Consider the following 72,089-nt stretch of genomic DNA (forward strand, 5'->3'; position numbering starts at 1 on the left):
AGGCCTCGCCATAGGGCCGGGTTCCGCTTATATACGGCGTTATGATGTGATATGGCATATGATATGTTCTGATATTGTGATATGATATGATGATACGATATGTTCGGGGATTGTACGGAGATTTGAAACCTTCTGGAGTATGATGTGTGGTGGCGCCAGCGTCGGGGTGGCGACCACGTTCCTGAGCCCTATGCATGATTTTATTTGCATATATATATTTTCAGCACAGGTTTTGATATACTAATTCTGTATCCATTTTCTGTACTTCTCACTTCAGTTATGATTCGGATTACTGTATTTCATGCTTTACATACTCAGTACATATTTCGTACTGACCCCCTTTCTTCGGGGGCTGCGTTTCATGCCCGCAGGTGCGGACGTTCGTTCAGGTGACCCGCCAGTGTAGGATACTTATTCTGCTGTTTGGAGTACTCCTTTTGATCCGGAGCTCATATTTTTGATACATATCTTCTGTTATACATGTTCTGTATATATGACTATTTGGGTACGGCGGGGCCCTGTCCCGTCATATGTTTCTGTTATGGTTTGTAGAGGCCTGTAGACATATATGTGGGTCATGGGTCATGATTATTCGATTATGTTTGTGATTTGTGCCTTAAGCGGTCCCGTTTGCTATTATGGCCAAAACAGCCCATATGTTTGTATATGTATGTGTATCTGGGCGATGTGTATTCCGCCAGCCTACCGGTTTTGGTATGATATTTCTGTACGGGCAACCGCTTAAGATGATGTCTATTATCAGTATGCGTATAAATAATGTATGTTGAGTTGAATAAATCTTTGATATGTCGATCTGGTACGTAAGTCTGTTTGGGTGTCCAAACAGGGCACTAGTCGCGGCCCACGGGGCTTGGTCGTGACACCGAAACTCGAAGACGAGACTTGAAGTACCCAAAAAAATGAAGCTTCCATCTTTGCAGTTTTGTAGCTCCAGATTTGGCATATCTGATTTGTGAGAGAAGAGGTGAAGGGAAGGTTTGGTCCCATTGGGCGTGTCAATTTGTTTGGCGCTAAAAGGATGGCCGCTAGTAGCGTATTTCTAGAACGTAAGATGACCTCCATGTGATGTATTTGATTTCCAAGAACATCGGGCAGCATTTCGGTATTTGGATTTGAAAGACAATATTAGGTGTCTTTATGAATACCCATGAGTTTATGGGATATTCAAGATACCTTTCCTAGGGAATATGTGTCCCTTCATATAGGCATAAGCTAGGGTTTAGAGTAGAGTAGCCTCCAAGAAATCCTAACTCACCTTAGAGTTTGAAGATGGATTGAACTCATCTTGTAGAGTCCAATTTCAAATCTGGTAAAATTTTACTGTCTACAAATGCCCCCAACTTCAATGTTTGTCGGAGCGTAGACTTGCCGAAACTCGAAGACGAGACTTGAAGTACCCATAAAAAATGGAGCTTCCATCTTTGCAATTTTGTGGCTCCAGATTTGGCCTATCTGATTTGTGAGATAAGAGATGAAGGGCAGATTTGGTCCCACTGGGCATGCCAATGTGTTTGCAACAAATTATCAAATTTGTGGTTCAAAACAAGCCTTAGATATTTGTGTGACTGTAAATCATCTTATTAAGGGCAAAAAAGGAACTTTAAACTGAAATTATTTTTAAATATAAAATGTAACATTCTTTTTGGAACTTAGTAAAAAGGAAAGTGTGCGACACAAATTGGGACAGAGAGAGTAGTTTTTTATGTCTTTTGAATTTTCATTTAGAAAACTTAGCACAAACCAATGAAGAATATGTTCGTTTATATTTATGAGTTATGTGTTGGATGCATGGTGTAATATCAATATCTGTGCACATAATATGTATATCAAATAATGTATAGTGTAGACAAATTATGTGATGCACAGGGAAATGTGATACATTATATTGCCCATTCTATTATATTGTCAATACTCGTGTGATATATTGAGAAGTGTTATATATGCATTATGTGATATACATTATGTTATACGTAAGTATGATACATTATGTATGCATTATGTGATATACATTATGTTATACATAAGTATTTGCATTTATTTTGTGATATACGTTATTTGATATACACATTATGTGAACCGATATTTGTATACATTTTGCGATATACATTATTTGTAACTTACATAAACAACGACCTTTTATAAACTCCTAACAATATATAGCTACAACTTTACAATTTACAAATCGTAGCTACCATTGCAATTTCGACTGTATTTCCATGATTTTAAATACAGCTGTAAGGTTGCTATCCGAACTACAGCTGAATACACCAAATACATGTGATATATATCTGACCAAATACACTGAAATACATTCCAATACAATCAGATACATGTGTATTTGATTGTTTTTATATACAATAGAAACTTGCACATTTAAATGCAGCCAAAACAAAAGGAGAAATACACCAAGATATATGAAAATATAGCCGAAATTGCAATTTCTGAGAAAAAGAATGTGGCCAATGGGATTCGAACCTACGCACGGAAGGGCAAAGCACATGCCCAATGACCACTACAGCTACAGTGCACCTCATGTATAATAGCTACGAAATGTAATTATTGCAAAAAGTAGTTATAATCCATAAATAGTTCTTAGAAGTAGTTATGGCATGTAATTTTTCCTTATTTGTATTTGGGATATTCCAACGGGAGAATGACGAATATATACATAAGAATAGAATATATTTATAAAATATGACGATACTTTTCAGTTTACAAAACATAACAATAAATTTCTTACAAAACATATACGAAAATTTTCGCTCAAGGCTTAAATTTTCTCTCAAAATTTTGTATATGAAAATTGTATGAAATGTGTATATTTCACTCAAGAGTAAAAACTTTCGCTCAATTTTTTGTGTATGAAATATGTATATCTCGCTCAAGACTTAGAATTCTCATATTTTTCGTTTATGAGAACTGTATAAAAATGGCATATAATATGTATAAAGTCCATGTTAGGTCTTGAAAATTTAATACAACTACAACAACACTCATAAGTCACGATTCTACCATTATTTATACAATTTTGTGTTTTACAGAAGTCACATTCTACCATTATTCATCACTTTCACCCGCTCCAATTCCATAAACACACTAGCACAATACAGAGCAAAAAGAATTCTTTTTCCATTTTTCACTCATAAGCACCTAGAGTTAGAGATAACAAAGTGTAATTGGGATTTTGGCAAAAAAAAGTGAGCATTCGAGGAAAATCCTAAACATTATAATGAATTAGAGAGCATGGGCTCTCAATAGACAGATCAACATAGTAGTGAAGTTGATAACTATGTGAATCACTGTACCACCATCTCCTCCACCAATTTTCCATCTATGCGCCACCATCGATAAACAACTTTGTCTTAATTTTCTCTGTTTGGTTTACCTTATACATAAAGAAACACTCGGGAACAAGATTGCACTTCGCCATCACCGGCGACTCCTTTCAGTGCATCTCGAGAGAGAGAGAAACAAAAGGAAGTAGATCAGAATGGAGAATGGGAAATGGGGAAGAGAAGGGTGGGTTTTATTTTTCTGATATGTTTTGTAATTAAGTTGTTATATTTTATAAATAAAAAAAATATTCTTATGTTTTGTAATATAACGTATTAACTAGTATTATTAGGTCATTTTCCCTATTCCAACATCAATTCCCCAAAACTGATTACCGTTGGATCATCATACTAATGGGCTGGCTATCTAACAATATTTTACTAAGGGCAATTCGTATTCTTTTGGGGTGGTCTTTAAATTTTGTCCCTCATATTTGAAATCTTTAAATTTTGCTCTTCGTTAAATCTCATGAGTTTCAGGTTCGAACCCCCACACAGTCAAAATTTTAAAAAAAAATCGCAAAGCAGAGTTTAAATTTCGCTATGCCCTCATCGGCATACACTTGTGAAGGAATTAGCAAAGTTATGCCGAACCCGGCATACTTATGCCTTATGGGCAGACTTGGCATAAGTATGCCGGTTCCGGCATAACTTTGATAATTTCTTCACAAGTTTATGCCGGATCCGGCATAAAAGTTTGTCCATTAAAAGTATGCCCCCATCGGCATAAACTTGTTAAGGAATTACCAAACTTATGCCAATGGGGGCATACTTATGCCTTATGGGCAAACTTTGCCTTGAAGCATATATATGTATTTTTTTTTTAACTTTTCAAGAAAAACCTTTAGTAATGCCTTAACTAAAAGTGTGCCCATAAAACATAACTAAAAGTATGCCCCATAAGGCGTAAGTTTTCCTTAAGGCATAACTAAAAGTTTGCCTTATAAGGCAAAGTTTAAATTTTGTATGCCCCCTCCGGCAGACTTTTAGTTATGTTTAACTAAAAGTTTGCCGGAGGGGGCAGACTTTGCCTTGAGGGGCAGACTTTTAGTTATGCCGGATCCGGCATAACTTTAATTTTTTCTTAAAGATTGTATGCTGGATCCGGCATACATTCCCCCAGTCCTGCCTTGCGAAATTATTTTTTTATTTTATGCCTGAGCGGGGGTTCGAACCCAGAACTTCATGTATTCGCCTATCTTTCCAAGCAAAGGGCAAAATTTAAAGAACACAAATATGAAGGGTAAAATTTAAAGACCACAAATTTGAGGGGCAAAATTTAAAGACTACCCCAAACGAAGGGCAATCCGCGCAAAAAAATGTTATACTACTAGCACAATGTCTCAATTGATACAGTAAAATGAAGCCCATTTTCCTCAGCCCAATGGGCCTATACCTTTTACTTCTACAAGCAACAATCATTTGTTTTCCTCCTGGTGAAAAAATGATTTATCTCGACTTTTAACTATTCAAAATTAAACCTTTTAAAAGATTATCATATGACATCTTTCAATTTCCGTCTTAAAGTTTCCTTCCTTGATTTTTGGTTTATTATTTATTTTTCCAATCAAGATTGACTAATTAACATAGACAAGGTGTTTTCTTATTAGTTTTTCTGCTATCTTCAATTTATTGTTCTCCGTAAACAATCAAACGTCGAAAATATAAAACAGTTATCTAACATTAACAATGATAGCCATCATAATAAGTAGGCGTTTGGACATGCGATTTCATCTCTGATTTCATCTCATGAGATGAAATCTCAAATCATCTAAAAAGACATGATTTGGGATTTGAAATCATCATTTCAAAAAACATAAATGTAATATTTGACTCATACGTTTATATTTTGTAAAAAAAGACCCATAAGTTAGTAGATATATTTACCAATCATGTTTACCAACAATTTGTTTTAAATATTAATCTGCAAGTTGGGAAAATATATTTACCAATCATGTTTATCAGGTGGGAGGATTATATTAAAGAGTAGTTACATTACTATTCATGTTAAACTTTCCTTTTTATTGAACTAAAGTTTGATTAATTGATATTGTACTTTTTAGAAAGGTCTTCTAGTAGCGTACTGATTTTATTATAAACTATGATTTATTCATTTGGTAAGATTGTATAAGAATTGAAATATTTTTGATGGTTTTCACAACTTGTGGGGATTTTATGTTTATAAAAAAAAAACAGTGACTTAAGAAATCTAAATTGCTTGTCAAAATATAATTTCATCTCGTGAGATGAAATCATGTCCAAACGGCTCCTAAGAGCTCTCATGATCTAAGTGAGTGTCAATCTTCTATATTAAGAATCATCAAATGGAGTGTTAAGTAAATAATCAACTATGTGTCAAAGTGAAGCTTATAGGTTGATCCTTTATTTATATGAACTTTTGAAGAGAATTTTTTGTATCTGATGTTTATATATCCTACTAGCAAAGAAAATCTATTCACATTTTATTTAAATTTTATCATTTAATTATAACTAAAATATATTGATATCTTTAACTAGTGACTTTTAAAGATAAATTATTCAATTTTGTGCATAAATATTAGGTACAAGGAAGCATTGTTCACTTTGAGTATGGATAGTGATAGTTTTACGTCAAAATGATTTAGAGTAGACAATTCTATATGGGTAATGATAATTCTAAATAACTGTGATTTAGAGAATTCTATGCGTTAAGTTCTTCCGAATGAAAGATTTCTAGATACTATAGGGACAAATAAATATTCAATTTGGGTTGGTTCCTTCCTCATTTTCCTTTAACTTTTATGAGTCAGATTAAATGATTAGAAAAAAGACAATAAAATTTCAGGTCAAAGAAATGCAAGGCATGTGTAGGCTACTATAAAATTTCTCTATAACAATTGGTCGTTTATTGGGATAATTTTTTTATTGTTATAGAGATCATATATATAGTATAACATGATAAATTGATTCCAAAAATAATAAGACTATTATACTAAAATATTAATACAGAAGATGATTATTATAGATCTGACTTTATTTCCTAAAGTTAAAGTGGGGTATTGTTTTGGATCTACTTCGTTTAATGATGCCTTTATAATCTACAAAGGTGTTTAGCTTCAAATTGACCTTTTCCTAAAGGTTTGAGAAACAAAGAAAAGATGCGCACGAATGAGACATTCAGCAACAACAAGAAGGAAAAAGATTTTGAAAATAATTTTTGCAACTAAACATAAAAAATCTATATAATTGTTTTCCTTTTTCTTTTCTCTAGCTAATTGAAGTATTTCGTTCGTAAATGTAGAGTTAAGTTTTGTTGTGCTCCACAACCTATTTCTATCCTTAGTAATATCAAATTTTCACCTATGGGATAGAACACTTTACTCTAACTGTTCCAAGCTAGCGTTTACTGAATAGTAAAGAATAGTAAAGTAAGAACATAGAATTTTTACGTGGAAACCACCCAGCTCATAAGGGTGAAAAAAACCGTGACCTACACCTTTGTAGGATTTTTCGCAAACTCCACTACAACTGTGAGCCTTTGCAAATTCAAGTTAAAAACTCTGTAACCTAGGAAGTAAACTCTAATTCCTATCTTACTAATCTCCCTAGACTAGCAAGCCCTCTTTAAGTTATCCCAACTTGAAGTTGAATTTGACTAACAATGTGCTTCTATGAAAGCGGATAAGGTACAACTCAATAATCATCCCTATATACAAATCTAGACTCAAGAACTGTAAAACATAAACTATGTAGTATCAGGGATACACTACTGTAATCGTAATTCTCTCAAGTATAGCATTGACAGCTTTTGCTCAACTTCTAATTTTCTCTCTTTATAGGTGCGCAAACTTTCTTCATGACTTGACTTGAATATTTATAGCTCTAGGTTTGCCCTTAAGTTTGTTGAACTCAATCTCTATTAGGTTAGGCATATAATTAGGGTTAGGGTTTGAGTTGACTTGGGATACTTGCTTTCAACGAGGCTTCAGTGTCCTTGTAGAAATCTGAAGTATCTTGGTAAATATGGAAAGAAATCCTGTTCTTTACCATAAAACATAAATCCTACTTCAAGTAGGACTGTGATTTAGAACATGTTCTTGAACCGGTCCAAGCACCTAGTTTTTTTTTTCTCTGAATATTCACTTTGTCTGAGATGTAACATGTCCATACACCTGTTTCATTCGCCATTGTCCGGAAACTGTCTTTGACTGATTCTCTCCTAGCTCATCTTCCTCTCTCTAAGATGAGCATGTTCTTGACCTTGATTCACTACAAAAAAAAAATGGGTAATTTGCGGAGATTTTAGCATCTTCTATCAACTAGTAGAGGCTAAAACCTCTGCGAATTGCAACTTTCAACCTCCGCAAATTACCCCTTTTTTTTTAGTGATTCAATGAGTTTTTATCTTCATCAGGATAAGTTTAATCACACATTCTGCTTGCATCTTGACCTTTCTGTTCTTACTAACTTCTTCCTTTTGTCCTCTTTATTTGCTCGCCTTTGCACATCTGAACTTTGAAGAACATACCTCTCACTTGCATATGATATGAAACATCTTTATAGACCCGGTCCATGTATCCTTGTCTTTCTCTTATCTATTTGCTTCACTTGACTTTGTGTTGGAGCATGTTTGCAGACCTAGTTCATGTGTTCACGTGGTTTTCTTGTCTGCAACTCTCTTGTTGACCTCATAGAACATATCCCCCAACCCAGTTCACCAATTTGGAACAACAGTCCTTTGTTTGTTTTCTTAGTCAACCATAAAAAATAAGTACATGAAAACTTATCTCTTGTCCAGTTACCAAACGAACCCTTAAGGATTGTTTGGCTGGCGGAATAAGGATAATAATGTCGGAATTAAACGCTGAATTATTTTATTCTGCGTTTAATTATAGGTATTAATTAATTATGAAATTATATTTTATCCCATCATTTGTATTAAAGTGATGAGATTAATTATCCTTTATAAAAGGTGGGGTAGCTAATCTCATAAAATATCCAACTCATATGATATCCTATATATTCCATCCCCCTACAACATCCTTTATCCCTCCTTTTTATCATAATATGACACATTGTAATAGTCTACAAAAATGTCACGAAGCAATTTATAATCTATTTGGCCAAGTTTTTTGGAAACTAAAAGAAATGCTTATTTTAGAGAATTGAGATATTTGATCAAGCTTTTAGGAAAAAGATAATTGCTTTTGAGTAATAACAAGTTGTTTTCAGGAGCTGGAATTTTTTTTTCCTTGGAAGCATTTTTGGAACTTCGGCCTAGCACAACTGTGCAAATATTGCAGAAATGTTTTTTAAATTGAATGGTCAAACACAAAATATTATTTTATTATTAAAATTTAAACACTTTTGACAAAATACACGTTTGATGAGACTTTACTCATCTAGCTTTAGATCGTAGCAACGTAATTCCTTAAAATATAATTTTACATAAATACAATTGCTTCATCGATTAAAACCATACGCATTTCTCTTGGACCGATATTAAAAAAAGGACGCATATTCTTAAAGAGATATGTCATTTTTTATGGCAAATTGTGGAACGTATTGAGGTGCATGTAGTGATGACACCTGCCCTTTATTAAAAACTTAATTATAGAATAACGAAAAAAGACCAAATAAAAGTGGCTCGTAATTATTGGTCAAAGTATATTAAATTAATCGGCCGACCATTTGGGGAAGAAGACGTGCACAAAACCCCCAACACTATGCTTAATTAACTAATCATTCAAATTATGAATTGGACTTCATTTTTTTTTTTGGATAATCCTTTTTGGTCCCTTAGTTATCAATAAATTTTAATGTTAGTCTTTATAATGTGTGATTAACATTTAACCCTCAATCAATTAAACACGTGTGTTTTTGGCCCAATATGTAAAATATATGTTATATTTTGTTTTTTCAGAACTATATTACCTTAATCAATGGAGTAACAATATAAGTTTAATGTAACACATACCTAACTAAATGTGGAAGAGTTAATATTTCAAATAAAACTATATGTAAGATATATGTTATATTTTGTTTTTTCAGAACTATATTACCTTAAACAATGGAGTAACAATATAAGTTTAATGTAACACATACCTAACTAAATGTGGAAGAGTTAATATTTCAAATAAAACTTGTAAAATTTATAAGTAAATGGATTGAAAGTGCGTATTTCAATTAATAATTAAAAATTAAATGTTGTTAGTAAAATATCACAAGAACTAAAGAAAAAATTTATCCTTAATTGAAAGATCAAAAACGTTACTCCTTCCGTTTAAAAATACTTGTCTTATTTTCTTTTTAATCTGTTTAAAAAAAATATCTCTTTCATTTTTTAGCAATAATTTAATTTTAACTTTTCACAGAACATATTTAAAATTATAAAATTAAAGAATATTTTGATACATTTTACATCTATAATTCAAGATCACAAGATTTTACCTTTTAAAATTTCGTCTCAAGTTAAAACCATAAACATTTTGAAATAGAGAAAGTATTAACCTTAATTCCTCTTTGCTTTTTTTTTTTGTTTTTTGTTTTTGGGTACCAAGTTGACTTAATCAAAGGGTTTCATTCATCATTGCTATCTTTTAGTGGAGGGTACGTGTCAATATTCTATTTGTAAGAAGATTCAACTGTTGGATAATTTAAACCCACTAGAAGACAAGATATTCCAGTACGTAATGACTTTACTATGTCTTTGAGGGGCAAAATTGTCCTTTCAGAAATAATCCAAAATGCAAAGTGATGAACCACGTGCAGCACCGATCTACTACACGTGCTAACGATGAAACAGGTTAGGATTCAGTACGTGTAAGTCCATGATACCAAGTGTAACTACGGCTAAACAATAACACGTGTCACACCCTTTTTTTTTGGTGGTTCAATTTTTCATCCCTAGTTTGGAGCACCTTGAGCATTTGTGCACTTTATAATTGTTGATCAACATTTGACTTTTAACATTGAGAGTTTTGGTAAAATGGATAAAATATAAAATTATTTTTAATTAGAAGTATTGAGTTCGAATCTTGGGAGGGTCTTTCGGAAACAACCTCCCTATCTTTCGAGATAGAGGTATGGTCTGCGTACACTTTACTCTCCTCAGACCTCATATTGTGGGATTTCACTGGGTATGTTGTTGTTGTTGAGTTTGAATCTTGAAAGTCAAATATCTTGGTAGAAAATACTTCTTTCTTTAATGAGTCTTACGCTAGGTAAATCTAAATTAGTTGAGATTCAAAGTAATGTAACAACAACAAGATATCCAGTGTAATCCCACATGTGGGGTTTGGGGAGGATAGAGTGTACTCAGACCTTATTCCTACCTCGTAAAGATAGAGAGGATTATTTCTGGAAGACCCTCGGCTCAAGTAACGCATGACAAAGCAATTTGAAAATGAAAATACAAGAGTAAATAAGGCATAGAAAATAACAGAGAGAGCATAACATAACATTCAATGCAAAATAATGCAATAACTAAAGCACAAAAAACAATATTCATTAACAAAAGTCATCGAATAAGAAAGTACGAGAATAATGCTTATACTAAGTACCCACCAAGCCTATCTCGCTGGAGAGCGAGACAACGCTCGACTACCTTCTAACCTTTGACCTTAAGCCGCGGCATCTATACCTTCCTATCTAAAGTCATATGCTTGGTTAGGTGAAGATGTGTCATTTTCTGTCTAATCATCTATGCCCAATACTTCTTCGGGCTACCTTTACCTCTTCTTAACCCCAACATTCTCTACCTCTCACGCCTCCTCATTGGGGTGTCTGCGCATCTCCTCTTCATATGTCTGAACCATCTCAGCATTGCTTCCCTCATCTTGTTCACTATAGAGGCCACTTCGACCCTGTCTCCAATACCTTCATTCCTAATCTTATCCTTCCTAGTATGTCTACATATCCACCTTAGCATCCTCATCTTCACAACCCTCATTTTCTAGATATGAGAATTCGTAACTGGCCATACTCAGCCCCATACAACATAGCCGGCCTAACCATCACTCCGTAGAACTTACATTTAAGTTTTAATGGCACGTTCTTATCATACGAGACTCCGAAGGCGAGCCTCTATTTTTTCCACACCGTGCCATTACGATGCGTGACATCATCGTCGATGTCCCCATTTCCTCATATGGAAGACCCTAAATACTTAGAAACATTCAAAGTAAGGTAAAATTCACAAATAACTACTTTTTAGCCCCTTTATTTGGAAAATAACTATTGTCATGGATTTCCAAATTACACAGGTCAAACTTCTGGACAATATCCAAAGCAATATCTGACATCGATCGGAGGAAAAAATGGAGAACGTTTCGCTTTAAAATTTCCTACTTTTATAATAACATAGACTAATTCCGGCACAACCAAGCTCATCAGGAGAACTTTAGATTTGACGAATAGATAGTAAAAATTGCTCAATTGAACATTTATTTGAATTTAGTTAAACCTAAACTGTTATTGTTGATATTGTAATGACTCGATCGCTCTTGTTGAAACAATAAGCTAACATATAAATTTGTCTATCACCATACTGGAGCTAAATAAAAAAAATACTTCAATTCTTTCGTTGGGGTTTTCCAAGGTCCAAGCAACCTATTTTGCTAAATGATTTAGGCTTAACTATTTCCTCCATTTCAAGTTTAATGTTTAACTTTGAAAAGCATAAAATTTGGTATCTAATGTTTCACTTTTACACGTGTTAATAATAAGCAATTATAGTACCTTTAATGGCAAGTACTCCCGCCAACCCATTTTACTTGTTATATTTTTCTGGAATGCAATGCACAAAAGAGTAATTTGAGGACAATATTCTTATTGTTTCTTTGATCTCAATCAAATAATATTCTTTTTTTTATCACATTAATCTCTCTCCATATTTATTGAATATGAGTACAGATGGAAATTAAAACTGCTTATGTATTAAAATATTTGCTTTACTTTCTTTTTTAATCTGTTTGAAAATAATTGTCTTTTTCCTTTTTCGACAACTTTTTAATTTCAACTTTTCACATGACATGTTTAGGACCACAAGATTAAAGAATATTTAATACATTCAATATTTAGTATATTCTACACATCTTTAGTTAAGAACCACAAAATTCAAAGTATTATTTACTTTCTTAAACTCCGTACTAAGTCAAACTAAAAAATAATTTTGAAACGAATTAGTTAATTATATCTTAATTTTCTAAAATGACAAATATTTTGGACCATTTATTTTTATAAAGACGACAAGTAAAATGGACCGGAGGGAGTATTTCCTCCATTCATTTTTACTTGTCCATGTTTAGCTTGATACAACCTTTAAGAAGTATTGTAATTAATGAAATAATAAGGATATTACATCGCCCTTGCATATAATAAATTCAATGTTTGAGAAATGCAAGGGAAATGTTTATAGTTAATACTCTCTCTATTCCATAATAAGTGAATCTTTTAGCTCATGCACACCCTTTAAGAAATTACTTACTCGAAGAAAATTATGAATATTTTTACTAACTTACCCCTAATCAATGCTTAGAAAAAGAAAAGTTATTTAATGATTCTTGATTATAAATAAGAGTAAGTTTGGAAGAATATAATTAATTTCTTATTAAAATCCTAAAGTGTCACTTATTTTGAAATAAAAAAAATTCTAACAGGTCACTTAATATGGAATGAAGAGAGTACTAAGTTAAACTAAGAACTAATTAAGTGATAAACTATGTCTTGATTTTTCAAACTAAATAAATAACAATAAATATCTATTTTTAATAAAGTGAGTAGAAATATTTTGAACCAATTATTTTAGGAACCATGATAAGTAAAAGGAACCAACTTTAATTAAGTGTCATTTTCATAGTTAGATCTATCTTTAAATTTCACATTAAAGTTTTTGATAGATCTAATCATTAGTATTATGTTGGAGTTCCAACATCAAAATAATATTATACTTAAATAGATTGCTAAAATCATTTTGATTGGTGTAGACTATAGGCCTTATCATGATAATGCATGTACACAATGGCCACTCTTATCTGCCATTTTCAAAGCCTCCTCCTTCTTCTCTCCTATGTTGTCACATGCCATTAATGTCCTAAAAGCTTTTCCTCTCTCTTTCCTTTTTTATTTTTTTCTTAATATGCAAAACAAAATACAAATATTTTTGCATAATAATAATATATAACCATCTCATATTTCTTTGTAAAAATTACATATTGAGAACATATATAAAGATCACTATAGGATATATTCATATTGACAATTTGTCCTATAGTTTGGCCCTGAAATCTGGTTATTTCAGTCTCTGCAGCTCCTATTAAAGGTGGGGTCTTTTTATTTATTTACAAAACTATCATTTCTTGTTCATAATGTTCATATTTATTGAATCTTGAAGTTTTTTTTTTTTTTTTTTTTTTTTTTTTTTTTTGGGTTTCAAGATAGATGTGTGATTTTTATGTTGAGGGGTTTTGTTGGTTTTATTAATTAGTGCTGTAAATGAAGTGGATTTTACAAAAGATTCAACTTTTGGTAAAATCTGTGTATTACCCTTTAAGCTGTTATGGAAATATTAAGTCTTGAGCTGAAAGGAATTTAATGATATGACAATTTAATAATTTGGACTTATTAAAGACACTTGGTATATTCTGCTGTTTATTGATTTTCTTGGGAAATTGCTGTCTGTATATTCATGTACAGTTTTTTCACTTATTAAACACACCTGGTATATTCTCTTTTTTATTGGTTTCTGGAAAAATTGCTGTATTTTCAATATTCATGATGTTTTTTGAGTAGCATTTAGCAGAAATACCCTTATTAACATGTTTCTGGTTAGGATGTTCTGTGTTTTGCCTCTCAGTTTGTTGTGTTAAAAGATGCTGTTTTTCCATGAAAATCAAGAATGTTGTTTGACAAAATTATCTGTAAGAGGCACGAACCATTTCTTCCGACTATTTTTTAAATTTGATAAATATTAGTTTTTTTTTGACAATAAATTCGATAAATATTAGTTGATTGTATATTCGATAAATATTAGTTGATCGTATATTTCATTATAGTTCTATGATTCAGAGTATGCATTCCTATTGCGATCGGATCTTGAAGCTAGAATAGCAGAAAACAAACCAATTTGGTTTAAGAAACTGATGTCTCATTTCTTTCTTTACAAGAACACAAAAACCTGATTCTTTTTGTTTTTCTTTTTGCTTTGTCACTCACTGCAGGGAAACATTTGGATGGAATTATTTGCTTGGAACTGCATGCCACAGTTGGACAAATATGCTAATAACACCTTAATGGCTTCTTATTAGAAACTTTTGCAAGCCTCGATATGAGGCAAACGTCGCTATAGAAGGTGACAAAGAGGCTTGAAGATGGATCATATTAGTTCACTTCTTGATAAATTTTGTCTTGATTTTCACATTGGCTCTTCCAAGCTTAAACTTTGGTACTTGTGGTAAGATGCAAATCTCCATTTAATTTTTTATGGGAAAAGAATACAACATAATATTAGTTGCATGTAAAAAAATCTCTATGCATAGTGGGAATAAGTTGGAGAACTGAGTACCGTTTACTTCTTCAAGTTCCCGCTGAAACTAGGAACGGATACATAGGGATTGTGTGAACATTTTCTAGTTGGGATACTGTTCTCCTACCCTGGTAGATATCCTTAATCTTGACAGACAAATAAGCTAGTCACAGTGGATATATTGCCCAGATAAATATCAGGTTTCCTCGATTTCTAGCTGTTTCCATATGGCCAATGTCTTGAGTGATGATTTAATAGAAATGTTTGACAACCTTTTTCCCATATTCATATGGCATGATAGTGTGGTTTATTTATTTGCTATGTCGACACTCAAGAACATTGAAGATTTTTTTTTTGTTCTTGGGTATTATGTTATATGTAGTAGATTTCTTCCATCCTTTTGCACCTTGTGGACGCAGTATAAATAAGTTTTGACTTTTGTAGAATTGTGGCAGACTGCCGATGTGATTGGAGGGATTTGAGAGGTTTGTTCCCAACACAAACTATCAGATCAGAGAACAACTTAGATATAGAAAACAAACTATACTAATTAGAGTTTGTCTTTTCGATAAAGCTCAACAGAAAATCTCTTCAGTATCTACTGTACATCCTTTGTTTAATAGATCTCAATGCATGTGAATTTGTGAGCAATACACATTCATCTGGAGATCTAGTTTCTATTCAATAGATTTGCAAGCATACTACTTTTCTATAAACAGTTATAGATGTCTTTGCTTAAATAAGTTATCATCACTATACATGTCATGTATTATGTATTTCTAATCCCAATTTGTAAGAATTGCCTGGCTGCACATTTTGTCAATCTTGGCGAGCAAACACGTGTGTAAATGCAGTCCCCTGGTTATTAGATTTCATTATAAGTTGCTCCAAGGACAATTTGTCTAGCAATTATGTAATTTAGCAAATGAATTTTCATTGAAACGAACTATGCTTTGGATATGGACTAGCAAATTGTGAAATCTCTCAGTTCTATTGATTTATCATTGCAAGAGCTTTCTTAAAATATTGAATTCCTTTATGTACTTAAGCTCAGTTACAGAATAAGTAGAGTTCCTTTTTTTCCTTTTTCCTAACTCATCTGAAAATGTGCAGACTATAAAAGTATTGGATGGCCCCAAGGCATCCCCGCCTTGTCTCCAGACGGTCTCATGGAAAAGTCATTTTTATCGTGCTCTTGATACTTGTACCGATTTTGCTCTTTGGCATTTACCTCCATGGTCATAAAATCTCTTATTTTTTCCGCCCACTTTGGGACGAACCTCCACCTCCATTCGAGCATTTGCCACATTATTATGCTGAAAATGTTTCTATGGATAATCTTTGTCGTCTACATGGATGGACCCTACGTCCTGAACCACGTCGTGTATTTGATGGGATCATATTCAGCAATGAGCTTGACTTGCTTGAAATAAGGTGGCGCGAGCTCTACCCTTATGTTACAAAATTTGTCATCTTAGAAGCCAACACCACTTTTACCGGACTCCCAAAGCCGTTGTACTTCTCCGACCATCGGGAACGATTTGCATTTGCTAAGGATAAGATTGTACATGGTGTATTTCCTGGCCGTATTGCGTCCCCTGAGGTCCACGAAGATCCCTTTAAACTAGAAGGACAGCAGCGCATCGCCATGAACAGGTTAGTAGGGAGTGTCAAATGGGTATGTTAGGCTAAATTTTGGCAGGTTAAAATGGGCTGAGTTAATAAATAACCTGCCCAAAAGTTACTTGGGCTGAAATGGGTTAAAAGTGTGTCATAACCCAACTTGCCCTGTTCTAAGTTTTAATTTCTTTGTTTGTTCTTTTGTAATTCTTTAGTACCTTATAAAACTATTTTGTTTCTTCATTATGGCTAGATATAACATACCAAATAAGAAAATATCTTTTTGAAAATATTTCAACTAGATTTCTTATGGATCAATTTGGGCTAAATAACCCGCCAAAAGGTTACTTGGACTGAAATGGATAAAAAGCGGGTCCTAACCGAACCTGCCCTATTCTTACTATCTTTTAATTTCTTTGTTTGTTCTTTTATAATTCTTTAGAACCTTATAGAACTATTTTGTTTCTTTATTATGGCTATAAATAACATACCAAATAAAAAAGTTCTTTTTGAAGATATTTTGACAAGATTTCTCATGGATCAATTTGCTACATATCAGCGCAATTTTCGATGGGCTGAGCTAAGAAATGGGCAGGTCAATGATCAGCCCAAACTTGGACGGGTGGGTGGGTTATGTTTTCATGGACTAATTTTGCCACCTCTACAGGTTACTTCATGCTGCTGGTATCTTTGAAGATGACCTCCTCATTATGTCAGACACCGATGAAATCCCGAGCCACCACACTATTAAACTTCTTCAGTGGTGCGAAGGGGTGCCTCCCGTGCTACATCTTGAGCTTAGGCATTACATGTACTCCTTTGAGTTCCCTGTCGACTATAGTAGCTGGCGTGCCACTGTTCACATTTACAACAGGTGGACTATGTATAGACATTCCCGCCAAACGGATCTTATACTTTCTGATGCTGGTTGGCATTGTAGCTTTTGCTTTCGGCATCTGCAAGATTTTGTATTCAAAATGACTGGTTACAGTCACGCAGACAGAGTTCGACGTAAAAACTTTTTAGAGTATTCTAGGATTCAGAAGATGATATGTGAGGGAGCTGATCTTTATGACATGTTACCTGAGGAATATTCTTTTCAAGAATTGATCAAGAAAATGGGATCAATACCTCGCTCAGCATCTGCGGTTCACCTTCCAACATACGTCATTGAAAATGCAGATAAGTTTCGGTTCCTTCTCCCAGGAGGTTGTCAGCGATCACCGCGATGATTCTCTTCATTTGTCAATTTTTTTTTCTCTTTTCTTGATTTTTGCCCCAAGATAGGCCTGCCACATTCTCACACGGTAACTTATTCGTCTTGCTTCAACTTGCTAGTTTTAGACCTCAGCTAGTTTATGTTATCAGTTGATTTTTGTGTAATGAGAAAAATAGGTTCTTACATTTGCAATACATGTAATACACATTTTACATCAAATGCTTGTCAAATGAAAGCATTTTTCTTGCTAAGTGCTCTAGCTTTGTGTTAGTGGATCCCACATTTGGTTTTGCCAGTTCTGAAAATATTAGAAAAAAAAACTAGTAAAGCCCTGTTTGGATGATAAAATAAAGTACTTTCAAGGTGCATAGTGTGCCTAAAGATCTCGAAAAGTTGTGGCAACAAATGGAGAAAAAAGAAAAAAGGCAAGCTCAACAAATGACTAAAAGAAGGAAAAGGGAAAGAAGAACAAAGTGTCTGTAAGATTCTCCAGAAAAAGAGGTGAACGTTTACCCTTCGCTTTAAAGTGAACACAGATTAAATTGGTTTTATCCTTAAATTGGTGATCCTTTTTTAACATGTCAACTAGGGGACTAGTGGAAGGTGAGTTGTTTTCAAACGCGCGCAAACACACACTCTATACGTCTAAAATATTTCGTAAAAAATACTGATATATGAAGTTTGTACCGATTATCACTAAAGAATAATGCATGCAGTGACACAACAAATAACATTATTTGTAGTAAAATCCTTGATCCACAGCCCACAGTAGGTGATCGCATATCGGAAGAATGTTGGTCAGTTGAACACCTTTGCCGGAATTTTGTACTTTGTATATAAGCTAAATATTTTGTAGTGTACACATATACACATAAATTTTGAATATCTTAGCGAAATTAATGGTTTCACCACTGGTGATATGATAAGGCAATTGTTAAGTGCAAACTCTAAAGTTCATATCCTCCTTCAACCAAAAAAATTGAGTAGTCGATGTTGTTGATTAAAAGAAAAGAAATAGAAGAGAAAATAAAAGAAATCAACACTTTTGTTTCCTTTATACTTTCCTCTTTTTTTCATGTTACCTAAAGGACACTCAAGGTAACCCTTTTTGATTAAGCAAATAATATAGTTAGTGCATTTTGTAACAACCAGTCAAAACCAAGCACATCATATTTACTAAGTTTAGTGGGTAACTGTCATTTCATCAACAGAGGAAAAAATTTCACTTTAAACATGTAAGATTAGAATGAGACAAGTTGCATAGTATAAGGTTGTTGAGTAGCACTACTTTTTGATCTTACTATTGTACTAATAATAATGTTGCATTAACCACCAACCCAAAAGGACGTAAGAAGTTAAAAAGAAAAGAAAAAAGAAGAAGAAAGAAAAACAATAATGGAAAATAAACAGTTGCTCTGATGACTTTCATTTAAAAAGGGCAAAGTGCAAATATATCCTTAACTTTTAACATTTAGAGCAGATATACCCCTGTCCTTACACAAATAGTGCAAATATATCCTTTTTGCTAATGGGATTTAAAAAAATAAAATCATCTACCTTATTTTTTTAATTAAAAAAAGGTCATAAAAAAGCCTACCCATTTTTTTTTGAGTTGCCATATTTTTCTAACACAACATGCTAAATTTTTTTTCTGGTGGGTCAGGTCTGGTTCGTTTAAAAGAATATTTCCGTGGCTTTAAGAAAAAAAAAAGGTCTACCCATTTTTTTAAATGAACCACACCCGACCCAACAAAAAAAATTATCACGTGGCTTTAGAAAAATATGTCTACTAAAAAAAAAGGGTAAATTTTTTTTAAAGCCACGTGGTATTTTTTTAATTAAAAAATAAACTAAATAATTTTTAAAAATATCCGTCAGCAAAAAGGGTATATTTGCACCATTTTGTAACGGCAGGGGTATATTTACACCACTTTTATAACGGGGGATATATCTGCTCTAAATCGAAAAGTTGAGAGGTATATTTGAACCTTTCCCTTTAAAGAAAACACTAATTCTAAATGTACAAGTAGGTTTTGGTGTGATGTACTGGGGCGGAGCTAACAGGTCATTTATCGCTTAAAGGGTTGGCCGAACTTAATAGTTTTAGTTCAAAACATGTGTTTGTATGAAGAAATATAAATACCCTAAAAAAAAGGAACCTTTCCTCTCCCCAGCCATTTCGGTTTAAGAAGATGTGAAAGCGCGTTTATCTCTATAAGAAGGGTGAATTAGAAGGGATGTCATAATTGGGGTTTTGAATAAAATGACCTTTTGAAAAGTAGGTTTAGTGTGATGTACTGGAGCGGAGCTAACAGGTCACTAATCGCTTAAAGGGTTGGCCGAACTTAATAGTTTTAGTTTAAAACATGTGTTTGTATGAAGATTTATACATAAATATGTATACAAGTAAATTTTGAACCCGGTTACTAAAAGCTGATGGCATTATCCTAAGATTTAGAATTCATAAAATTAAAATTTTAGCTCTGCTCTATTAAAACAAAATTACCATTGTTTAGGTCCACCTTCTTTTTTTTGTGTGTATAATATCGAAATACTTATGGTTATTACACTAACAACAATTGATTTTCCAAAAGTTGAAAGAAAATTAAAACTCATATATTTTACTAGCAATAATCAAAATTCAAACACAATTATTTTTCAAAATCAATACTTCCTAAAAGGAAGCAAAAGAAATTTGACCTTCTGAATGAATGGTGTAGGGGAGGCCATGATGAATATCAGATCATCTTTGATGATCTTGACTGATAAAGAAGATGAACTCGAGAAGAGAGAAAAGAAGAGAAAGAAGAAAGATCTTGTGTATTGAGATATCATTAGTGTTATGTTTATAATATAATCTCAACTATATATAGTTGAGTAGTAGATATGAATGATCAACTAGCTAAGATAACTTGTGAGTTCCTAACTAACTACATTGAGTAACTAATTAACTACTTTCATGAATATACAAGAAATTACTAAACTGCCCCTGAGGGTAACTAACTTAACTAACTGATTTAATCTACTCTTAACTGCTCCTTTAACACTTCCCATCAAGTTAGGTGCTCTAAAAATGTCAAGTGCTCCTAACTTGGAGTTATGTAGTTGATGTTGAACTTTAGACAATCCTTTTGTCAAGATATCTGATGACTGCTCTTTTACATAAATAAATTGTGTCTTCATCTTGCCTTGTTGAATTGTTTCCCTTATGAAGTGGCAATCTATCTCAATGTGCTTTGTTCTTTCATGATACACTGGGTTAGTAGCAATTTGAATTGCTGATTTACTGTCACTGAATATAGTAACTGGCGATTCTACTTTGAGTTCCAGTTCTTCCAATAGTCCAAGTAACCATGTAAGCTCAGCTACTGTAGAGGCTAAGCTCCTATATTCAGCCTCAGCTGAACTTCTTGAGATGGTAGTCTATTTTTTTTATTTCCAAGAGACTAGAGATTCTCCAAGTTTGATAAGAAATCCAATAACAGATCTTCTAGAATGAGGGCATGCTGCCCAGTCAGCATCATAGAATGCTGTAACTTTCTATATAGGACTGCTAGATATTAGAATGCCCTGACCTGGTTGATTCTTAATATACTTGACTATCCTTAGAGCAACATTCATATGTGATTGTTTTGGTTGTTGAAGATATTGGCTAAGTGTTTGTACACTATATGCTATATCTGGTCTTGTGACTGTTAAAGATAGCAATTTGCCAATAAGTCTTTGATAGACACCTTGATCAGGTAATAACTGATTTTCTGACTGTTTGATATTGAGTATGTGATTATCATACTCTTTTGCAGTGAGTTTAGCACTGATGTCCATAAGACTAGAAATTGGTTTTGTTGCAGCTAATTCAAGTTTTGATATTAGTTCCAAAGTGTATTTCCTTTGGTGCATAAGAATCCCTTGTTTGGATCTTGCAAATTCATTCCCCAAGAAGTATCTCAATTCACCTAAGTCCTTCATTTTAAACACCTGTTAAAGAGACTGTTTTGTGTTCTCAACAAGATTTAGACTAGATTTAGACTATCTCTTGTTACCAGCATGTCATCAACATATACACGGACAAAAACTATGTCATTTATTGTCTTCTTGGTGAATAATGAATGATCATGTTGACTTTGCTTGAACTTTAGATTGATCAAAGCCTTAGTTAACTTTGCATTCCATTGTCTAGGTGCTTTTTTCAGTCCATAGAGGGATTTTATGAGTTGACATACTGGTTTAGACTCTCCCTGACTCTGAAATCCCTCTGATAAGTCCATATAAATTTCATCATAGAGATCACCTTGTAGGAAAGCATTATACACATCCATCTGATAGATGTGCCATTGTTTAGAAGCCACAATTGACAACACTGTCCTGACTGTAACCATCTTGACTACAGGTGAGAATGTCTCTTGGTAGTCTATACCTGCTTGTTGACTATAACCTTTGGCAACTAGTCTTGCTTTGAACCTTTCAATTTCCCCAGAAGCCTTGTATTTGATCTTATAAATCCACTTACAGCCTATAGGTTTCTTTCCTTCTGGCAATGGAACAATATCCCATGTGTGGTTTGTCGAAGTGCTGTAATTTCAGCTTGAATTGCTTTTACCCACTTAGGATCATTGAAAGCTTTTGAGTAATTCTTGGGTTCTGTAACAGAAGAGAAAGCTAATAAGAAAGCTTGATATTTGTTAGATAAATGCTCATGTGATATATAGTTAGAAATGACATAAGGAGTGTCCTGATGATGTAGACTTAAGATGAAATCTTTCATCCATATTGGTGATTTTTTGCCTCTCTCATATTTCCTTAATCGTCTATCTTGTTCAGTTACATGTTGGACGGGTGCCTGATGTTGAACTGGTTCATTCTCATGTTGTTGAGTTGGTTCATGAATTGGCTCAAATGCTAGTATTAGTTGCGCTGTTTGCATTGGCTGAGTACTTGGTGTGATTGTCTGAGTAGGTGTAGGTGGTTGCATAGTATCACTTGAATGCAGTTGAGATTGTTTATTTAAAGCAATCATATCTGTAATATAATGGTCATATGCAAGTCCTCATCAGCTGCTATAAACTCAGACTTGCAAACTCATCTTCTTTGAATACTATATCCCTATTTACAAAAAATAAATGAGTTGTAAGATCATACAATATATACCCCGTTTGAACTTCAGAGTATCCCATTAATATAGCAGGCCTAGATCTAGATTGCAGTTTGTCTATTTGATGCACATTTTTGGCATAACATAAGCAACCTAGGACTCTAAGGTGTACTAGTGATGGTTTTCTGTTGCGTAGTTTCTCATATGGTGAAGTATTAATCATAGATGATGGCAACCTGTTGATTATATAAGTAGCAGCAAGGACACAGTGTCCCTAAAACTTTATAGGTATGTTTTCTTGAAACCAGAATGCCCTTGTGACTTTTAGTATATATCTGTGTTTCTTCTCAGCTATACCATTCTGCTGAGGGGAATATGCACAGCTTTTCTAATGTATGATTCCTAGTTGTTTGAACATGTTTGTACAAATTTCATTCACAAATTCAGTCCCATTATCAGTAAGAATATTTTTACTATTTTATTGAACTAAGTTTTGACAAAGTTTAAAGAAGTACTGAATTGTAACAAATGCATCTGATTTGAGTTTCAAAAGATATAACAAAGTCATTCTTGTAAAATCATCTACTATTGTCAAAAAGTGCTTATTTCTATTCACAGTAGGGGTCTTGTAGGGTCCCCAGATATTCATATGAATTAGATCAAAAGGTTAAGTACTTCTAATACTACTAGCTGGAAAAGGAAATCTAATTTGTTTAGCACAAGGGCATACAATACATTTATTCAACTATACTAGCAATGTTTTCTATCTTATTAGGCAACAATCTATGAAGTACTGAGGTGGAAACATGGCCAAATCTTTTATGGCATAGACTAATGTCCACTTGACTGCAATGTGTCAGATTCTCATCTTCTTTAGTTTCTAGATTTACTTCATGTGATTTAACTTCTGATTGAGCAGATAAAGGCCATCCTCAGTTCTACGAATCTCTTTCACCCTTCCAGTTGAGAGATCCTGAAATATACAAAAGTCAGGAAAGAAGAATACACCACACCATAATTCCTTTATGCCTTTAGAAACTGACATAAGATTGTATTTAAACTGTGGTAAATGAAACACATTTTGTAGAGTACTCCTAGGAGATATTGAACTTGCACCAGTATGTGTAACTAGTGAAATATCTCCATTGGGTAAATGTATTTTTTCAGGAGTAATGGTTTTTGTAATAGAAGGTTTATCCAACATTTCAATGTTGGAAACCATGTGGTTGGTTGCCCCAATATCTATAATCCAAGTCTTTGGATCATTAGATGCTATAAGTACAATACTCATACCTGATATGTCATCTGTACCTGTTACATTTGCACTTGTTGATGGACCACTGTGACTTGAGCCTTGATTCAGCATCTGTAAGATCTGATCATGCTGCTTTTTTGTGAAGATACAGGCTCCAAGTTGATTTGCATTTGCCATTGGATTTCCACTATGTGATCCACCATATTCAGTTTTATGTGCCTTTTGATACATTCATGTGACATTAGCGGCAACTAACCCTTCATTTCCATTTGCCTAAGTCTAATTATGTGCAGTATTTCCTTGTACCATGTTTTGATTATAAGAACCATTACCCTGGACCACATTTTGACTATATGTGTTCTCAACATATATATTATATGCAGCAGATCCTAGTCCATTTCCAAACTTCCTCTTAGGTTTAGAGTTTTGTGGATATCCAACTATCTTGTAGCAAGTTTCTTTGGTATGACCTTTCATCTTGCAAAACTCACATTGCATATTATAGTCTCTTTTCCCTCTATGATAACCAGATTGATAGTTTGACTGATAGTTAGTTTTGAATATAAGGCTGTAGGATCATAACTGTTTCCTGGTGATGAACCAAGCAGTCCAGTTGAAGCCTGACTAACTGCCTTTTGACTTTCATCTCCTATTATCATGCTATAAGATTGGTTTACAGTTGGTAAAGGGGACATCAATAAAATTTGGCGTCTAGCTTGTAAGTAAGAATCATCCATTAGAAAATGGCATAATTTCTGTCTCTGTAGATAATCTTTGAAACCTTTGGATTTTTCACAATCACAACCAGGAGGTGATGCAAGTGCTTCAAATTCAGTCCATATATCTCTGAGCTTAGTAAAGTAAACAACCACATAATTTGTTCCTTGAGTTAGTGTAGCAATTTCTTTATGCAGTGAAAAGGTTCTTGAACCACTGATCTTGTCAAACCTTTCTTTTAGTTCAACCCATACAGACCAAGCACTAGAACCATACACAACTCCCCTAAGAAGATTACCAGAAACTGTATTCATAATCCAAGACAGTACTATAGCATTTACTTGTTCCTATTGTGACCATAGTTCTTCCCTAAAACTCTTTTTCTTTAAAGTTCCATCCACTATTCCTAGTTTGTTCCTACCACGAAGTGCAATACACATGGATTTACTCCACAGAGAGTAATTCTCACTACCAATTAACTGCAGTAAGATAAGAGAAATGCCACTTACATCAGTGCTCGAAAGGAAAAGAGGATGACCTTTTTCAACTTCGGTTATTGCACCCATGACTGGTGTTGTTTGATTTCCAACTGCTCTTGCATAATCACCATTGGTTGATTTGGTGGAAATTGAACCATTTTCATCATTAACAGGAGCCATTGTTCACAACTTATCCAGATTCAATAAGCTATATGCCAAGAACCAAGCAAGAAACCGGATTTTTTTGACAGATTACAGAATTTTAACTGCTTCGAATTGATTTGCGAAATTTTCAATTCGATTTCAAAACACTTGTAGAATCGTTAACTAGCATCAAATGCTAATGCTTTGCTCTGATACCACGATGAATATCAGATCATCTTTGATGATCTTGACTGATAAAGAAGATGAACTTGAGAAGAGAAAGAAGAGAGATCTTGTGTATTGAGATATCATTCAAAGTGTTATGTTTACAATATAATCTCAACTATATATAGTTGAGTAGTAGATATGAATAATCGACTAGCTAAGATAACTTGTGAGTTCCTAACTAACTACATTGAGTAACTAATTAACTACATTCATGAAAATACAAGAAATTACTAAATTGCCCCTGAGAGCTAACTAACTGATTTAATTAACTCTTAACTGCTCCTTTAACAGGCCACATACACATGTACTTCCATAAATGTCCAGTTTATGTATACGAATATTCTATATTAGTCATTCTTGGTTAGAGGCCACAAGAAAAAAAAAAACAAAAAAAAAAAGGAAGAAAAATGAATTTAAATTCTGTACGCTATTGGTGTACATTTTTTACACTATAAAGTTAATTACGATTATGGTTGTCTACCAGTTGGTTCAGTTCAATTTTAAATCTTGTCAGTTCACATATCGGTTATCGATTTGTAATATGTTAAATCATAACCGAACCAATAAGATATTTGATGTCGATCTATCAGTTATCAATCATGAAAGAAACCGATCAATGAGCTCAACTTTATATCTACTTAATTTATGATAAACGAAATCGATTTTTGGATCTACTTTCTATGTCTTAAAGAATAATTTCTATCTACCATAGGACTTGTTAATTTGATAGTCCTTTCAATGCGACCCTACCGTGGAGTGTGGATAGTAGAAGGAAAATTCTTTTCATATTGAAATTTGTTCCAACTTTCAGAAAGTACCACAACATTTTGTCAACGTTTTAAAAGTAAACCTTCAATTTTATTAACTAACTTTTTTCTTTGGTCTTATTCGGGTATTCGGTATCTGCTTTGGATTCCGACTAATTTCGGACCGAGTGGTAAGGCCATGATCCGCAGGGGAACAGATCACTCATTCTTCATTGCGCCGAGTAAGGACTATAAAAAGGGGAAGCGCTCCATGCTAGATTTTTTTTTTCCATTTCCGGGACTGAAACCCGAGACTCTGTTTAAGAATAGAGAAATCATATTCATCCCAACCCTCGATATTACTACCCTTTTTATATGCAAAAATATCCACTTATGTTCTGAGTTCTAATATAAATTTTAATACGGTAAAGAGGAATAAGTCCTTTTATTGACTTGATCTGTGTGTATTAAGGTACATTTTAATTTGATTTTAACCTACAATGAAGAAGTGAAAAGAATATAATTGTGACTGGTAGCCAAAAATAGGTGAGAATTAATTAGTTAGCTAATGAAATTGATGTTAAAGCAGGAAGAAGGTTATTAAATAGAACTAGTGTTGGGAAATTCTAAATACACACGTTTTCTTGCACCTTAAAATTCTATAGAGAAATCTCTTCTTCAGGGTGATTCAGAAAAAAAAGTTCTTTTTTACTTTTAGGTAATTTTTTTTTTTTTTTTTCCTTCAACTTAGGTAATTTAGGAAGGACTTTTGAATTTTCTTGAAAGTTGATTTTTATCGTTAGACCGTGTGGAGAGAACCTTTCAATTAGCCATCTAGTTATAATTAGTAATAGGTAATTAGCATAGTACTCATGGTCAGTGGCAGATCCAAGATTTTAACTCAGGGGGTTCGGAAAAAATAACAAAAGCTAAATATAAAAAATAATGTTGTCCCTACGAATCGAACCTAGGATGTTAGAAACAATTTTGAACACCCGGGACCACTTGAACTAACATTTGGCATCGGTTCAGGGTATTCAAAAGTCAATATATGTATATACACATAGTAAATGTACCCTGTATATACACTATACATTTTTGCCGAGGATGTTCGGGTGAACACCCTCGGCACCCTCTAAATCCGCCCCTGCTCATAGTGATTGGCTATATACATATATACTCTACCACCAATAATCCTTTTTCCAAGAGGGAGAATGTCCAAATTTTCCCTTTTAAGTATCTGTACTACATTTCTGGTATATTCATGCTCCTTATCATTCGCAAATTGTCTCGTATTTATCTTTATCATTAGCGGAGTTCTAACATGAAATGAATGAGCTCTACGTGTCCAAATGTTTCGAGCAAAAAATGTCCAAATTTACTCCCCAACTTTTGCTATAATTTACAATTACCCTTAGGTTGGAGCTTCATTACGGATCAAAAGCAAAACCATTTTTTTCCTTATAATGAGGACAATATCATATCAAAAAGCTAATGGACGACAAAATTGTTCAATTTTGAATAATACAGCCCAACTTTTGATCCTTTTCCCTCTTTTAAACTTGACAATTATATACCAAAACTCTTTCCTTTTTTGGTCAAAAGAATCTATTATACGAAAAATAAGATGAATATTGGCGAGAAATTTTAAAAATAGAATTTGAGTTCATAGCATAACGATTATTCTGTTAGTATACTTTCTTTATGGAGGAAAAAAGTACGGATATAAAAGAAATAAGGAAAGGAAGACTTTACACTTTAGTGGCTCAAATTTGATGGTGAATAAAATGTTGACACCTTTTCAGTTATCTATTTTAAGAACTTTTTTAAAAAGCCATATCAATAATTCTTGGTAAACTTTAGGGCCCGGGAAAATATCAACATTCTAGTTTGTGATGTGACCAATTATACCGATTATTATTGTCGGGCCATTTTTTGTAATCGGGCTAGGAAAATAATTCTTTCTTGTAAATAATTAAGTACATTATTGTATACATGTTTGATCAGTATTTATTTTTTGTATTATCAGCAGTATCTTATACCATAATTTTGGTATTTACTTTATAACGAAAATTCAATATGAAAAGCTAATAAGGTAACAAAGCATTTAAATAACCAAAATACCCTTGGTTTTTTCATTTTCTCTATTTTATTTAACCGAAACATAAATAAAATTTTAAATTTATACACCATTTCCCTTTCTTTTTATAACCGTAAGATTCGGCCAGCTTGTGCACACCTCCACTAATTCCACGAGATATCTGCTACCTCAAATCAGTACAAGTGCCGGATAATTAACTCTGTCCATTAGAGCTTGAATAAATGAAAAGAATTCACTTAGTTTTTTTTTTTTTTTCGGTCCGCTAAAATTTGAACTTGAGAACTCATCATTTAGTCAGAAAAAAAAAACCACATGATTCATATATTACATTTTTGCGTTTATTGACTTTATTCATTACTTTATGTATATAATTTAATACGAATTATGTATGATACTAAAAATAAAACTTTCTAAAAGTTCAAATATTAGAAAATACTTCAAAATTTTCAGTTATAGAGAGTATTTTTGCCTTCCCAAATACGAGAAACAGGAAGTAAACGTTTCTCCACTAATTGGATGTTCTAAGCAACATAAAAAAGTCTAATAGATAATGACACCAATAAAAGATTTCTATTTGGATTTTTGTTTTTTCCTCAAAATAGATCGTTAATAAGTGTAGAACTTAGGAGATCCATCACAATCTTAAGATTGACTTTTTGACTATCCTAATCTTTTAAATGTCTTCTCAAGTGGAGGTCACTTTTCTTAATTATTAATCAGAAAGTAAGGGATTGCATTTGCTTAAGTTGGAGAAAATTATAGAGTTAACATTAAAGGGTGTGCTTAATACGGATTATTTGTTTTAATCTTTTTATGTTTGATTGATCAAAATATTTAAAATTAAAAAACATATTCCTTAAAAATTGGGAAATGATTTTTCTTGTGGGAGTAGAGTTTAGTAAGTTGATAAATTGGCATTCCACGCTGATTGTCTTGAACCCACCTAAAGGTGAATCCAAAATTTAAAGTTTAAGTGACCTCTAGAATACAATAATCACTGGGTCAATAGTTGAATATTTATAAATATTTGATGAATACTTTAAACATATATACAGGATATGAAAAAGTAATGGTTCCGGTTAATCCATAACTAACTCACAAGGTCTGTTATTGGTCCCACCCCACACCCAGCCCTACACCCCGCGCTCCTCAGCCCTCCCACAACCCACCGCCGTCCCATCTCATAGTATTTATCTAGATTACATAAATATTTTTAAAAATTATTTTCTACTTATTTACCAAACATTAAAAAATATGAAAGAATAACACTTATTTTCAGGAAAATATTTTTTTTGGCAAACAGTATTTGGTTTGCTAGCTAAATTTTGTTTGGTTGACGAGTATGAGATTTTTAAAACTCGATGGTGCCAAAAAGTGAAAGAGAGCACTTTGGTCATGCTAACCTCCAATAATGAAACTTTCAGCCTTATATCAGACACTTATTAACTTATAAAGTATTCCATGTTGGAGTTTTTGCAAAGTGATGTAGGATAAAGACGAGGAACACCAAAAGACATATCTGATTAAGTTTATGACATTCTTGGATGAAAAGAAATTTTCAGCACAAGTATTTGATGAAAAACTCGAAAATAATTTTTATTTTGTGCTATCTCGTTACTCCGTTAATTTGTAGATAATTTATTCAGGCTTCAAAGTTACACCATATATAAATATAAGTGATGAACTAACTATGGACACAGATGTTTATTATTCCAGCAAAGGTAATGAAAGCTATTGAAGCTTATTGTAGAAGTTGCATCTGATCTGATTCCAATACTGTCACAAGAAAAACTCTATATCTTGGGACAATATGTAGACTCCTAAAGCAGATGAGGGTTGAAACCTTACAAATCTTAAGTTGTGGAACAAAGCAGCCATAACTAAGACTTGTTGGACTTAGCAAGGGAAACAAGATAAGCTTTGGATAAGGTGGATTCATAGCTTCTATATCAAGAATCAGGTACTAGAGTTGATGGTTGTTCCAAAGCAAGCAAGTTGGATGGTTAGGACAATTATCAATGCCAAGGATCATCTACATCACACTCAACTATCTCAAGAAAGTAAGCAAAATATTATTAAGCAGATCTATCATAAGCTTCTTGGAAATTTAGGCAGTGTTCACTTTGCGGTTGCAACTACATGGAAGACTTGTCACAACTGACAGATTGATTCACTGGGAATGCAAGTAGATCCTATTTGTTTCCTATTCAAAGTGAGTCAAGAAATCATCTATTTACAGAATGTCCCTTCACCAGTTTCATTTGGGCAAGGCTTCCTCAGTGGTTCAACATCCCTTTTAATCCTCAAACCTAAGATATGATGCATCAAGGGATTCTCCACAAGACTAAAGGCAAAACTCAGATAGCTTTGATGGTTAAAATGATGTATATAGAGTTCATCCGTGAAATCTGGATTGAGAGAAACGGTAGAATATTTGAGAAAGTTAGAGAGTATAGAAAGTGTAAGCAAAAAGAATAGCTTGTATATGTTGTGTTAGAACATCTCCAGCCGACAAAATTTTGCTAGATAGGAACATGTTTTATTTGAGTTTATATAGGAAGCTTAGCTTCTGTTTAGAGAGTATTAACTTAGATGAGTATGATCTAGCTTGCATTGTAATGATTCTATTTTGGTGATTAGTGAAACGTTGATAATTATCAATTTTTTTTTTAACTAAATAATGTTATTATTGCATAATAATAACTGCTAATAAAAAGAAATTTTGAATTACATTTGATTACTGAGCAAAAATGATATAAAACATTTTTAATTTAAGACACAAGAAAAAAGATAAGAGGGCATCTTATGCCGTTCACTATACGTGGTTCGGAGGCACTGTGAAGCCAGATTGGCTCAAATGATAATCAATTGAACTAATTTTTTTCCCAGAAAATTACAAAAATATTTTTTATGCGTAAATATACTTTTTCTTAGAAAGATCAACGCAACTTCAAAACTTGAAATCTTTTCACATAAAATAAATTAATTCACATTTGTTTCCTTGCAAATATTTTACTTCAAAATTTACCTTAAAAGCGAAATTCATGTATTTTTGAAGAAAAAAAGAGTCAGAAAATCGAACGACAATACTCGAAAACCCAAATCCTAATTCTGCTACTTTACTAGTTGTAACAAAATAATTTACCAGTGAAATTATTCGCTTTTGATTTAATAAAGCAAATGATATGCATCATTATTCACTAGTGGGTTGGGCCGTAAACAACTTGCGGATGGTATCAAAGTTATTGTTTATGCAATCTTGAGTAATGGTAGGTAATCCTTTAACATTTAATCGAGTTTCGACGATACTGTTAGGATTGGAAAAGTCTTCTATTCATAATCGGAACAGAATTACAATAGGAGGAGCAACTATTACAAAAAACCAATCTTAAACTTAATACCTATATCTCACTCAAGTGTTTTCCTTACTGTTTTTCTCTCTTGCTCTTGGTGATGCTACAAATGATAGAAGGCTTCCCTATTTATAGGGATGAAATGAACCTATTGATGTCATTTGTGACTCAAGCAAGCACTTGACAATTTTCCAAATACAAGGAAGATGTTTTCTTCCTTAAAACAAGGAATATGTTTTCTTCCTCAAAACAAGGGAAATGTTTTCTTCCTTGTTTTCTTCCTTAAAATGAGGGAGATGTTTCCTTCCTCAAATTATGGGATGGACCCAACAAATCTCCCCCTCCAGTCCCATACACCTGAAGGAGGGTACACTGGCTTTTAGTTTGAGTGTATGCCGACAAGTTCTTTGCACAATTCGAACTTGTCTCTCGGTACCACCTTGGTCAGCATGTCTGCAGGATTGTCGTTTGTGTTGATCTTGGAGAGCATCAGTTCATGTTGCTCGACTGCTTCTCTGAGCTAGTGATATCGAACGTCAATATGTTTTGTGCGTGAGTGGTACCTCGAGTTTTTGCTGAGATCCATAGCGCTTTGACTATCACAATGAACTGTGTATTCTTCTTGTCGGAAACCGAGTTCTTGAAGGAAACATTTCAGCCACATAAGCTCCTTCCCAGCTTCAACTGCGGCAATGTATTCAGCTTCTGTGGTTGATAGTGCTACACACTTTTGTAACTTGGATTGCCATGACACAGCTCCCCCTGCAAATGTGAATATATAACTCGAAGTTGATTTCCTGCTATCATAATCTCCTGCCATGTCAGCATCAGTGTAACCTTCCAAAATCGGCTTAGCTCCCCCATAGCACAAACATAGTCTGGATGTACCCTTCAGGTACCGTAGTATCCACTTGACAGCTTCCCAATGTTTTCTTCCTGGATTTGATAAGTATCTGCTTAAAACACCGACAACATGAGCAATGTCTGGCCTTGTGCACACCATTGCATACATCAAACTTCCAACTGCTGAAGAGTAGGGCACAACTTTCATCTTCTTCTTTTCTTCTTCGGAAGAACGACAACTTTCCTTGATCAACTTGAAGTGATTTGCTAGTGGAGTACCAACAGGCTTGGTATTTTTCATGTTGAACCTTTTGATCACGCGTTCAACGTATTCCTCTTGTGACAAGAACAACTTTTTTGCCTTTCGATCACGAATGATTTTCATGCCCAAGATATGTTGTGCAGGGCCTAAGTCTTTCATATCAAAGAACTTAGACAAATCTTTATTCAAGTTGTTGATCATAGTTGCATCCTGGCCTACTATCAGCATATCATCCACATAGAGCAGAAAGATGATAAATTTTCCATCGGGGAACTTCTTCAAGTACACACAATGATCTGCAGTTGTTCTTTTGTATTGATGTTTCAGCATGAATGAGTCGAACTTTTTGTACAATTGCCTTAGGGCTTGTTTGAGACCGTAGAGACTCTTCCTTAACTTGCAAACGAGATGCTCTTTCTTTGGGATTCGGAAACCATCGGGCTGCTCCATGTATATTTCTTCCTCCAAATCACCATGCAGAAAAGTTGATTTCACGTCCATCTGCTCAAGTTTAAGATCCATACTTGCCACCAATCCAAGAACCACTCGGATAGACATCATCTTCACAACCGGCGAAAAAATCTCATCAAAGTCGATTCCTTCCTTCTGTTGGAAACCTTTGACTACGAGCCTTACCTTGTACTTCACGATATTTCCGCTAGCATCTTTCTTGAGCTTGAAAACCCATTTGTTCTTCAAGGCCTTCTTTCCCGGAGGAAGTTTCACCAACTCATATGTTTGATTCTTTTGTAAAGAATTCATTTCTTTCTCCATGGCCTGTCGCCAATTGGATTTTTCACGATGAGATTGAGCTTCTTGAAAGCTCTCTGGTTCCCCCTCGCTGGTAAGAAGGATCCATTCTGTTGGCGAGTATGACCTTTGAGGGATTAACCCCCGTGCAGAACGTCGAACTTGATTATTTCCAGCTGCGTCTTGGGGTGAAGGCTCCCCCTGCTCAAGAATTTCTTCGTTTTGATCATCATCAACATCTGCCGGATCAATGTTTTTGTTAGAACCCGTATTTTTGTACAGTGGAATAATCCGGATTTAATTATGATAAGTTAAGGACAAAAAAATTATTTCGGGATACAAAGTCGGGATTCTTGACCTTCGATTTTATTTTGAGATATATGTGGTGCATGAATTTATTGGTATGGAACAATTAGGAAAATTTGGGACCAAAAGTGATAAAAATTGGAAGATAAAAATTATCCACAAACAATAAGAGATATTATGGGGACTTAAAAAGATGACCTTAAGTCATCTCCTCACCATTCTATACTTAGCAAAAAAAAAAAAAAAAAAGTGGAAGAACCAAGGGGGAGCTCACGGCTAGGAGCAAGAAAACCAACCCCCATTTCTTTGCCTTCAAAAATTAATTTCTTGGTGTTAACCCACTATATTGAAGTCCCTAAGTAGCGTGGAAGAGTTGTTTGGGTCATCTAACCATTCATTGTATCCAATTGCAAACCCTAGGCTATTGTAAAGTTGAAGAAGAAAAGGTAAGATTTGATTTTGTTTTTGCGTTATGAAGGTTATATCCATGTTGTAGTATGTTATAATGGAGGAAAATCATGAAATATGAAATGTTGGAGGTGAGTTGTGTATGTGGAGCTTGAGCCGTGTAAATGGGTGTTGTTGTGTTGTGATTGAAATTATGAATTAATGCCTAGTTAGTTGATTATGATCATTGTAAGGTGAAGAACAATTGAGAATCATCCATATATGTATATGTGTAGTGTTAGCCGAAAATGGGTCACCTTATGTGCCAAGAATTGAATTAGTATCGCTTATTGTTTAGCCGTTGTCGCCATGAATTCTATGTTGGAAATGAAAGTTTATTGACTCAAATTGATGTTGTAAATATTGCGGACTGATTTGGAAGTTGTTGTACATTTAATGTAAATTGTGTATTGATGAAAATAGCATTGTTAGAATGTAAATTGTAGATACGAACCATGATTTGGAAATGAAGAAAAAGTTAGGGGGGCTGTCTCGGTTAGGGGCTGTTTCGGGTAGCTTGGGAAAATTTATGGATTGTTGGAAAAATTGTATAAATTGCTTAGAATGTCTTGAAATGTTTTTGGTATGGGTTCGGGTTAGTATGTGAGCGTATAAGCGTCGATTTTGGCTTGAAGGTAAGTCGTCGAATTGAATTTATGAAAGTTGATGAATGATGGAAAAGAGAGCTATTATTGTTGTATTACCTTTCGGATTGATTATTAATGTTGTTAGGTTGGTTGTTGTTGTTGTTGTTGATTGATACGGCCGAGTTAAATTCTCGGGGTAGCCTATTTACAGGGGAATTGCTGCCCAAATTTCTGTAGAATTAAGGGCGAAATTGGAATTTAATGCCCAAAAAGTCTTTAGCTAATGTTTGGCATTTTATGGCTTGTTTATAGATCGTGGGCAGCCCGAATCATAGGTTGGATTTAGCTTGAGTTTGGATCGTATTGGAGAGCGTTTGAGGTATGTAAAGTAATCTTCCTTCTTCGGCATGCCTTAGTTAAAATAGGCTATGATATAAGCCTCGAGGAAACTCTATTCTCACAATCCGAGCATGTTTATGAATCGCATTTGTTCTTTGGCATCCTTGCCTTGTCATGGCAAAACATTGATCCTTATGTTCTTGGAATCCATAATTTGTAAAGATTACATGAAAGCTGATTTTTGTTTTAAAGTTCATTCTTTAGCGATTCCAAAACTTCAAACGCTCATAATTTCCTCAGAAAAGCTCGGATTGCTTTGAAATTTTCGTAGGAGTTTGTATGATATAAAATGAGTATGTTTTTCATAGGCGGGCTCAGTTCGGGCCTATACTCATCCGTGGGTCCCGCGACGCCCTGTAGGTAATTTCGGTAACTTTGGGAAGAAAATGTTGTAATTATTGTTCCGATTTCAAATATGACTATTTTACTTATCTTTTGGATTTATGATGATGATTTTATGCATATGATTCCTCACTACTCCGCTCGTGCCCTATGATATCATTCGCCGGTTCCCGGGCCGGTTCTGTTGTCGTGCGCTTTGTGATACATTCCGGTGTTATGCTGTGATTATGGTTCACCGTGCTCCTCGCTCGAGGGCCGGGTTCCACTTATGTTTGGCGTTATGCTGTGTTTGGCGTTATGCTGTGTTGTGATGTGTGACGGGGATTCGGAGATTTGAAACTTTCTGGTGTTATGCTGTGTTGTGGCGCCATCGACAGGCGGGCGACCACATTTTCCTGTGCCCTATGCATAATTTATACTTTGGAAACAAACATTTTGATATTTTTTTTATATGTATTATTTTCTATATATCTGATTCGATTATTGTTCAGATTTATTTCTGTACCTTCTGCTTTGCATACTCAGTACATATTTCGTACTGACCCCCTTCTCCGGGGGCTGCGTTTCATGCCCGCAGGTACGGACGCACAGCCTGGTGATCCACCTGTTTAGGACACCCTTTCTGCTATTCGGAGTGCTCCTCTCTTTCCGGAGCTTATACTTTTGGTATATATATATTTTATTAGTGCATTTGTATATATTCGTTCATGGGTACGGCGGGGCCCTGTCCTGTCATATGATTCTGTCGGTCTGTTTAGAGGTCTGTGGACATGTTTGTGGGTTAGGGTCTTTCTGTATGGATGTATGTACATGTCGTTTGGGCGATCCCATACGCCGAGGCGGCCGGTCCGCATATGTTGTTTGGGCGATCCTATACGCCTAGGCAGCCGGTCCGCATATGTTTATATATTGCTTGGTTAGCCCTGTGTGGCTTTTGTTGGTATTTTCTGCGTGCAGGGTATATTGGATAGTCCGTAAAACAAAGGAAACTCTACCGAAATTTTTCTGGAAATTACCTAAATTTGAAATAAAGCCTTGTCGGCTTCCGCCATATACTAGAATGAGTTGATAGAATTTGAGATAATATTTGATAGATGGGTTCGGGTGCCCAGATCGGGCACTAGTCACGGCCTACGGGGTTGGGTCGTGACAGTTTTCTTGTTCATCATGGACATTATCATGAAGTTCCTCGTTGTTGAGAGGAATGTGAGGTGATTCAGGGACATCATCTGGAGCATGATAACTTCGTTGCTTGTTGACTGTTGGAGCACACTCATGAAACTGGTTTTCATGGAACACGACGTCTCTACTTCGAATCACTTTCTTCATTTCGGGATCCCACAGCCTGTATCCGAACTTTTGATCTCCATAGCCGATAAAGATACACGGAGTTGATCTGTGATCAAGCTTCTGCCTCAACTCCTTGGATACATGTACAAATGCCTTGCACCCGAACACTTTCAAGTGAGAATATGAAATATCTTTCCCAGACCATATCTTTTCTGGAACTTCAAAGTTCAATGAGACTGAAGGTGACCTGTTTATAAGATAACAAGTTGTCAGAACAGCTTCGCCCCAGAATGGCTTTGGCAGTTTAGCCATACTGAGCATGCATCGGACTTTCTCAACAATAGTGCGGTTCATTCTTTCAGCTACACCGTTATGTTGTGGTGTTCGTGGCACCATTTTCTCATGTCTGATCCCATGTTTAGCACAATATGCCAAAAACTCCCGGGAAGTGTACTCGCCTCCATTGTCGGATCGGAGGCATATCAGCTTCTTTCCAGTCTCCCTTTCTACCATAGCATGGAATGTCTTAAAACGATCAAATACTTGATCCTTCGATTTGAGACAATAAGCCCAAACCTTCCGTGATGCGTCGTCGATGAATGTCACGAAGTATTTGCTACCACCAAGAGATTTTTCTTCAATGGTTCCACACACGTCAGAGTGGACAAGGCTCAGCAACTCGGAATGATTCTTTCTGGTGGAGCTGAAAGAAACTCTATGTTGTTTCCCGAATAAACAGTGATCACAGGGATCCAAAGTTACGTCTTTTACCACTTGTGGACATGTTTGTGGGTTAGGGTCTTTCTGTATGGATGTATGTACATGTCGTTTGGGCGATCCCATACGCCGAAGCGGCCGGTCCGCATATGTTGTTTGAGCGATCCTATACGCCGAGGCGGCCGGTCCGCATATGTTTATATATTGCTTGGTTAGCCCTGTGTGGCTTTTGTTGGTATTTTCTGCGTGCAGGGTATATTGGATAGTCCGTAAAACAAAGGAAACTCTGCCGAAATTTTTCTGGAAATTACCTAAATTTGAAATAAAGCCTTGTCGGCTTCCGCCATATACTAGAATGAGTTGATAGAATTTGAGATAATATTTGATAGATGGGTTCGGGTGCCCAGATCGGGCACTAGTCACGACCTACGGGGTTGGGTCGTGACAGAAGTGGTATCAGAGCGGTTTGTCCTCGGAGTGTCCACAGATCGTGTCTAGTAGAGTCTTGTTTATCGGTGTGTTGTGCACCACATCTATAAACAGGAGGCTACAGGACATTTAGGATGTTGTCTTTTCTTCTGATCTTAGATCGTGCGATAGAACTGTGCTATTAGGATGATTCTGTTTTGATCTGTTGTTGTTTTTCTTTCAGTGATGCCTCCGAAAAAGGCGACGGCCGCCCAGAAGAAAAAGGGCGTAGTAGGAGAGACCAGCCGGGCTCAGAAGGGTACTCGGACCCTTGCTCAGATGATGCGTGATATTACGTCCCGGCCAGCCGACTCTGCTACGTCTTCATCGTCAGAGGAGTCTGGAGCAGCTTCACCATTAGCTCCAGGGGCTCCAGCTCCCGCGCCTCCAGCTCCTCAGCCAGGGGCGGAGGACAGGACACTGAGAGAGGCTGTGCAGTTATTGACCACTCTGGTAGCGGGACAGGCTCGCAGACGCGGGCGGAGAGATGATGATGATGACGATAGGCATGACAGCTTGAGGGTTCGAGAGTTTCTATTATGTGGCCCTCCAGAGTTTTACGGGTCTAAGCCCGACGAGGACCCCCATGACTTTATTCAGGGGATGCGGCGCTCACTAGATTTGGTCAGGGCTTCAGATACTGAGTCTGTTGAGTTGGCTTCGCATAGACTACGGGATGTCGCTGCTCACTGGTATGAGTCCTGGGAGCTATCTAGGGTGAGGGTGCTTCCCCAGCTACTTGGGATGAGTTCGTGGCTGCTTTTACCCGCCACTTTTTGCCCCCAGAGTTACGGCGGGCGCGGGTTGACCGATTTTTACGTACCATCCTTGAACAGATTTCCATACCTCTGTCGATCCAGAGCTACTCCTGAGATCAGATTCAATCTCAGATCCGGAACATGACGAACCTCTTTCAACACAAGTGAGCTTCTATTGCTGGTTTTTATGTGCACATCACCAATGCCAACAATGTTCGAGAAACTGGTGTTTCCCATCTTCACAACGCCGTGGTCTCCAGATTTATAAGTACTGAACAAATCCCGGTGTGGAGTGGCATGGAATGATGCAGCAGTATCAATCACCCACTCAATATCATTTGTGCCCACGTGTAGGCATGCTTCCTCTCCGCATGTAACAAGTGCAATGTCTGGTGACACGGTGACCATGGTCTTACCATCTTCCTTGCTCGAACTCTGGTTAGTTTGAGGCTGCTCCCGTTTAAGCTTTCGACACTCCACCTTCTTGTGGCCATAGTTGCCACAATAGTTACAATAGTCCTCGAACCAAGTGTTGGTATCGACGGACTTTCCCCGCTCTCGTGATCTCCCTCGAACTTGAGATCTTCCTGTACTTTGACCTCGACCTCTACCTTTGCCTCGGCCTCTTCTTCTACCTCCGCTTCTACCCCCGTTGCGTCCAATATTTTCAAAAACAAGGGCATATGATTGATCTACCCCGGCTTCTTTTCTTCGCGATTCCTCGTTTATTAAGGCATCCGTGACCATCTACATGGTCACCTTACCATTGGGGGCGGAATTATTGAGAGTGACGACAAGAGTCTCCCAGCTATCAGGTAGAGAACTTAGGAGCAAGATTGCTTGCTCCTCATCTTTGAGAACCCATTCGGCTGCACTTAGCTGGTTCACGAGATCTTGGAACTGACTTGTGTGTTCTGTGACAGAGGTACCGCTACGTAGCTTGTGATTTACCAATCGCCTCATCAACAATGTTTTATTTCGAGCCGTTTTTGCTCGGTACATGCTCCCAAGCTTTTCTCAAAGTTTGTAAGCACTCGTTTCCTGCGCGACATGATGGAATACATTATGGTCAATCCACTATCGAATTTGTGCGACCGTTTTCCTATTCATTCTTGCTCATTCTTCGTCTGTCTTCTTGTCGGGTTTGGCACCTTTATTTTCGAGTGGCTCGGCTAAATCCTTCAAATTTAACAAGTCCTCCATACGAGGTTTCCACATGTTATAATTTGAGGATGTTAGCGGAATCATGGTATCCGATGATGATTTCTCCATGATAAAGTGCACCTAATCTGCTTGTACTGGACTGTGGAAGCAGAATCAGGAAAAACGGGACTCACGGTTGAATCCGGAATGGTCGAAAACTTAGGGAACGGGTCTGACCAATCTGAAAACCGGACAAAAACAGAGTGAACCGGGCTGCACTAATTCAAACCGAACCGGGCCGGTTTAATCACTGGCTGGTCGAAAGAGTCAACAAAAGGATGATGTGGCAATTGGACTTTGACCAGATCTGGTTCTGGTCAAACGGGTTGGTCTGGACAAAACGGGTTGGTCGGATCGGGTTTCTCCGGTCGTCTTCTCCGGCGAGCTGGTGGCCGGAAGGTGGCGGAGCAGCGGCGGCGATGGTGGACAAGGAAACTTTGACTGGTCTTTTGGAGGCCTTCCGGTGGTCGAAAAATTCCGAAAAATATATATTCGGAATCCTCGGAACGAGATCTTTCGAATGGTATACTCAGAGCACAATTTTGGGACAAAACATTTTTGACTGAAAATTTTACGAGACTTTAAAAGATTGGCCTGGAAGATTAACCAAGCTCTTGATACCACTTGTTAGGATTGGAAAGGTCTTCTATTCATAACCGGAACAGAATTACAATAGGAGGAGTAACTCTCACACTCAACTATTACAAAAAACCAATCCTAAACTTAATAGCTATATCTCACTCAAGTGTTTTCCTTACTGTTTTTCTCTCTTGCTCTTGGTGATGCTACAAATGATAGAAGGCTTCCCTATTTATAGGGATGAAATGAACCTATTGATGTCATTTGTGACTCAAGCAAGCACTTGACAATATTTCAAATACAAGGAAGATGTTTTCTTCCTTAAAACAAGGAATATGTTTTCTTTCTCAAAACAAGGAAAATGTTTTCTTCCTTGTTTTCTTCCTTAAAATGAGGGAGATGTTTCCTTCCTCAAATTATGGGATGGACCCAACAGAAACCTACGGTTTAAATTTTTAAAAAGATAGTATGATAAGCCTCAACGAGAACGTTGAGTCTGGAAGGAATATACACCATAATCAAATTTCATACACTGGATACGTGAGAGACGTTAAATATTACTACTATATATAAGGGAGAATCAAGGACCAACCAATTGAGCTACTAGATCCGTACGTCAACTTTATTTTTTGTTCTTATGATCTACTTTTTAAAAGTTGTCAAACACCTACCTTATTTCTTCTTTTACTTTCTTCTGTTGATCTTATCTATTATCCAAAAAAAAAAAAAAATCTTCGCTAGATATTCTTGCTTCTTGCCGCTATCTCATTTTTCCTTTTTCATTTGTTGCTTATTATCCTCCAACTTTTCTTTCCTCCTGTTATTGGTTCGTTGATTGTAGATTCTTATATGTAGCTATTTCTTTTACTTTATACTTGCATTATTGAATTTGAGAATTTCTGAAAATTTGTTTCCTTACATATAGGCATTTCTGTTACATTATATTTATACTTTACCGAGCTCATGTGTTTAAAAAAAATTGCATTAAAATGATTTTCATGTAAAATTTTAAAAATTATTTAGTCTAAAACTAAGGTTAAAAATCACATTTAACCAGCATAAACTTTTAACACAAAATAATGAGTGCATAATTTAAGAAGTATCAATACAGATTTATTTTTATCTATAAATAAAATCACATGCTCACAAATTCACAAAAATATGAAAATATTTTTCAATTTATGATTTTTGCAAGTTGTAATTATCCTACTTTATCATTTAGTTTAGGATATCGAATCACTTGTGTCCCTTTGAGATTTGCTAATTTTTCTACTTAACTTTCTTCCTTATAAATAAAGTTTTCGTTAAAATCATCTAATTGTTTGATGAATAAACCTTAATAATTATAAAACTTATTAATAAGATATCATTAACCTGTAAATACATTAAATTAGTTATCCGGTAGAAAAATGTACTCGCTCCATCCCAATTTATGTGATATAGTTTGATTAGACACAAAGTTTAAGAAGAAAAAAAAGAAGGACTTTTGAAATTTGTGGCCTAAAATAAGTCATAGATATTTGTGTGGCTGTAAATTATTTCATTAAGGGTAAAAGGGGAAGTTTTAAGTTAGATAAGTTATAAATATAGAAATGATCATTCTTGTTGGTACAAACTAAAAAGAAATGTGCATCACATAAATTGGGACAGAAGAAATAGCAAGTTATACTTATTTAATAGTAAAAGATTATATTTTTATATTTTGAATTTGGACTCGGGTTTAGCACGGGCCTTCCATAACTAATACTCCCTCTGTTTCAATTTGTTTGAACCTATTTTCTTTTTAGTCCGTGCCAAAATGAATGACCTATTTCCTAATTTGGAAATAAATTCACTTTATAAATGATTTACAGCCATACAAATTTTCAAGACTTATTTTGAACCACAAGTTTTAAAAGTCTTCCCTCTTTTTTAAATATCGTGCCCAATCAAATAGGTTCAATTGAAACGGAGGGAGTATAAAAAATAAATCTTTAAATTGTGTGAAACTAAATCTTAAATAGATAATAGCACCATTGAGTGACTATGAGCCCGTTTGGATTGGCTTATAAGTTGCTTATAAGCTGTTTTCAGTTTTTTTGAGTGTTTGGCTGGCCAGCTTAAAGTCATTTTGTGCTTAAAATAAGCTCAAAAAAATAATTGAACCCATTTAACTTAGCTTATTTAAAGTAGCTTATAAGCTGTTCAATAAGTTAGACTACTCCAATTTTTTTTTTTAGTTTATAAGCCCATTCAAACAGGCTCTATTACACCAACTTTAGTCAAACGGTCCAAACAGGCTCTATTACACCAACTTTAGTCAAACGATTAGACACTTTGAATTATAGAATATTGTGAAGCCACACCGAGTTTATCATGGACGCTTTTGCACGCTACCATCCCTCCTTTGGAACTGGAAAAGTACACACAACTCCTGTCCATCTCGCGACAAAAACCGTACTGAGATGTAAAAATTATCCTTGCTCTTGAAACAATAAATTATTTTTTCAATAGATTGGTGAGATTTTTTTTTTTTTGATACTCCCTCCGTCCCAATTTATTTTACACTTTTCACTTTTCGAGAATTAAATGAGTTATTCTTTGACCATAATTTTTTCATATATATTTTTTAAATATTTTAAATTATTAATTGTGGTGACGTATAGTAATTTTTACTTTTTACGTAGTTTTCAAATATGTAAATTTTATTTCAAAAACTTTAAAGATTTTATGTTCAAACACGCGATCAATATTAAAAAATTTGACTCTCGAAAAGCAAAACGTGTCAAATAAATTGGAACATAGAGAGTATTACATTACACTCAACATTTCAATTTCAAATACTTTTTTGGGTCCATTTTAGTTGTTGTACATATTAAAAATAATGGATTCAAAAAGTAATATTAATTAAAATAAATTCAATTAATGAAATGATTTACAATCACACAAATATTTAAGACTTATTTTAAATCACAAGTTTAAAAAAAAATCATTTTTTTTAAATATCATGTCCAATCAAATGAGTTCAACGGATGGAGTACTGTATATTCCAAGGCGGTATACAAAAAGCAAACATCATAAATGAGATGACATGAAAGAATATTAAGAGTCCGTTTGGATTGGCTTATAAATTGCTTATAAGTTGTTTTCAGCTTTTTTGAGTATTTAACTGATCAGCTTAACATTATTTTATGCTTAAAATAAACTCAAAAAAATAATTAGATATGTTTAACTTAGCTTATTTAAAGCAGCTTATAAGCTGCTTAAAATAAACTCATCCAAACAGGCTCTAAATTGTGGAGATGACCCTGCACTTTATCCGAGTGGAGAGAGACAAGAAAAAAGTAACGTGCAATGTTTTTCTTTTTCCCTTTTGACATATTAATGGTGTTATTATTTTGTTTTGATAGCTCGAGTACTAAAACAAGCATACTCGCCTAGTATCTGACTTCTATAAAATAAAATAAAAAGTAATGTACGGACCGACGCGATATGCGGTAAGTATTAACTATTTAATTTTATGCTGTTATAAAATAAAACTATGAAGTAAATACACAGAAGAAATATGTAGAGAGAATATGTAGAGAGATATCAGATTATCTTACTTCTGCTCTTTCAACATTGCATCTGTACATCCTATTTATAGGAGCAACATACAAAGGAGATATTTTGGGATATTTTGGGATATTTTGGGATATTTGGGATATTTGGGATATTTCCAATTTAATGGATATCCACCAAGTTGGGATATTTACAACACTCCCCCTTGGATGTCCATTAATAGATGATGTACCTCGTTAAAACCTTATTAAAAAAAAACCCTGTGGGAAAAAGTCCTAATGAAGGAAAAAGAGTGTACATATCTAGAAATACGCTTTGAGAGCTGTCTCATTAAAAACCTTACCAAGAAAACCCAATGGGACAAAACTTGGTTAAGGAAAAAAGAGTACAACGCGTATTTCACTCCCCCTCACGAAGACCAAGATTCAGATGTCGGAGTCTTCGCATTCCAATCTTGAATATCATCTTCTCAAGAGTTGAAGTTGGCAAAGATTTAGTGAACAAATCTGCAGGATTGTCACTTGAACGGATTTGTTGCACATCAATATCACCATTCTTTTGGAGATCATGTGTGAAAAATAACTTTGGTGAAATGTGCTTTGTTCTATCTCCTTTTATGAAACCTCCTTTTAATTGAGCTATGCATGCAGCATTATCTTCATATAATACTGTGGGTATTTTTGTATCACACTTAAGCCACATCTTTCTCTGATGAAATGTATCACTGATCTCAACCACACACATTCTCTACTTGCTTCATGAATAGCGATTATTTCAGCATGATTTGAAGAAGTAGCAACAATGGACTGCTTGGTCGATCGCCATGATATAGCAGTACCTCCGCATGTAAACAGATAGCCCGTTTGAGATCGAGTTTTATGTGGATCAGATAAATAACCTGCATTTGCATAACCAACAAGATTTGTACTACCTCTGTTAGTATAAAACAGACCCATATCGCTAGTTCCCTTCAGATATCGCAATATATGCTTAATCCCGTTCCAATACCTCCGTGTAGGAGAAGAGCTATATCTTGCTAGCAAATTAACAGAAAATGCTATGTCAGGTCTTGTAGCATTAGCAAGATACATAAGTGCACCTATTGCACTAAGATATGGTACTTCAGGACCAAGTAGCTCTTCGTTTTCTTCCTGAGGTCGGAACGGATCTTTGCTCACTTCAAGTGAGCGAACAACCATAGGAGTACTTAAAGGATGCGAATTGTCCATGTAAAACCGATTTAAAACTTTCTCAGTATAGGCAGATTGATGGATAAAGACCCCTTTTGCGAAATGTTCAATTTGCAAACCAAGACAGAGTTTTGTCTTTCCGAGATCTTTCATCTCAAATTCTTTCTTCAAATATTCAATCGCCTTTTGGAGCTCTTCTGGAGTTCCAATGAGGTTTATGTCATCAACATAAACAGCAAGTATTATGAACCCTGATTTTATTTTCTTAATAAAAACACATGGACAAATGGCATCATTTATATATCCTTCATTTATCAAGTACTCACTTAGGCGATTATACCACATACGCCCTGATTGTTTTAAACCATATAATGATCTTTGTAATCTGATTGAATACATTTCCCGAGACTTTAAACCAAATGCTTCAGGCATTTTATATCCTTCAGGAATTTTCATATAAATTTCATTATCAAGTGAACCATAAAGATAAGCTGTAACCACATCCATAAGATGTATTTCAAGGGTTTCATAGACAGCTAAACCCATGAGGTATCGAAATGTTATAGCATCCATAACTGGTGAATATGTTTCTTCATAGTCGACGCCGGGTCTTTGAGAGAATCCTTGTGCAACAAGGCGTGCTTTGTATCGCACAATTTCATTTCTCTCATTTCTTTTCCGTACAAAGACCCATTTGTGACCAACTGGTTTTACACCATTAGGCGTTTGGACTACAGGTCCAAAAACCTCACGTTTAGCAAGTGAATTCAATTATGATTGAATTGCTTCTTGCCATTTTGGCCAATCATATCTTCATCGACATTCTCCGACAGATTGAGGCTCCTGATCCTCACTGCCTTTTATAATATTTAGTGCAACATTATATGCAAAAACACTATTCACCACAATTTTCGAACGATCTAGTTCTTCACTCACTGAAGTCTCGGGTTTGTTGATTTCTTCAGGAATATCAGAATTAATCAGATCTTGAATCTCTTCATGAGATCCTTTCATAGTGTCATTCTGATCATTGTTTGTATTTCTTTTTCTTGGATTTTTATCCTTGGAGCCCAATGGCCTACCACGCTGCAGGCGTGGATGAGATTCAGAGGCTATGACACTAGTAGATTGTCCCTTTGGAACATCAATTCGAATAGGCACATTCTCTGCAGGGATATGCGACTTAGTTATTCTTTTCAAATCAGTAAATCCGTCTGGCATTTGATTTGCTATTTTCTGTAAGTGGATGATCTTCTGGATCTCCTGCTCACATATAGGGGTACGTGGATCAAAATGAGATAGTGATGGAACTCTCCACGCAATTTCTCTTTTTATTTCTTTTCTCTCTCCCCCTAATTGTGAAAAATATGTTTCATCAAATCGACAATCTGCAAATCGGGCAGTGAATAAATCTCCCGTCAATGGCTCAAGATAGCGAATAATGGAGGGTGATTCAAACCCAATATATATTCCTAACCTTCTTTGGGGGCCCATCTTAGTGCTCTGTGGTGGTGCTACAGGCACATATACAGCACAGCCAAAGATTCGGAGATGAGCAATATTTGGTTCATGACCAAATACTAATTGTGACGGGGAGTATTTATTATAATGTGTCGGTCTAAGACGAACAAGAGATGCTGCATGTAAAATAGCATGACCCCAGACGGTTGTAGGCAACCGTGTTTTCATAAGTAATGGTCTTGCTATCAATTGCACACGCTTAATAAATGATTCAGCAAGACCATTTTGGGTATGAACATGTGCTACAGGATGTTCAACCTTTATCCCAACTGATAAACAATAATCATCAAAAGCTTGGGATGTAAATTCTCCAGCATTATCAAGACGTATAGCCTTTATAGGATAATCTGGGAAGTGTGCCCTTAAGCGTATTATTTGTGTCAATAATTTCGCAAACGCCAGGTTGCGAGACGATATGAGGCACACATGAGACCATCTCGAAGACGCATATATTAGAACCATAAAATATCTAAATGACCCACAAGATGGGTGAATAGGTCCACATATATCCCCATGTATACGATCTAGAAAAGCAGGGGATTCAATGTCAACTTTCATTGGTGATGGCCTGGTTATCAATTTGCCCTGATGACAAGCGACACATGAAAATTCATTACTTTCAAGAATCTTCAGGTTCTTAAGTGGATGCCCTTTTGAATTTTCAATAATTCGTCTCATCATTATTGATCCAGGATGACCCATTCGGTCATGCCAAAGCACAAAAGTTCCTGAATCGTTAAACTTCTGGTTTACGATTGAGTGTGCTTCCATTGTACTAATTTCTGCATAGTACAGGCCAGAAGACAAAGTTGGTAATTTCTCCAAAACATATTTCTGGCCGGAGACATTCTTTGTAATGATAAGATATTCATCATTTGTTTCATTTAATGTCTCAACGTGATACCCATTACGGCGGATATCTTTGAAACTCAATAAGTTTCTTGGGGATCTAGAAGAGAATAGTGCATCTTCTATAACAAGTTTCGTCCCCTTAGGTAGAAATATAGTAGCTCTTCCGGAGCCTTCAATTAATTTCGAATTGCCAGAAATTGTATTAATATTTTTCCTTTTTCTTCGCAAGTGAGAAAAGTATTTCTCATCTTTGAATATAGCATGCGCTGTTCCACTATCAATCACACAAATATCTTCATGATTTGTCATTGATCCAAATAATATTTGAGGATTTTCCATATATTCTTCAAAACGAAAGAATAGGCAAAGTAAACATCGAAGTAGATATTTTGATTAGACAAAGTATTTCACACACTTTATTATATATATATATATATATATGGAAACATAACCACATTAGATAATACAAACGACATGTATGAAATATCTAAGTTAATACAGATCCATCACCGATTAGATGATCTATTTTCCCTTCAGGGAGTTCAAAGAAATCTGCCACATCTAGATGCATGGGCTCAACATTATCTTCAGAAATAAAATTTGCTTCGGCATCCTTTTCTGCCTTTTTGAGGGAGGCTTGATATAGCTCAACAAGGTGCTTTGGCGTACGACAGGTACGTGACCAGTGCCCTCTTCCTCCACATCGGAAGCAATTATTTTCTGAATTTTTCTTTTGCACAACTTCATGATTTTCATCCTTCCTTTTACACTGCTGGTGCTGAAGGGTATTATATGGTGCAAAACGAGAATCATGATTAAAATTCCTTCCTCGACCACGACCATGACCACGACTGGGGCCACGACCTCTTCCACGCCTAGAATGGCGAAAATTTGCCTCATTCACTTCAGGGAATGGGGCAGTACCAGTGGGTCGGCTTTCATGATTTTTCATCAGTAATTCATTATGTTGTTCAGCCACTAGAAGATGTGAGATTAGATCAGAATATTGTTTGAACTTCATCTCTCGGTATTGCTGCTGCAGGAGCATACTCGAGGCAGGAAAAGTGGAGAATGTTTTCTCCAACATATCAAGATCAGTAATATTTTCACCACATAATTTCAATTGAGAAATAATTTTAAACATAGTAGAATTGTATGCCTTAACAGATTTAAAATCTTGGAACCTTAAATGGAGCCAATCAAAACGTGCTTGTGGAAGTATGACCATCTTCAGGTGATCATATCTATCTTTCAGATCATTCCACAGCGTAAGAGGATCTTTAACCGTGAGATATTCCATTTTTAAATTCTCATCAAGATGATGGCGGAGGAATATCATTGCCTTAGCACGGTTTTGATTTGATGCCTCGTTTTTATCTTTGATGGTGTCTTCCAGACCCATCGCATTAAGGTGAATCTCGGCATCAAGAATCCAAGACATATAGCTATTGCCGGATATATCTAAGGCTACAAATTCACGTCTAGAAAGATTTGCCATTAGTAATGGAAAACAAATAAATCAATACCTTCGAGGCTTGTAAAGTATTTGCTCGAGATGACAGAGTCTCGTGCTGATAACGTGTTATAAAATAAAACTATGAAGTAAATACACAGAAGAAATATGTAGAGAGAATATGTAGAGAGATATCAGATTATCTTACTTCTGCTCTTTCAACATTGCATCTGTGCATCCTATTTATAGGAGCAACATACAAAGGAGATATTTTGGGATATTTGGGATATTTCCAATTTAATGGATATCCACCAAGTTGGGATATTTACAACATATGCTTAATATTTTTATATATTCTTAAGTCATATTCTTCTATATTTTCACATTAAAATTTTTTACGTTTGTATTCTTGTTTATCGTGATAAGTATTATCTTATTTATTTGATATAATAAAATTTTGTCATATCTCATTTATATATTTACAGTCAATAAATTTTTGAAATAGTAAATCAAATTATTAATATACTAAATTTAACGTCACCAATGATGTGACACTTAAATAGAAATTTTATACTAAATGTTTATCTATATATTAAGTAATTTTCGTTTTAGTATTAGGTGCAATAAGCAATATATCCTTCTCTTTGTTTCATTGTTTATTTTATCATTAATTTCTTGTAAGTACTTGTAAGTTGCTTTGCTTTATTTGTTAAACGGGTGAAAATCATTTACCCTTCCCAAATTTTCTTTAAAAATCAAACTACGCCTCAACTATGACCAGTATACATTTTTCACCTCCTTATCCTATGCAATGTCTATTTTATCCTTGATTTTCGAATTCTCCATCTATGTAATGACTTTTTTTATGTTATACATAATTCTATTATTAATTTTGATATTTATATATTTTAATTTAAGTTAACATTATAAGTAGAACAATCTTTTTATGAACTTGTTCAATTTCATGTGGCTTTTCTTGCGCACCACTTATCCCACATACTATTATCACTATGTTTATAAAATATATCTTAATTTCATTATATAATATTTTCTATTTGGTTTTGTCTATTAAAATTTTTAGTTTTGTGATCTTAGTCGCAATTTGACTTTTTCTTTATTCATTTTCTGAAAAGATATTTTTAATCTCAAATTCAAAAATTGCTATCTCGTAATTCTAATTTATAATTTTTCTACGTCAAATTTGAATTCAAAATTAACTTTGTCTAAATACTACCGCGTGGATTTTTCTTTAGTGCGTCACTTTAATTAATTTTCAAATCCTATTATAATTAATGGCGTATGAGTGCCTTCTCAATGTTCAACCATTTATCAATATCTATTTATACCAGTCTTGAAGTTTAGCAATGTATAATAGAAAATTCATATTCGCCAATAAACAGTTTCACAACAACAAATGACGAAGATATTCAGGCAAAATAACAAAGTGGACATACTTCTTGTAATATTGGGAATTGGAGATTTAGATGCTATATATTTTTTGTATCATACTATAGTAAAGAATTGAGAACGTGATTTGTTTATTTTTCAATTTTTCTCTTATATGGAGAGATGGAGGGAAGTGGAAGTGAAAGAGGAAAGGAGTAGTGAATAACAGTAGTATTGTTTACCTATTCATAAAACAGTATTAGTGTCTGTATTGATTAAAATTCTCTCCCTAAGAAATACAAAGGAATGGCATAAAATAGACGTAATTAAGACTATTTTAGGGGACTAAAAAGGTCTATCTGTTTTAGATTCGTTTACTAAATAAATTTGCTTTGTAATTGCCATTTGGCTTGTCCCCATGTTAAGGGTTATTTTTGCGTTATCCCATGGCTTATTCGAGGGATTATTATACAAAAACAATAAATGAAATTGGTTATGATATAAAACTCACATTCAAGGAATATTATCACTTCAAAACAAATGTACAATGCTCAAATCCAAATCGTAATTGATATGACATATGACATATAAAAGAATCAACTTGAAACATATTTTTAATAATTAAGAGTATAGTAATTTTTCTTTTGTGAATTTAGAAAATTTATTATGTATAAGCCATTGTGCTATAGACTGCTCATCGTCGAAATTAAAGTTACTGATTGATACAAACAAATATAACTTATTTTCAACAAACAAAAGCATATTGCAAAGTAGAAAGGGAAAAAGACATGCTCACATCTAACGTATTTGTTCCCTTGTCCATCAAATGTTTCAAATTAAGCTGTGTCAACACATGCCTATTGTACGTTTGCCTGCATAGAAGAAATTTAATTTCTCCACTGAACCTCATTTTGATTTTCAAATATTGGAGACTGAGCAAAAACAGAAAAAAATCAAGCAAATGTCATGAAAATTTGATATAGCAGATAAGACATAAAATTTTTATCAATCGGGAGAAATTTCTCGAGCAATTTTTATGGATCAGATGTTGCAACATCTTGATTGGCTAGAATGCAAGAAACAAAGTTTAATCGGTCTATTCATATCAAATGTCTATGGCAAAATTTATAAACTAAACGGTAGCATCACAGGTTTTAATAATTTTCTCAATTTTGCTTTAACATTTCTAAAGATATAAATATAATTAGATGTTGCTCGTCAACAAAGAAATTCTCTACTTCTCAGTATATTACCTTCTCAATGTATGAATGAAACATGTCTTCAATTTCTTCTATTGTACACCTCCAGGCCCTTCAATTCTATCAAGAAATCAATTGCACTAAGCAAAATATATAATGAAACACGTAATAAACAAAAACACCAACAATACGGGAATGAAGAGACAATAACGATAACCTCTTTCGTTAAACCAAATAAATCTACAAATGTCAAATTGATAACTGCAATGACAACCCAAGATGTGTTAGTTGTTTTTGCCAATAGCAAAATCAAAATCCCAAATTCTTAGTATTGAGTAAGCCATATAAATACCATCATTTATCAACCATAGAGTAAAAGCTAAAAATTAACAACCAAGCAATTGCATCAACCTCCTTAAATCAATTGCACTAAGCAAAATATATAATGAAACATGTAATAAACAAAAACACCAACAATACGGGAATGAAGAGACAATAACGATAACCTCTTTAGTTAAACCAAATAAATCTACAAATGTCAAATTGATATCTGCAATGACAACCCAAGATGTGTAAGTTGTTTGTGCCAATAGCAAAATCAAAATCCCAAATTCTTAGTATTGAGTAAGCCATATAAATACCATCATTTATCAACCATAGAGTAAAAGCTAAAAATTAACAACCAAGCAATTGCATCAACCTCCTTAAATCAAGGATATTTTACCCACTACTAAGAGCCTGTTTGGATGGGCTTAAATCAGGGCCCACTAATAAGTTGAGATAGTCTAATTTTTTTTTTTTTGGATTTATAAGTTGTTTTCAGCTTATAAGCTGCTTTAAATAAGCTAAGTCAAATGGGCCCAATTATTTTTTTGAGCTTATTTTAAGCACAAAATGATTTTAAACTGGCCAACCAAACACTCAAAAAAATTAAAAATAGCTTATAAGCAACTTATAAGTCAATCCAAACGGGCTCTAAATAAGCAAGTTTCCTGCCAAAAACCCTAGACATATGGAAATTCAAATCAAATGTCATCATTAATTGATTCTTAATCGAAAAGCTTTAGTAATAGTTGACAAAAGAAGTCTTATAAATCCAAAAGATTCTTTTCCAAATATATGGTATTCTTCGTAAGAATTTTTTATTTTGAAATGACTCTATGTTTCATAAATTATGAATGTTTAGCTTTAAATTAAATAAGTATAATCCGTATAAAAAGACCTATGCTTATTTTTGGTTGCAACGTGGCAATAACTATAATTAATGAGGCAATAATTATAATTTTCAATATTTTGGTTGAAACGTTGCAATAATTACAATTTCTTTATGGGACAATAATTATAATTAATGCAGAATTGATGAGATATCTACATGCCATAATTGTATGACTGAATCTTTTTTTTCAAAACTTAAAATACGTTAATGTCCTACAATTACTCCTTTTAAACACGGGACCTTGTTTCAAGACTAATATCCCATTAAAATAGGTTAGTGCATATTAATTTTAACTTTCAAATTAATATATTTCTAGTAATTATTATTATTATTATTATTATTATTATTATTATTATTATTATTATTATTATGATAATATCTGAATTGCAAATTCTAATTTTCTTATAAGGGATAATATTATATAAATTTTTTTCATATAACATAATTTCTTTTATGGTAATATTTGAAGTGAAAATATTCTAATGTCCATATAAAGAATAATTAATATTTTTAAATTATATGAAATTATTTCTTATATGGTAATACTGGAACTGCATTTAATAGTTTCGGTTCAAAATTAATCATATAGGATTTGTTGCTACGTGACTTGTTCATATTATGCCACTTGACTTAATATTAAGCTAGACTACCCTCATTTTATTATAATATAGATATAGATTATTATTATTAGTAGTAGATTATTAAATTAGGTAATATTTTGAACTACAATTAATAACTTCTTTTATAATTGATGCAAATAGAATTTTGTTGTCAAGTGGCTTGTTCATATTACGCCACTTGACTTAATATTAAGCTAGACTACTCTCCTTATATATATATATATATATATATATATATATATATATATATATATATATATAGATAGATAGATAGATTATCCTTGCTAGATATTTATTAAATTAATCAAGTATTTAAATATAAAAAAATATGATATTGTAAAAGAGTTAATAAATAAGTAAAGTTATGTATGGCTATACATTTAACTTGATTAAAATATAAATTTTATGAAAGATCATTTATTTAGAAATCTAGTAAAAAATCACTTTTTCAAACTTGAGGGTGTGTTCGGTATGAAGGAAAATGTTTTTCTGGAAAATGTATTCTTGGAAAATAAGTGAATTTCTACTTATTTTCTCATGTTCGTTTGGGTAGCGGAAAATAAGTGAATTTCTTATTTATTTTCTCATGTTCATTTAGTTGGTAGAAAACATTTTCAGGAAAATACCCACCAAAGCCCCACAACTCCACCCCAACACCACCCTCACGCCCAACTCCACCCCCAATTTACGAATATTTTTTTTAGACTTATTCCTACTGCAACTAAGATAGACAATACCTAATTAAGGTCCAAAACGTCTTTATTCAGACCTTAATCGAATCATATGTACTGGTCAGTATAATCTCGTATATTCGCCTATTCTCCACGAGAATTCCGATTTGAACGAGATGGGTGTTTGTTGTCCCAACCATTCCGTCTTACTATAAAGCATATTTCCGTAAATACTACTAGATGGAAAAGACTTGATTATTCTCTTTGAGCAAATATTTGTTAGTCTTTCTATTGCAGCATATATATTTACTAGTTAGGTGAGGCTCGGGCTTAACTCAAGATATAAAAGTAGATATTTTAATTAAAGAAATATAATTTGTATTAGTACAAGTGTACAACAACAATAACAACCACATACCAGTCCCACAAGTGGGTAATTACGTTAATAATAATTAAATTTCATATGAGTATATTTTCAATATATGAAAGTAAAATTTTCATTCCACTCCTTTAATATTTTAACTTCGATTTTGATGAAGTTATTTACTTCAAATCAAATGCGGATCCAGAATTTGATATTTATAAGTTATGTATCCTAATTTTTTGAATTTATTTATTCTAAATAAATAATCTATACATAGTTAATGAACTTTTAAGACATACATAATTTAACTTGTGCAGCGGATGGAGTTGCTTCTCCCTTAATTAGGGATTAGGGGTTCGAACATGGATATGAAATTTTTTTTTGAAGCGAGCGCTTCCCCCGAATGGGCGTAACACGGTGCGAATTATTTGGATTAATTAGGCTCAAATGCGGATATCGAACACCAAACAGAAAATCAAAGAACATGAAAAATAAGGTAGGAGGTTCGATAGCTTTTGAAAAGTAGACCTTAAAAACAAAAACAAAAAAATGACTTAAATAAATAAGATTAGGACCTAAAATAATTAATTAAAAACATTTAAAAAATTGAAAATTCTTGTGAGGACTATAAAAGTCACTAAGTTTGCCGTTATATATAGTAGTAATATTTACTTACATCCTCTAAGATGGACCACCACAGAGCACCTCTCTACCTAATCATAACGATCCTTCACTAAGACTGTTCACATGCAGCACAAGTATTTCACACTCAAAAAATAATAGGCTCAGAAAAAAATAAAAAAAAGTGGCAGTTCTCAACTGTCTATGAATTTTGCTAATACATATAGGCCCAAAATATATACTTTTCTTTTATAAAACTGAGAAATCCACTTTCTCCAGCTTCAAACTCATGACTGCACCTACCAAAAATCCATGTTTTACCGCCAGCAAATGGTTTTTACAATGATCGAGAGTTTACCAAGACCGGTCAGAGGACCAACCTACTTATTTTCTCATGCTCGTTTAATTTTTTTCTGGATTTTTTAAACCACCACATCCCTCCTCCTCCCGATCACAACCACCCACCCCTCACCCCCCAACGTTTAATTTTTTTTGGAGGGGGTGCTGGGGTGTCGGGAAAGGGGGGTGGGGGTGGGAGTGGGGAAAAAATCAAAACTTTTTTTTTTCAAAACAAAATTAATTTTTTTTGTGGTGGGGGAGGGTGAGGGTGAGGGTGGGGCGGGGCAGGGGATGGGGTGGTGCAAAAAACTTTAAAAAATAAATTAAAAACTTCAAGAAAAAAATGTTGTGGGGGTGGGTGGGTGGGGGCATGGGTGGGAGGTAAGGTGCAGGGGAGGGGGTGGTGTATGGATTACGGGAGTTGTTGGGGGTGGGGGTGCAAAAAATAAAAAAAAAATTAAAAAAAATAGAGAGGGGTGGGTGGGTGGGACTGGGGTGTGGGTGGGGGGTATGGGGGTGGATTGGAGTTGGTGAGGCGTGGGAGTGGGGGGGCAAAAAAAAAAATCAAAAGAATTTTTTTTTTGGCGGGGGAGGGGGTGGGGGCGTACGTGGGGGTGGGGGTATGGGGTTGGGTTGGAGTTGGTGAGGCTTGGATGAGTATTTTTCGGAAAACTTTTTCTATCAATCAAACGAACATGAGAAAATAAGTAAGAAATTCACTTATTTTTCACTACCCAAACGAACATATTTTCTAGGAAAACATTTTCCTTCATACCAAATGCACCCATAGACTTGTTTTTTCTACTTTTATTAGGGAAGTCATTTTCTTCATTTTTGAGAAATTTATTTTCCTAAAGAAAATGTTTGCCAATGTTTTTTACCAAACAAACATGGGAAAATTGGAAATTCTCCATACCGAACACACCTTGAATCTCATCTTTGAAAAATCTTTCAACCAAATGCTTTTTCTTTTTGTGAAAAAAGGGGAGGGAAATTCATGTCCAAATGTGCCCTAGATGAATTAGAGCTAAGTTCAATTACTGATAATATAAAAAAAAAATCGGAAATAAAGAGAAAATACACAGTTACTCTCTGAAGTATGATGTGTTTTTCAAGGAGACACTTAAACTTTGCAGTAGTCCTATTACCCCTAACCCTCTGTTTGGATGGTTGTTTCCTGTGGTTCATTAATGTACAGTATGATATGGTACAGTATGATGTTGTATTGTATTGTATTGTATTAACGAACAAAATCTTTGGATAGACTGTATCGTTTGTTGTGGTTTAATAACATTTATATTGTTTGGTTTGACTATATGGTACTGTATAATAACTTGTAAGTTTACTAAAATATTCTTAACTCTTAATTAGAAATTAGTTTATATAGATTAATAAAACTCAGGTAAAGAATAAAATAGGAACTTTAAAAAATAAGTAGGTAGTGAGTGGGGGTGGTGGAGGGTGGGTGGGATGAGGGTGGGGGTAATGGTGGTGAGAGATAGTGGGTGGTTGTGGGATGACGATAGGGTTAGTGGGTGGTAGGGTGGGGTTGGGTCGTGGTGAGGGGTAGTGGGTAGTGGAGGGGTGGGTGGGGTGACATGGGTGGTTGTGGGATAAGGGTGGGCGTAGGTGGTAGGGTAGGGGTGAGCGGTAGGGTTGGGGTGGGGTGGGGTGGATGGTGGAGGGTGGGAGTAGGGGTGAGTGGTAGGGTGGGGGTGGGGTATAATGGGGAAATGAAATATGTAACCACGGAAAAATCACCAAATCTGTGATTACAAATTGAGACTTTTCATGGTTATATAACTATGGAATGAACTACGGGTTTACAACACCATACCACATAATTTTAAGAACAATGAAAACAAACATGATTTCATACAAAACCATACATTAATGAACCATGGGAAGCGACCATCCAACTGGGGGTTAAATAACTTTGAACTAATATTATTTCGACCAACTCTAATTTTAAAAAAGAAGATGTTAACCACACACCAATATTTGCTTGACACGTGCTAATTTAACTAAAAATACTTTTTCTTCATTTTTGCTTATATTTTTTCTTTTTATATTTCTTAGTTTTTTATTTGACCCTAAATAACACCTACCACCCGCCCCCCAAATCATATTCTTTCTTTCTTTCTTCTTCTATTCTACTTAATTTTAACCTCCCTCCATTTAACCTCCCTCCACTTTTACTCATAGTCTGATACTAAGATCAGTGTTTTAAACTTTTTTTTAAGTGTTCCCAGACATTTTGGAGTTGTTGCTAGCAAAAATTAATTATTTTCTCCTTTCCTAGCAGATTCAAAGTTTGAGGATATCATCAATTAATTTATCTCCTTTCATATAATTTCAGCACTATTAAAAATGAAGATTTCAAAAGAATCAATGAGTTCCCCGTGATTTACAAGGGACTGGGCTAAAAATCAGAATAAAAAGAGTTTGAAACAGTAGTAGTAAAAGAAGTGGATGGAGTTATGGCGGAAATGGTGGCATTCGAAGTGGCGGGAGTTCAATGGAGATGGCAACAGGTCTGTGAAGAAGAAAGAAAAGAAAAAAATTAGAATAACAAAAAATAGAAAAATACATTTTATAAAGAAAAAAACTCGTACAAATAGAAAAATTAATCGTTTTTTTGGTTCCTCACGCTCTTTATGAGAGTGTACACACTCTCTATGCCACGTCGCTAAAAAATGTGGTAATAATATCAGCTCAAAGTTATTTAGGGGAGTAATAAAACCCTCCCAAAGTTTAAGTTGGCGTTTGGCCATGAAAACCAAATATTTTTCACTTTACTTGGTATTTTGGAGTTGAAATTGAAGATGAAGTTATATTTGACTATAGTTTTTTAGATATTGTATTCTTACTTCTCTTACCGGGTGGAGGAGGCTTGTCTTTTTGTCATGTTTTGGTTGTTTGGAGTATTGCAACCATGGATCTTACTAGTATAGTTTTGACTTTGCTCCTTTGTGTGGTCGATTCCTATTTATCTTGTGTCGAAATAATTTTCGAATAAAAGATTTTGTGGGACGGTAGAAATTCTATAGAATGATATTAATTTGTTGATAATATTGCAGAATAATTAGCACTTTAGGGGCATATGGATCAACTTTGCCGAGAAGAGAGATTGTGCCTTGGGTTAAGTACTTTAAGCACATTTTGGACCATTCTCCTAATTATTTGTTCTATTAATGGAGATGTGGAATATTGGCGGCGTGCTTTATGTCTTTTGAAAGAAAAAAAAATCGCTCTGATTAATTGCAGACATATATTCTTGTTAGACTTGAGAATGTTTCTTGTTGGTTAAGGGGAAAAAAAGGTTCTTTGTTATGGCGATTAACTAGGATGCAAAAGTGAATACCAGCTGTATATAAGAATTGGTAGTCGGGATTGAACAAAGCCCCTTTATTGTAATGTGCTTTATAGTAAAAAAGTATTGTGGCTATTAAAAGTTTTTGTGCTTGAAAGGAGCGTTATTGAAGTTTTTCAAGTGGGCGTACTTGACGTTTATGGAAATTAACCAAAGAGCGAATGAGTGATAGGAAGTTCAGATTCGTCAAAGCCGAAGTCGTGAATCAAGAGAAGAAAGTGACAAAAATGAGGTTATACTTTCTTACAACTCCACCTTATTTATCTATGAATCTACCTTGTATTTTTGTGAAATACTAGTGATTTAAGTGTTCCGGTAAATGATTCATTGCGTGATGATCTTGAAATGCATGACATATATATATGATATGCTTATGGTGATTTGCAATCTCATCTTAACGTGAATATGTCACATGAAAGATCATGTGGAGTTTAATCTCAAGTTATAGAATGATATGAAATATTTGAAGAAAAGATCATATCTATACTTGAAAGTTGTTATACACGTTTGTAATCATGTGAATAAATATGTTTACATTTAAATATATTCTAAAGGTTGGTGAACTTTTATGATAATTTTGATGTCTCTCTTGAGAAATTGTTTGACAAGTGAAAATGTGAATTTCTCTAGAATTCAAATGCAAGTGACTCTATTGATTTGTGATAGGGTATGCTAGGTTATGTTAATATTGCTTCTATTAAAAGACTTAGAAATATGAGTTTAATTCATGCGATGAATGTTGATGAATTTTTTAAGTGCCCTGTTGTGTAGAAGCAAAACATAGCAAAAAACATTTTAAGATTGTCACTAATAGAAAATGGTGTTGTTAAGAGTAGTGTGCACAAGGGCGGACCCACCCTATTAGGAGGGGGGTCACGTCCCCCCTAACCTCAGGAATATGTTGTACATATATGGTGTATATACCTTAAAAGAATGTATATGTATTTAAAAGAACCCCTGAGAGATATTCATTGCTTTGGTGCATTTGGTTGTTGTGCCCCTTAGGTCCTTATATGACACCTAGGTTCGAGTCTCGCTTGCAACACCTTTATTTCTATATTTTGTTGAGTTTGTTTTGTTTCCCTTCTAAACCTATTTCGTTTCTTCCAATTTTGAAGTTTATACTTTATACTACTACTTTACCAATAACTTAGCATAATTATTAAGTTTTCAAAGAGTTGCACGCCAAACTCTCACATAATAAGTGACATATTTATATTAAGCCAGTGGCCATTGGTGCCCTCTCTACGTCAAAATCCTGAGTCCGCCTGAGTGTGTACAATGGAAAAAAGAGACACATTCGCATTACACATGGTGCTGTCAAACTGTTGTTTGAAATGTGGTGTAATTTCCTTGAAATTTGTAAGATCCGAGAGAAATTTGATGGATCTTTTAACCAAGGATTTAACAAGGAGTGTAATCCTTGAAATGTCGAGTGGGATAGGGCTAAAGTCCATGGATTGAGGTAAGATGGTGGATACTCGTTTGTGGTCAAACGAAGCCATATAAGCCGTCAATATGCACTACATATCTTATCCCTATGACGTGTGGTAGTGTTTTGTGAGGTTAAGTTTTACTCTTAATCCATAGCCCGTTGTGGGGGTGTTTTTGAGACGCACTTGATGGAGTTACTTGAGTTTTACTCTTAATGTTTCCGTAACTCGTTGTGGTGGTGCTATTGAGAAGCACTGAATGGATTCACCGCTTGATATGAGAAAGGTTGAGCTTATTTTGCTCTTAATGATACCATAGCCTTAAGGTGGTCTATTTGAGATAGACTTGATGGAACCACCTACGTGAGTGTAAAGGTTTGACCGCCTTTTATGAAAAACTTGGGCAGTTTTTCTAGAGCACTCATGAGCATGGCCATAAAAGCGCTTTATTAGTATCGCGGAGTTTGCATAAATTTAAGGATATAGTATGTGTTGTGGGAGTCTCAACTTATGTCCATTCAGTTCAAGAGTATTTCACATTGTGGATATTAGTTGTTGCCTCATCTCACTATGTGTTAATTCAAATCGAAAGATATTGACACTCAAGTACATATTCCTTCCTTTGCCCAGAAAATATTCTTATTTTTTTACCTTTACATTAGTGGGGGATTGTTGAAATTATTTATTCCATTTATAGTAATTCCTTATGGGCAATGCAAAGTTAAAGAAGAAAGCGTCTAGATTCATGTTTAATGTATGAAAGGTCTAGATTAATCCTTGAGATTAAGTGTGATTTATTTCACATAATGGGTCATTAATTCATTTTTGTAACTGTTGAATCATTATGATCATTATTCAACCCATTGTAACTCCCCATTCCTACACCTCCTATTTATTCTTATGTCTTCTTTGTGAGATAGACAACATAGAAAATGAATAGTTTCTCCATCCATTGTTTAATTTCTTTGTGAATTTTTGGGCAAATGTGTTTATGCAAACTCCAAACTTCCAGCCATTAGTGCAAGTGTTTGGAAGTGTTGTTGAACCTTGGGGAGTCCTTAACAATTTGCACCGGAGTCGGGCCAAAATAGCTTTCAAGGCAGTGGCTTGCCACGACGCAACGGTGATCCGATAAGTTGATTCTATCCTTTTGTTCGTTTTACTAATTAATAATGCTAATATTTCCAACAGTGTTTTGGCATGTAACTGAAACTGTACCGCAAGGCATGACCTTGCCTCCCAACTAATGCTTTGGCTTAATTATCTATAATAGTATCCCGTTAACAAAAAAAAAAAAAATACAATAAAAATATACTTTTAGTTGAATCATTTTATGATAAATTACAGAATTTAATACATAGCAATATTTATGTAATAGTCAAATGATGTTTTGGGGTTCGAGCTCTGAATATGAAGTCATATTTATTAGAGAAATTTTTACCCTTAATATGAAATTTTTATGCATAAATTCTAATTTAATCAGGTCTTTTCTGCCTACTATGTAAGACATTTAACATATAATTTTTTATAAAGAAAACTGAAAATTCTTGTTCCAAATAATACAAAGAAAATTATATTAAGATAAAATTACTCTTTGTGTTTACCCGTATAGTTTCGAGATAAAATTACTCTTTGTGGTCGTTTGGTTTGAGGTCAAAATAGTCCCGGGATTACAATCCCGGGACTAATTTATACCATCTGTTGGTATTATTTTATACCATCTGAAAGATGGTATAAAATAATACCAGTATAAGTGGGTTAAGAAGGTATAAGTTGAGTTATTCCAGCACTAATTTTTATACCACGTTTGGTACAAGGTATAAAATAATCCCGGGATAAATCTATACCTTATACCAAACGTGGTATAAAAATTAGTACCGGTATAACCCATGTTATACCTTAAACCAAACGACCACTTTGTGTTTACCCGTATAGTTTCGACTAGGACAACATTAATATCTCTCTGTTTAAAATATCTCACTGTAACCTTTAATTTTTTTACTATTTTTTTTTTTTTTTGGCATTTATACTCTCCAACGAGTCAATCAATTAATATCCAATCAAATCAAACGTAATTTTCTCAACTTGATCAACTTATGAAATTATTATCTACTTAATTGTTCCTACCCTAGTAGTGGGCCATAGGGGTGTTCGTTGATTGGTTTTGTATGCTTTTAAACATTTCAGTTCAATAATTTTGATTTCTTAAAATATTATACTAATATCATAGTACCTAATTAAACTTCGTATGGATTGACTTTTCTCCTTTTAATTTCGGTTTATTCGGTGTAGTAACTTTGATTTGTTCAGTTTAGATAGAAATTGTAATTTTCTTATTTGTTTTCGGACAATATATGATTTCGAATTGTTTATGTACGTATGTTTATTTTTTACCACTAAAATTGTCAATATATTTCTGCTTTAACGACTATATTTTCAAAAAATTGTTTTTTTCTTATTTTTTGTTTTTAGAAGTACGTGTTTATTTGTACCTTTAGCCACGAGCTATTTTCATTTCTCAAGAAGCTTCCACCTCTTTTGCCCCTTCATTACCTTATGCCTTTTTATCATTCCGATTTGACACATGCACGTGAATTAATATTCGTAGGAAACTTCATGATAGGGTATACAGAAGTACAAATTATGAGGGCAAATATTTGTAGATAAATATTTTATGGTGACCAAATTGATAACAGAGTTTATTCTGTTATTGCTACTATGAATTAGTTATTTCTAGACTCAATTTTACAAGTGAATCTTGTGTACCAATGATCACCAAAGCAACTTAACTATTTCGAAGGTCAAATCAATTTAATATGACGTTAACTTCTACCAATACTTAATTCATGCGGTTTGCAGTTTTATAGAAATTTCAAGAGATGAAAGTATTGAAAAAAAAATGCTAAGATTTCTTAATTTGCACATATTAATTTGTACTTTCTGTCCCATAAATTTTGTTAAAATTAAACCTTCGTTTGGTTGCTGGTTAGAGAGGAGTTATTCATGTATTTAAATTAGCATACTTCATACATTGCATGACTATAAAAATGGAGAAAAATAATCTCCTGATAGAATCTAGCATAAGTATATAGTGTTTGGTTGATTTTTTCTCTTTTCCACATAAAATATATTATTGCCATTCCAATGTTTGGTTCATGTTTGTCTTTTTTTCGCATAACTAATACATGTATATTATGAGGGAATCTATGTGTTATTTTATGCTTAGAAAATGGAACAACTAATACACATGAATAACTAAACTCTGCATAATTAATTCTTGCACAACTAATCTCTGCGTTACTAAAACCTGCATAACTAATCCCTATTTTATTAATATTTGCATAACTCTAATTCACCAGCAATCAAACGACCCCTAAATTATTTCGAAGCTGAATATAAACGTACTGAAATTTCTTCTTGTCCAGCATCCCTCAAGTCCTTTTCATTTGCCATTTAAGATTTTAAATCCATTAAGAAATCCAAACAAACATGTAATTTGGTAATTTGATCAATCAGAATGCCTTTTTTTTTTAGCATTATATTCCCCTTCCTATGTACGTAAGACTACTTAACACCACTGTTGTAATATTTCATAGTGACAGTTCTTTTTTTTTTTTTTTCCTTCTAAAATTCCTGAGTTGTTTCTAATGCAAAAATGACTTAAAATACTAAAAGATAAAAGAATATATGCTTGTCAGAGAAATGCCACATCAAAACATATTATAACTTAGCCATAACTCGTGTTTAATTATAGCAATAATCTCCATGCTTGAGATAATGCATGAGTTTTAAAAGAATAATATGTCCTTTATAGACTATTTCTTTAGCAATGATTTGTCATTTTTTACTTGTCTTCTAATAACTTCTCATGTTCCTTCCGTTGGACATATTCCACCTCATCCAGATTAGTTACAAACATTTTATGCTCTGTGTTTATTTTTTGTACTGGGCTTGGCCCACATTGTTTTATTGTAATGGTCCACATATAATAGACACAGCCCATTCATTATGTAAGGGAGATTCATAATGTAACACAGTTTTTTTTAGCTAATGAACAATACCAAAATTTCTCTCTCTATTCTTCTTCTAAATCGATTTCCCATTTCCCAATTGTCAATCGATAGTTCCGCTGTCAACATGGTATCAGAGCCCGGAATGTCGCGAATTCCGGCTCCGTCATAGTTTCTGATCCTATAAGTGTTGGTTTCACTGTTCTATTTCATTTCGAGTTTTTTTTTCAATGGAGTTTTGCGGCTTGCTTTGCGATTCTTAGGGTTTTCGCGAAGACTGTGTTTTCTCAGTTGCAAGACTATATTGGTAACCTCGTTCTTTTTACATCTTGAATATCATATTAGATTTGCTTGATTTCTAGGGTTTTCGTAACCCACATCAATAAGTGTTAGGGTTCCAAATTGCCTAGAGTCTGTTTGCGTTGATGTAGCGATTTGACTGGAATTTCGAATCAGCTTTAGCAGTTTTTGTCTGATTTGTCTTTAATCTACTTCGATTTTCCTTGTATTAGCGGTTTTCTGTGTAAAGTTGCACATTACTTGATGGCTGTTACGGACATAGCTGATAGCGTTGAGAATGTTCCCTCAAATGGGGGCACGAACTCTACAAACTCGAATTCTACCGCATCTCGAATTCTATTTCACCCTGATGACTACACGCATCCATGTCATCCGCTTTATGTCCATCCATCTGATTTGCTAGCATCATCCCTAGTTTCTGAACTTTTCGATGGAACGTGCTATGGTAGTTGGCGTAGATCTGTTTTAGTTGCCTTGTCTGTTCGAAATAAACTTGATTTCATTCATGGAACATATGAAAAGCCCTCTGCCAGCTCTCCTTTATTTCGACAATGGCAAAGATGCAATGACTTAGTAGTTGCTTGGCTGAGTAATTCTGTAACAAAGGAAATTCATAAGTCTGTGGTGTATTCTGAGTTTGCTAAAGACATCTGGAGGGAACTAGAAAATAGGTATGGAAAGGCTGATGGGGCAAGGGTTTTCGAACTGAAAAAGGAGATAGCTCATATTTCTCAAGGTTCACTCGACATTGCTTCATATTTCACTAAGATCAAACAATTATGGGATGAGTTGTCTTCTATATCTACAAATAAGTGTAGCTGTCCTAATGGTATGCAATTTGAAGATGAGCAGAGGGTCTATCAGTTCCTTATGGGCTTAAACGACACCTATGCTCAGGTTAGGAGTAATGTTCTGATGATGAAACCACTTCCAAGCATAGACACTACCTATAGCATCTTGTTAAGTGATGAAAAGCAGAGACAAGTATCCAACAATTCCCAATTTTCATCTGAATCTGCCTTTTTCCATGCCTCATTTCACAAAGGTGCTTCTTCTGCTAGTTCTGGTTCCTTTTCCAGGCACCAGCAACACCATCCTTCCAAAATACACCATGACACTCAGCAGCAACCTCTCTTTTGCAAATATTGCAAAAAATCTGGACATCTCATTGACAAATGTCACAAACTTCATGGCTATCCACCAGGCTTTAAATTCACAAAGAACACTGCTTCCAAAAGGGTTGCTGCTACTGCTGCACTTAATCCATCTGCACCACATGCAGAACATCCTTCCTATCACAATGACTCACTTTCTGATCCTACTCAGAACTATGGCTCATCCTCTGGTCTGACTGCAGATGAGAAATCTCAACTGCAACACCTGTTGCAGAAGTCTCATCTTACACCACCAAGCTCAGCTCATTCTCTCTTGGCTTCTGCACATTTTGCTGGTAGGGTTGCCACACATAGTGTTCTTCTTAAACCTTGTTTATTTTCACAAGTAAAGAGTTGTGAATGGATTATAGATTCTGGAGCTTCTGATCATATGACCTCTCAAATCTCTCTTCTTTTCAACATCAAACCTTTGTTAGTTCCTTGTCTTGTTTCTCTTCCAAATGGCTATAAGGTCAAAGTCACCAACATTGGTTCCTTATCCCTCTCTCCTGATATTATTCTGCATAATGTTCTTTATGTTCCATCTTTCCAATACAATCTTATTTCTGTCTATCATTTAGTTTCTCAATTTAATGGCATTGCTCAGTTTTCCAGTACTGTGTGCATGTTTCAGGGCCCTTCTTTGAAGAAGCCACTGGTACTTGGTAGACTGATCAATGGACTATACAAGTTGGTTCACACTCCTACATCCCCTGCAGACCCTGCTGTTCCCACTGTCTGTGATTTAGCAAGTGCTCCTAGTTCTAGTTTTTTTACTGTATCTGATTCTGCATTACCTGTTGCTTCTGATTCTGCTTTACCTATTGCTTGTGATCCTGTTCCCCATTGTTTTTCTGCAAATTTGAATAAAATGGATGTTCTATGGCATTTTCGACTTGGGCATATTCCTTTTTCTAGAATGAAGGGAATACATGCTATTAATTCATCTTTATCTCATGCTCAATCTTTTCCTTGTTCTGTGTGTCCTCTAGCAAGACAGACAAGACTTCCTTTTCCCTCTAGTGAAATTAACACTACCTCTCCTTTTCAATTAATCCACATAGACACATGGGGTCCTTATCACTCCCCTACTTCCCATGGTGCTAGATATTTTTTAACCATAGTAGATGACTATTCTAGAGCCACTTGGACTCATTTAATGGGTGCTAAGAGTAATGCTTTTGACTTACTCAAGGCTTTTGTTGCAATGGTTGAAACTCAATTTAATTCCAAGGTCAAAACTGTAAGGAGTGACAATGCTTTGGAACTAGGCTCTAGTTTAGCAGGTTCTTCCTTCTTTTCCTCTAAGGGCATCATTCATCAAACTTTTTGCCCCCACACTCCACAACAAAATGGAGTTGTGGAAAGGAAACATAGACATCTCCTTGAGACTGCTAGGGCCTTACTTTACCAGTCTCACTTGCCTCATTCTTTTTGGGGTGACTGTCTTTTGACTGCCACCTACCTCATCAACAGGTTTCCTACCTCTATACTAAAAAATAAAAGTCCTTTTGAAGTTCTATATGGTTCTGCCCCTTCCTACTCTCACCTTAGAACTTTTGGGTGCCTATGTTATGCTACCACATCAAGAGTCCATAGGCATAAATTTGATCCCAGATCTGTTCCCTGCATCTTTCTGGGATATCCCTTTGCCAAGAAGGGTTATAAACTATACAATCTCCTTTCCAAGTCTACTTTCATTTCCAGGGATGTTGTTTTTTATGAACACATTTTCCCTTTTCCTATCCTTCTTCCTCTCCTTTGCCTGTTTTTCCTTCACCTGTTGAGCTCTTTTCCACCATATCTGATCTGTCTTCCCCTATTTCCCCTCCTTCCCCACCCATTCCTTCTGTCCCTTTCTCTCCTCCCCCATCTCCTCCTCACCCTCCTGTTTCTTCCCCTTCCCCTGCATCTCCCTCTCCTCCACCAGCTTCCAATTTTCCTTCTCTTCCCCCCACCTCTTCCCTTCCCATCAGAAAATCTTCTAGACCTCATACCCTTCCCCCTTACCTTAATTGACCGAGAATAATGAAGCGTGGCATAGTACGGAGTCGGAAGTAGGTGGAAGAAGTTCTTCCAAAAATATGCTCACTCATGAGATGATTAAGAAGGAGGAAGAGAGAGATGAATCCATGGCAAAACTTGTCACCCAAATGGACCTTCTTACAAAACATATTATGGGGAGTGTAAGCAAAAAGGTGAATCTGGTAGGATCTTGTAAAGGGAGTTCTCCGGATGGGCAATGCTTCCAAATGTATGATGAGGAGGCAAGTTATATCAACAATCAAAGGGAGGGTTCCCGGACAAACTACCAAGGTCCTTATCAAGGATCTTGGCAGCAAGGTCAAGGGAATTAAAGTTGGAACAAAGATCAAGGTAACTCAAGTTGGAAAGATAGTCGTGATAACAACCAAGGGGATTACAACAACAACTACAACAATCATCGGAGTTAGAATCCGTATGTCCCTCCAAAGGGGAATCAACAAAACTCTAGTCTATTATCTACTAGCGATCCCTGTAACATCCCGTAAATTCGAATTAGGTGTGAATGTATAAAAACTAGTATTAAGTTGACATTTTAGCTATATTAATCTATTCGGGATGAATTTGGGTGATAAGAAGTTGTTTTGAAGTCAACCAAAATAGTGAATTTCGTAAGAGTTCTCAAACTCGTCTAAATTTCAGTAGGTCTGAATTCTAAGCCAGTTTGGTGAAAATAGGTTGGGAATTTGGGAAAACTTCCTCAATAAAAGTTGTAGGTCTTCGAAATATATTTCCAACGGCAAGTTGCCCAGCTATAACAGAGCTTTGTGCTAGGAGTTATGCCCATTTTACTGAGCATCATCTGTGCATTGCGAAAATTAGGCGTGCGCAGCGCCCCAAGCCAAATTTCCATCAAAATCAAAATTTTGACGCCGTCGAAATGGATACACTATGTACGCCGCCCTGGGCGACGCCCCAGGGGACGCACCAGGCCATTTTACGCCTGAAACGATTTCCCGAATTTTATAAAAACCTAACTTCGTTATATTCATTCCCACTTCATTTTGGCCGACTTTTTGAGAGGAAACAACCCTTGGGTTCCCCAAAACATATGAGGTATTCTTGATCAATTCTCATCATTACTTCATCAATCTAACATCAAATTAACACTAGTTCATCTTCCACAAACCCTAGATTCTTGAAACCCAAGAAAGAGAAGACGAAAGGGACGTTTGGGAGAAGTTAATATTCCTGCAATAAGGTATGATCCTTGAATTTTGTGATATTATTGAAAGGGCTTAGACTAGTGTAGGTTGTCCTATGAGATTAGAATCCATGATTGATTCATGAAGTGTTCAAGAACACGTTATAGTGATGAAAACCCTAGCTTTCGTTGGTAAGAAGGGTTTATGGGTGGAAATAGGTTAGAGTTAGAATAATTCTTGGATTGTGGGAAGTACGCTTGAGCGGGAATTAAGGTATGTCTCTTTTGAACATACTCTTTCAGTCGGTTTTTATGAACTCTTTGATTGTGATTTGTATGTCTCTTTTAAGGCTCTTCATTGAATAAAAAGGTGAACTTTTCACGAATTGAAACTGTATTTCTTGCTTTAATTATGGTTAATGTGCGCGAGGGGACAAGCCCATATTAAACCTAGTTTGAATCATGCTCTACGTACATATATGAGTTGTAAACGTTTTTCCTCTATAAGAGATAATCAATAATGATGGCTAAGGATTGGTATTAATGTTTTCATGATGAATTATGCATTGAAATCTTGGTTAAGGAAGTTTAAACGTTTTCAAGACATTCTTTGAAATGATTTATCTTTACGATATGGCATTATGAACCTTAATGGTAAATGGTGATGTGGCTACCTTGAGATGAATTGTAATTCGGCTTTTATGCTATGAACTCTGTTGATGTGATTTTGCCTAGCCATTCGGGAGGATGAGTGGTCACTGAGGATTTCATATTCCGATGTGTCTATGCCTAACCATTCGGGAGGATGAGTGGTCACCGAGGATTTCATATTCCGGTGCATTTATGCCTAGCTACTCGGGAGGAAGGGTAGTCACTATGGATACTAGTGTGGTAATTGCCTAGCCATTCGGGAGGAAGAGTGGCCATTACTGGGTTCGCTACCCGAGGTGTGGTTAATGCCTAGCTATTCGGGAGGAAGGATAGCCACCGAGAATTTCATATTCCGATGTGGTGTGCTATGACAAGGGAACCTCTACGGTCATCCCTTAGATGTGATTAATTCTTGGGCTTGTATTGGCATGTGTGATATATTCTCTCATGGAACTGTTGTTGACAATCATGATCAATTTGAAAGGCATAATTGAAAGTTGTAAATTGAAAAAAGGCTTTATAATCGATTTTGATAATTCTTATTGAGATACACATGCTGAATACCCGTTTCTATATTGATTAATGGCTTTGTAAACTATTTAACAAATGATATTAAGAAGCATAAAGTGGAATGACTGTTCTTATACTATATTTTCAGAACTGATTTCTTTATTTATTATTATATTTTATTTTTATAATACTTGTTGTCCCCGAGGCACTCACTGAATACGAAAGTACTCAGGCATACCATTGTTGTTTTTGATGGTATGTTAGGTAACGGAGAAGAGCAGATTTGTGATACTCTCGACGCTTAGGAGAACTTGTTGCTGTTGTTGATTTGGTGAGCCCACATCTTTGTTCGTGGAACACTTCCTGTTTCATTTATTATTCTAGATTTTCGGGCTGCGTCCTGAAGTTAGGTGATTGTTTTGTCTCTTAGAAGCTTCATAGATAGTTGTCAGAATTGTAGGTAGATTGTCAAAGTCTAGTACGACTTAATGGGTGTTTGCCACGTTTATGACTATTTATTTATATTAGACTTCCGCTGATCTTATTTCATAATTGTGATCCTGATATATGCAGTTACTTATAACTTTGTTTAATTTAATAAGGAAAGATTATTAAAAAGGAACTTGATGTTACATTTATTTTATAAACTGTTGGAGGCGAATGTTGAACCTTGGCGGGTTCAAGTGTTATTATTGTGTCGGTTATGTTCTTCCGATGTTGTTCATGACGTCAGATACCGGTCACGTCTAGGGTGGGTTTTGGGGCGTGACAATCCCGCTAGTTCAAAAATTGAAAAAATGTTGTCAAGAGTGTTGAAAAAAGTGAAATCCACCGATACCTTTTGCAAGGAAACAAGAGATGAAGTGAAATCCATGGGTCAAGTGGTAAGTTCTCACTCAACCTCCATCAAACAACTAGAGTCAACTCGGCCAAATCTCGGCTATCCTCAATCAAAGGTAAAAAGGTACATTTCCAAGTGATACGATAGCGAACTCGGCAAATGAAGAACACAAGTTGCATGCTATCACAACAAGGAGTGGCAAGCAAATTGGGGAGGAGACTGTGTTGAAAAAATATGTGGTGGTTGATGATGATCGGGTTGTTGATGAACCAAGGGTTGTTGAAAAGAAAGTTGAGCCAACGAAGAAGAGGGTTACTTTTGAATAGCCCATTCTAGTAGAAATGAGTCCCGAAAGTGATGAAACAACGGGAGATGAGAAAGAGGATGATGAGGCACCTTAAGCAACGGAAACTATTCCTAAGCTTCCACCACCATTCCCTCGAAGATTAAAAAAAAGGGCGAATGATGGGAAGTTTCTCAAGTTCATTGAACGGTTGAAGGGACTCTCAATCAATATTCTATTGGCCGAGGCACTTGAGCAAATGCCCAGTTATGCAAAGTTCATGAAGGATCTAGTAACCGAAAGAAGGAGTTTCAGCCTTAAAATAATAAGAGGCACTCATCATTGAAGTGTAATTGTTATCAAAGCTTTGGTACCAAAAAAAAAAAAAAGACCCCGGAGCCTTTACAATTCCATGCACAATCAGTAAATACAAGTTTGCAAAAGCTTTATGTGATCTTGGAGCAAGCATCAATTTGATGTCGCTTGCTATATTCAACAAGTTGGGTTTGGGCATTCCCCGTCCCACTACTATGAGATTACTTATGGAGGATAGAACCGTGAAGAGGCCCGTCAGCATTCTTTATGATGTACTTGTGAGAGTGGATCGATTTATT

At 34.9% G+C, this 72,089-nt stretch overlaps 1 protein-coding gene and 1 long non-coding RNA gene across 2 annotated transcripts; both read left to right on the plus strand.

Annotated features, from left to right (window-relative positions):
• Positions 1 to 13,342: 13,342 nt before the first annotated feature.
• LOC132603149 (uncharacterized) lies at positions 13,343 to 17,946 on the plus strand. Its single transcript, XM_060316072.1, has 4 exons — positions 13,343 to 13,653; positions 14,552 to 14,784; positions 15,970 to 16,512; positions 17,144 to 17,946. The coding sequence occupies exons 3-4, from the start codon at positions 15,986 to 15,988 to the stop codon at positions 17,706 to 17,708; spliced, it is 1,092 nt and encodes a 363-aa protein (XP_060172055.1). The 5' UTR covers positions 13,343 to 13,653; positions 14,552 to 14,784; positions 15,970 to 15,985; the 3' UTR covers positions 17,709 to 17,946.
• Positions 17,947 to 33,955: 16,009 nt separating this feature from the next.
• LOC132602139 (uncharacterized) lies at positions 33,956 to 36,733 on the plus strand. The gene is made up of 3 exons (XR_009567615.1): positions 33,956 to 34,417; positions 35,318 to 35,384; positions 36,324 to 36,733. It is a non-coding gene; the product is annotated as an uncharacterized LOC132602139 (long non-coding RNA).
• Positions 36,734 to 72,089: the final 35,356 nt, after the last annotated feature.

The sequence above is a fragment of the Lycium barbarum genome, chromosome 7, assembly GCF_019175385.1.
Source record: "Lycium barbarum isolate Lr01 chromosome 7, ASM1917538v2, whole genome shotgun sequence".
In the NCBI taxonomy this organism is placed as follows: Eukaryota; Viridiplantae; Streptophyta; class Magnoliopsida; order Solanales; family Solanaceae; genus Lycium; species Lycium barbarum.

Coding starts and splice junctions, on each gene's coding strand:
- LOC132603149 (XM_060316072.1), top strand. CDS start 15,986: ATGGCCCCAAGGCATCCCCGCCTTGTCTCCAGACGGTCTCATGGAAAA. Junction 16,513..17,143: donor CAGCGCATCGCCATGAACAG/GTTAGTAGGGAG, acceptor CCACCTCTACAG/GTTACTTCATGCTGCTGGTA.